Source organism: Schistocerca cancellata, chromosome 1, assembly GCF_023864275.1.
Source record: "Schistocerca cancellata isolate TAMUIC-IGC-003103 chromosome 1, iqSchCanc2.1, whole genome shotgun sequence".
In the NCBI taxonomy this organism is placed as follows: Eukaryota; Metazoa; Arthropoda; class Insecta; order Orthoptera; family Acrididae; genus Schistocerca; species Schistocerca cancellata.
Genome location: NC_064626.1, coordinates 1,169,224,101 through 1,169,296,189, shown reverse-complemented (window position 1 = coordinate 1,169,296,189; position 72,089 = coordinate 1,169,224,101). Strand labels below are relative to the sequence as shown.

At 41.5% G+C, this 72,089-nt stretch overlaps 1 protein-coding gene across 1 annotated transcript; it reads left to right on the top strand.

The window, feature by feature from the left end:
- The first annotated feature begins 17,340 nt into the window (after positions 1 to 17,340).
- Positions 17,341 to 69,753, top strand: LOC126138912 (mite allergen Der f 3-like). Its single transcript, XM_049915224.1, has 7 exons — positions 17,341 to 17,398; positions 26,851 to 26,936; positions 31,214 to 31,302; positions 39,427 to 39,562; positions 45,449 to 45,565; positions 58,430 to 58,585; positions 69,592 to 69,753. Exons 1-7 carry the CDS (start codon positions 17,341 to 17,343, stop codon positions 69,751 to 69,753), a joined length of 804 nt encoding a protein of 267 aa, XP_049771181.1.
- The last annotated feature ends 2,336 nt before the right edge of the window (positions 69,754 to 72,089 follow it).

Genomic DNA, 72,089 nt, shown 5'->3' with positions numbered 1-72,089 from the left:
TAAAACCTACGAAACCAAAGCACAAGTATAACTGTTCTGTGTGTGGGAGTGTGACTCAACGCACATCTGGCACGGTTCTTCTTCAACAAGACAAGAAATTTTAAATATCATTTATACTGACGTGATAAAAGAAAATTGGAAATACTATAATTGTGCACGAAACCCAGAATTACACTCTAATACAAGAACACAAGCCAGATGCTTTGTTGACTGAACCTGTAATGACACATTATTCAGGACACACAAATAATAAGAAAATAAAGAACAGTAGTTAGTTACCTTAATTTATATTGACGAAAAGCACTCAGATCATTACAATATCTGCATTGGAACAACATCTGCTATCTCTCCCATCAATAGCTGCATAAAACATGGAACAACACTCTGCACTACCACATCTCATCCCACTTCAGCTACAAGCTGTGTCCACCACAACTGCTCGGCAAGAACTGCCTGCCGCTACCTCTCAACACGCCCTGCCAGTGGAGGCGGCGGAACAATACTCTCTCTGGCGCGATTTTTGGCGCTGTGGCTCAGTGTAGCCACCTTTCATATGCCCTTCCTCCACGGGCTAGAATTTGATGGTATTTTTGCCAGCATTGGTGGTGAAAATACCACCAAATTCGTCAAAAAAAAATACAGACAAAAATAAAAGATAATATTAATACGTAAATATCATATAACTAGGTAAAATTTTGGCTTTGCACTGACCTTACAATAGCCTAATATATAAAATACACTAAGCAATACAAATTCTTTCATACATGTGACTTTACATAATAGTTTACAGAAATATCATGTGGTTAAACAATTCAATCGATAACGTCAGCAATGACGAATTTGAGCAGGTGAGAGTCTTATAACTTTTCACAAACAGTAATACACAAAAAATCAGTTAATACAAATATTCACAACAAGTAGTTCACAGTTCCAACAGTAGCACCCAGCACTGTTGAATAGGTGCTGACAGCAACAAGTGACATCATCTCAGTAGAAGCAGTCCATCAGTGGCACCCAGCATTGTGGAGCAGGTGCAGACTCCAACAGGTGACGTCATTTTAGTAGAAGCAGTCCATCAATGGCAACCAGCAATGTTGAACAGGTGCTACAGCAACAAGTGACACCATTTCAGTAGAAGCAGTCCATCAGTGGCACCCAGCATTGTGGAACAGGTGCAGACAGCAAGAAGTAACATCATTTCAGTAGAAGCAGTCCATCAATGGCACCCAGCAATGTTGAGTAGGTGCAAACAGCAACAGGTGACATCATCTCAGTAGAATCAGTCCATCAGTGGCACCCAGCAATGTTGAGCAGGTGCAGACACCAAGAAGTGACTTCATTTCAGTAGAAGCAGTCCATCAGTGGCACCCAGGAATGTTGAACAGGTGCAGACTCCAACACGTGACATCATTTCAGTAGAATCAGTCCATCAGTGGCACCCAGCAATATTGAGCAGGTGCAGACACCAAGAAGTGACTTCATTTCAGTAGAAGCAGTCCATCAGTGGCACCCAGCAATGTTGAACAGGTGCTACAGCAACAAGTGACACCATTTCAGTAGAAGCAGTCCATCAGTGGCACCCAGGAATGTTGAGTAGGTGCAGACACCATCAAGTGACATTATGTCAGTAGAAGCAGTTCCATCAGTGGCACCCAGCATTGTGGAACAGGTGCAAACAGCAACAGGTGACATCATTTTAGTAGAAGCAGTCCATCAAAGGCACCCAGCAATGTTGAGTAGGTGCAGACAGCAAGAAGTAACATCATTTCAGTAGAAGCAGTTCATCAGTGGCACCCAGCATTGTGGAGTAGGTGCAGACCCCAACAAATGACATTAAACAACTATCACTGATTACACTGTTCCTCAGCACAAATTAAACATGTCCTAGTGGCACCAATCATGTAGAAACAGTACAAGTAACAGTCCATAATTTCATCCCTACTCAGACAGTTCAAGCATGAACAATAGTTTGAATACACTTACAAATGCTTTGACAATGCTTTTACACTAAACATACAAATCATAACAAACACACAAATGATATCAGATAATTGTTATATTACTATTACAAATACACAAACATCAGTTAATATTTATGGGTGTCAGTGCAAGCCACTACAAACAAATAAAATAATATTTAGGAGATAGGTGGCTAGGATTAGGAAAGGAAAACACACAAAACACACTCACTCATCTTTCATCCACATTAAGTACTACTGTGTAATTGTATAGTGTTAACTGTCTGAATCCACTTCTGTCAAATTTCATGTTTATCATGTGTATCAAGTAGTAGTGACAGCGATGTATAACAGTCAATAATTGTTAAGTCAACGTCATAGTCATCATGTCAAGACCAATGTTTGCCAAGCCAGATCAAAATGTATGGTTGCTGAACAACTGTCAGGGTGCCAAGATATGCAATGCTTCCTCTCTCCAAAAAAAAGTACATACTGCTTAGTGATTTAACAAAGTGTGTGTAGATAATCTTCCTTCCATTTTAGTGTTCTAGTCTGCTATCTTCATCCTCCTTGTTCCATATAGACCAACAACAAAAAAAATATGCACCTCACTTACTTTACCTTTTATCCACAAAGCTCCAATCAACTTCATATAATCTCAATACCTCAATAATACCTCTTCAATACGTCGACATATAAACCTTAGCACCAATATCATTTCACTTCCATAACAACTCTTTCCTCAAGTCAGTCTCCTCGAATAAGTACAGATAAAATCCTAATACAAACCTCCTCATCCCATACAATCCGAAGACACACTGTCAACACACAACCTCTGTGTAATCCATCTGACCAAAATCTTCTACTCATTATGAATTATAAACAAAGAATGCATACATGACCTCTAACAGACTTAGTTCGAATAACTCTCAGTAAGTACGATTACGGAGTGTGAATGATCATAATATTTCACAGTGTGTACACCACTTCAAGAATTATGGCAAACAGAAGCAAACATGTGGAGTACTTCTTGTGTCAAGTGTCACTTCCTATTTCAATTGCTCACGAAAATTGCAGTGTAATAACTGTGTTGGTATGTCATGTCGTTAGCTTCCTTCCTATTGGCATACATTTATACAGCTTTCATAAAACCTCTAGCTCATGTGACTTCTATGACGTTTCTTGTACTAAAGTCGCTCGTCGAATTACTGCAGTTCATTTTCTTATGTTAAAATATAAAGCACTGTGCGTAAGCAAAACAAGCAATAGCGAGTAAATATACCAGTAGTGAACAGAATGTCAACAAGTGGATGCAGCACAAATCTTACAATGAGGCTCTGCCAAGCGAACAATCTGTAACTAGTACCATAGTGTAACCTAAACTCTATGTTCATACACAGTACAATTGCATTTCTATATACAAAATTAAAGAGTAGTTGTGACAACAAACAGAAATGTATAAATATGCAATCCATACGCATAGCAGCAAACATATCTTACGTAATAAACAGGTCATCAGCATCGTATAACCGTAAGCAAATAAATGTTCATATGTAATCTAATAAATAAACATGAAGGCACAAGCAAATAAGTAAACATGAAGGCGCAAGCAGATAAATCACAAAGTATAACTTACATACCTAACCACATCAGCACAATTTATCAGGTGACAATTATAATTTAAATAAATAAGCACAGCAGGCACATAATAAAAAATATATAACATCAGTGAAAAAGCAGTGCAGCCAAGCGATGCATAATATACACAAGTTACAATCCAGTACATTAATAAAAATTGTCAAAATCAGTTAACGTACGCAAGCACGTCGCTTCACAAGTAATTTCATAGAACATGTAATTAGCACAAAGTATGAATCACGTAATCGCGCAGCAAATTACGTCTAAAGTACGTACCTAAGTGGAAATATGTTACCTGAAAAATAAACTCAATTAATAATTACCTTTTTAGTTTATTACTTTCTTCTTCGAAATGACATTTCTCCTGAAATTTTCTCGATAGCAAGTCGTCTTAACGTCGGACACGCACAGAATTTACCTGAAGTTTCTTAAATACCTTATAGAACCGTATCCTGAAAAATACTGAGTGTTAATAACAGAATTTAACAAGTCACTATAGCTTTATACTGAATTTAGTCGGAGAAATTAGACTGTGTATTTATTTACGGCTGTCAGTGCATTCGCACTGAGCGCTCGATCAGCTGTAGGCGCGTGACGTAGAAAGTGATTGTTTGCGGTCAACGACTGCCTTTAGCGGCGCGCAGACTTGACTGTTGCTTTGAGTATACGCCGCCGCCAAAACACAGCGCGGTGTCCTTGTACTCTCCGCATGTTTACATGTAGCTGTTAGTTTCTCACCCCGCATGTTTACATGTAGCTGTTAGTTCCTCACCAGTATGTCATTCTACAAAAATTTTTCAAAAGTATATCATTCCACAAAAATTTTAACGTTAGATATATGATGTATTCCCTTAGAGCGTCGAGATTTAAGAGTTTCTACTTCAACAGTGTTATCATGTATAATTTTGCGAACTCTATATGGACCGTTATAAAGCAGAAAAAATTTGCGACACAAGCCTTTTCCTTTGTGAGACAATCGATGAGACTTAATTAACACCTTCTGACCAACTGACAAGATTTTTAAACGACCAGGACGCTTAGCTGATTTCTCTCTTCTAGCAGCCGCAGATGCAATATTTTGTAGAGCCAGGTTGACAACTTCAGAATGCCGCAGTTTCCGTGTAGGCGGAAAGGGAACGATTTCAGAAATGCGATTTGTCGGTGCTTTGTTTTTTAATATCAGTATAGGTGGTAAAGAAGTTGAGTCGTTAGGAAGTTCATTCAGAATGTTTTGAAAAATATGAAGATACTGATCCCAAGTTCTGTGATTCTGATGACAATAAAGACGACACAATTTATTGATTTCCTTCATCCATCTCTCTGAAGCGTTAGATTGAGGGTGAAAAAGTGAAATGAAAATTGGTTTAATTTTACGACGCCGTAGAGTACGAAGCCAAATTTTAGAACGAAACTGTGATCCATTATCTGATATAACCTTATCAACATGACCAACTTCTTTAAGGAAATGTTTGATGAAAGCGTTAGATACTGAACGAGCTGTTGCTTTGCGTAACGGTGTAAAACACACATATTTTGATGTCAACTCCACTGTTACGAAAATGTACGCAAAACCATTAGTAGATCGAACCACTGGACCGAACAAATCAACTGCAGCCATGTCCTTTAATTTTGCTGGAATGATAGGAAACAACGGTGCTCTGTGAGAAACTGTCGGCGGTTTAGCCTTTTGACATAATTTGCATTTGGCAAGAACAAATCGAATACGTTTTTCCATATTATTGAAGTAGCAATTTTCTCGTAATTTATGAAAGCATTTTCTGGGACCAAAGTGTGCATAACTGAAATGCGTATACCAAATTAGCTTATTAACCCACTCATCAGGAATACAAACTAACCAAACAGAGTTGTCGACCGATTTTCGTTTGAAAAGAATGTCATTGCGAACTAAATAATGCTGTCTAATCGCTACGCTTTCCTTTCTCCTCCACTTATCCTTAATGTCCTTCCAGATTGGATCCTTATTTTGCTCCTTAGCGATGTCCTGGAGCGAAGACGAAATAAAGTTCTCAAACGCAACACCTTGAATATACATCAAACAATAATTGTTTTCCTTGCAGTCCTCTTCAGCACTTTGTTTCAAACCCATAGGTGCACGTGATAAAGCATCAGCAACAATATTTGAAGAACCCTGTATGTAAACAATACTAAAATCAAATTCCTGTAGGTACAACGCCCATCGTGACAATCTGCCATGAGTTAATTTTGTTGACATAAGAAATTCCAGAGCTCGATGATCGGTGTAAACCTTAGTATGTCTGCCAAACAAGAATGTCCGAAATTTTGTAAAAGCCCAAACAACAGCCAAAGCTTCAAGTTCCGTAATCGAATAATTCTTTTCTGATTTAGAGAGAACACGACTTCCAAATGCAATAGTTTTCTGGACTACAACGCCGTTTTCTTCTATCTCTTGAAATAAATGTGCACCTAGTCCTTTGTATGATGAGTCCGTCGCCAAACAAAAATCTTTACATAAATCCGGGTGTGAAAGAAGAGGGGCACCAACTAAGGCATCACGAAGTTGTTCAAATTCTGACTGAGCATCCTCATCCCAACACCAATTAGATTTCTTTCCGGATAGTTCACATAAACGAGGTGTGGCCAAATTGTCCAATCTAACAAAGCGTCTCAGAAAATTACAGACACCAAGGAAACTACGAACGTCACGTTTTGTGGTAGGAACAGCATAATTACGAATAGCGTCTAATTTTTCTGGATCAGGAAGAATACCTTCTGTAGAAATAATGTGACCGAGAAATTTCACCTGAGAACGACCAAATTCAGATTTTTCCAAGTTTACTGTAATGCCAACTCTTGCAAAGATACGTAACAATGAATCCAAAATTTTGTTGTGCTCACTCCAAGAACGTTTAGCAATAAGAATATCGTCAACATATGAAGTAATATTGTCACGAAGATAAACAGGTAAAATTTCATTTAAACTACGAATGAATGCCGCTGAAGATACAGTAAGTCCAAACGGTAATTTCCGAAACTGGTAACAGTTACCAAAGGCTAAAAAGGCCGTATATTTTCTACAATCAGGGTGGAGTTCTATTTGCCAAAAACTTGCGCGCATATCAATCGTGGATAAAACTTTAATTCCATGAAAATGTTGAAGAAGTTCATCTAAATTTTGTGGACGGTCAGTTTCAGGAATGATGATATTATTTATCTGTCTGGAATCCAGAACCAAACGAATCGACCCATCTTTTTTAAGAACAACGTGTAATGGGCTGGTATAAGGACTGACTGCAGGCTCAATAATGCCCTGATCTAACATGTACTGAAGTTCATTCTTAACCTTGTCTCTGTAAGCCAAAGGAATAGCGTACGTTTTCCCGCGAAATGGTGTGTGTTCTTTTACTTTAAATAAATATTGTAAGCCTTGTATAGTTCCCGTGTGATGACTAAACACTGTAGCATGTGAAGTCAAAATTTGGTGCAGCTCTTCTCTTGCAACGTCATCTGGCACTTCAGCTTTCTTAACCTTTTCATTAATTAGTTCTTCGCTATTAATTATGTCATCCATCGCGTCTCTGTATCTATTGTCATTGTCATGAATAAACACATTGTCGTCATAATGCTCAACGAAAACATCAGAAGTAAGAAACCTTAAACATTTTGTATCTGACTCAGATCTTGTTAAACACTCGAAAAATTTCAAACATTTCGGCATTCCGGCAACAGTCAAATTCACACTTCCTTCTTTAAAGTTCAAAATTGCCTTATGTGCGTTAAGAAACTCCATACCTAATATAATTTGTGTACTGAGTAATGGAACAATAATAAAATTAGCAGAAAATTCGTATCCTTGACAATTGAAATTTAGGTTGGTCTGTTGTTTAACTTCTACACCTTTTCCAGAAATCGCTCCTCGAATTGTAGTTTTAGAAATAGGTAACACAGGACAGGCAATAGTTCTTTCACATATACGAAAAACTGATTCACTAATGACATTCAATGGGCTCCCAGAATCTAAAACTGCAGTGAACTTATTCTTACCCACACATACTTCAATAACAGGATGTAAAAATGCGTCTACATTATTTTCCTTTTCGTCTAACAAAATATCTCTCATGTCTTCCAGGCGTACGTAGTGTAAAGCCGTAGTGTCATTACTTTCTGAACCGTCTATATTGCTGCCAGAAGCCGAAGCTGCAAGTCATTGTCGATTGTTTGCGTCACGTCTTTGAGTATTCGCGTCATTTCGCGGATCCATTTCTACGATTTGCACTTGTCTCTCTGTAGTTCTGTCACGTGGAGGATGCCAATTAGGTCCCTCCTGTCTGTTAGATACAAATTCTTGGTTGTGTCTGTTATTAAAATTTCTGTTTTCCTGTCTGTCTGCATAACTACTTCTTGTGTAATTTCGACTGTCACTTCTGAAATTATTGTTGTATCTACTACCCGGATTATTTCTGTAGTAAGAATTTCTATTACTGTTTGAATAATTTCTGTCTTGATAATACCGATTACTGTTTCCGTATGATTGATCATTCCGGTACGAATTACCGTTATTATAATTGTCTGTGTAATTTCTGTTAGAACGCCTGTTATTGTCATAAGGCTGGTATCTATTGTCCTGTCTGTTTCGTCTGTCATTCTCAAAATTACCGCTATAACGTCCGTTCCGATCACTGTCCCTTTTCTCTGAAAATCTATCATAATTACTGTTACTGAAAAAATTGCAGGTAGTCCCGTCGTCATTGTCGTACTCGAGTTCTTGTAGCAAAGTCTTAAAAGTCTCAATGTCGTCTTTACATCTTCCGGCTAAAGCAATTTGTCTTATGGATTGTGGCAGCTTGGTTAAACAAATGCGAATTAATTCAGTCGGGCTATAAGGGTTGGAAAGGAACTGATTCTTTCGAATCATGTCTTCAAAATATTCCGCTGGCGTGCGGAATTCAGACTGTTTGAAATTACGCTGCATGATAAGACTGTGTTTGACTCTGTCTTGCGTGTTTTCGGACCAATATGCCGATAGAAATGCATGATAAAAATCATTTAGGCTATTACAATCTCTAATGATTGCGCGCATCCGCGTCGCCGGTTCGTTTTCTAAATACCCACACATAAATTCCAGTTTGTGACTTAGTGGCCAATTTGGTGGAAGTGCGTACATAAATTGATCTAACCATGAACATGGATGTATGTCATTCTTAGAATTGCGGAAGATCTTAAATTTCCGAACAGTCAAAAAGTGTTTATAGTCAAAGTTTTCGCCTCGTGGCGACAAAGACCTACCGCGTTTGTCCCAGTCCCAAGGTCGATTATTGTCAAGTTCGCGCGCCTGGCGCTCTCTTGTTGCATCCCGTAAATGAAACCAATTATTTTCTTCAAACCCCTCTGGTATCTGTGATTCTAAATTTCTTTTGCCGTCTTTTCCTACGATTTCGCCTTCAATTTGTTTGACTTGCTTTTTTAATGCCTCAAATTCCTTTTTCACGCGTTCATTAAATTTTCCCTGATTTTCAACATGTTTATTTATGCTCTGGTACTCTTCGGTTTCTGAAAATGGCAATGGAGCTGTGTCATCTGAATCTCTGTCCCCATTTAAACTAAGATTTGTCAACTTATCTGAAATCTCCTCCACTCTTTCCGATAAGTCACCAATTTGTTCTTTCTGTTTATTTACGTCTTCCGTTAGTGTCGCGACTCGCGTTTCAGTATTAACGCATTTAGTAGTTAACTGTTCATACTGTTGTGTTAGGTTATTTAATCTGTCATTTGGTACGGAATCCTCGATTCTCTCAAATATTTCTTCCTTATCTTTTGCACGTTGTAAATTTAACTCTGAAAATTTCTGTACTATCACGTGATCTCTTTCCTCCTGTTCTCTATCCTGTTCCCTTTGTCTAATCTCTACTGCCATTAATCTATTATTGTGAGAATTCAAAATCGGTTGTACTTCTTCTTTGATTTCTTTCTTTAATTCATCTTTCATATTTTTGAAACATGTCCCTATTCGTGAGTCTAACCGTGTTTCCAAAGTTCCAATCTCTGTTTTAAATTCAGATCCTAACTGTGATCCCAATGAGTCTAACCGTGTTTCCATTGTTTCCCTTTGTGAGTCTAACCGTGTTTCCATTGTTCCCATTTGTGATCCCAGAGAGTCTAACCGTGTTGCCATTGTTCCCATATCTGTTTTTAATTCAGATCGTAACTGAGTTTGCATTGTTCCCATATTTAATATAGCACTCATCAACTGCTCCAAAGTAACTGTTTCAGAATTCTTTTCACCCCTCACATTTCCCACAAAACCAACTTCCTTCTGCATAGCCATAAGGCCATCTGTGTTCGATACTATTCCAGAATCTTCTGTCGTTAATCTCGAATTCTGTTGTGAATTTTCTGATTGAGAAAAATTTTGAAATGGTACCGGACTATTTTCTCGACTTATTAAATTGTTTTCCACTTCATTATTCATCACACTGTTCTCCTGTGTTGGCGAGTTCGCCATGTTAACAATTTCGTCATTCTCACTATTCATCATTTTTGCCTTTTTCATTGATCGCGTAATCATTTACTAAATGTACAAAACTCGTCACTATATGAAATTTATACACAATGACACTTTATCACCAACAATATCAATCCCACGAAATGCTTCCTTCAAACACGATTAACGAACAATAGAAGAATGACAATCACCAAATCTACACATGCAATACAAACTACAATTACTAAACTACAAATTACTACAAGACTACGGTCTACTATTTTTACAATCAGAAGAATTCCAAGGGACGATCCGAAGCAGCGGTCGCCACGTGCATGGGGGCTTAATAAAATGAAAAATTAAAATGCAAATAATTTTAGTAGCTGTAGGTCCGATTACGCAAGTCTCGTAAACGGCTGGCCCTGACAACTAATTGTTACGCTATCTGACTGCATAGAATGACAACAAAGAATGAAATGAAAATTTTCGTTAACACAATTAATTAATTAAGTCCCCAGCAACTATAAAACCTACGAAACCAAAGCACAAGTATAACTGTTCTGTGTGTGGGAGTGTGACTCAACGCACATCTGGCACGGTTCTTCTTCAACAAGACAAGAAATTTTAAATATCATTTATACTGACGTGATAAAAGAAAATTGGAAATACTATAATTGTGCACGAAACCCAGAATTACACTCTAATACAAGAACACAAGCCAGATGCTTTGTTGACTGAACCTGTAATGACACATTATTCAGGACACACAAATAATAAGAAAATAAAGAACAGTAGTTAGTTACCTTAATTTATATTGACGAAAAGCACTCAGATCATTACAATATCTGCATTGGAACAACATCTGCTATCTCTCCCATCAATAGCTGCATAAAACATGGAACAACACTCTGCACTACCACATCTCATCCCACTTCAGCTACAAGCTGTGTCCACCACAACTGCTCGGCAAGAACAGCCTGCCGCTACCTCTCAACACGCCCTGCCAGTGGAGGCGGCGGAACAATACTCTCTCTGGCGCGATTTTTGGCGCTGTGGCTCAGTGTAGCCACCTTTCACCCTGTTAAAGAAGCCATTGCAATAATAAAAACTTTCTAATGCACAAAAATGTTGACAAGCTAAAATTATTATATATATATAGTTACTACAAATAATCATCAGCCGAGCGGGATAGCCGCGTGGTCACAGGCGCCTTGCCATGGTTCGCGCGGTTCCCCCTGTCGGAGATTCGAGTCCTTCCTCGTGCAAGGGTGTGTGTGTTGTTCTTAGCGTAAGTTGCATTAAGTAGTGTGTAAGCCTAGGGACTGATGACCTAAGCAGTTTGGTCCCATAGGAATTTGCCACAAATTTCCAAAATAATCGTCAACTACAGTTACTTTGCATTCAATGGCAATATTTATCAACAGCCAGATGGGCTAGCCATGGAGTCATCCATATCTGGCACAACAGCAGAAAATGCCTCTGACCACTATGGGACTTAACATCTGAGGTCATCAGTCCTCTAGAACTTAGAACTACTTAAACCTAACTAACCTAAGGACATCACACACATCCATGCCCGAGGCAGGATTCGAACCTGCGACCGTAGCGGTCGCGCGGTTCCAGACTGTAGCGCCTAGAACCGCTCGGCCACACCCACAACAGCAGACAGTTTCATAAACCTCCTAGAACAGAAAGTCAGCAGCCAGGAACCCCGCTTAAAAAACATGGTGTACTACAAAATATACATAGATGATATCTTAATATTACTCAAAGGTGAAAGTAAGGACACCAATAACATCATAAATTTGTTTAATAATATACACGAGAAAATAAAATTCACAGCTGAATGCCAGAAAAATAATACCATGAATTTTCTAAATTTGTGCTTAGAAAATAAAGACAACTGGTGCAATTTCAAAATATTCAGATAAAAGACAACTTCCAGCGACACAATCCCTGGATCTACTCTTAACAGTCAAAATTAAACAAACGGGGAGCGTTATCTTCCTAAAGGCCGTACTGCCAACTGATGGTTCTCATTTTTCCACCCTCTTTCTCCACAGCCTCTCCAGTTCTGGAACAACATCTTCTAACTGGGCCATATTCAAACTTCATTCTACACTATTAGTCTATTTCTACCACATATCCTGCAGCTTTGCGAGAGGTAACGTGATCTTCCCTCTCTTAGTGTATATTTTTATTTGAGTTTATTTTACATATAACGTTTAAGAATGAATCATCATATTGATCTTACTTGGTCGATGCTTACGCGACCGGAATTGTCTGTAATGGTCACATACACAGGCGGCGCAGATACTCGGCGTGTGAAAACAGTGAAATGAATACAGCGACAAAGCATAGAAAATTACCTTGCGTATATAACTATTAATGATATGACACTACGAGAGCAAAAGATCTTGAAAGATTGTTAAAATTAATCTTGTGAACCAATATGTCTGATAAAGCTTCTTGTATGTGACGTCAGTATGCAACGCAGGAAATGCATATCCTCCTATTTGCATCTATTGTACTATAATTTTTTTTCCTTGTTTTGTTACCTTAAGATACGACATTTCTATACATATATATATATACTCCTGGAAATGGAAAAAAGAACACATTGACACCGGTGTGTCAGACCCACCATACTTGCTCTGGACACTGCGAGAGGGTTGTACAAGCAATGATCACACGCACGGCACAGCGGACACACCAGGAACCGCGGTGTTGGCCGTCGAATGGCGCTAGCTGCGCAGCATTTGTGCACCGCCGCCGTCAGTGTCAGCCAGTTTTCCGTGGCATACAGAGCTCCATCGCAGTCTTTAACACTGGTAGCATGCCGCGACAGCGTGGACGTGAACCGTATGTGCAGTTGACGGACTTTGAGCGAGGGCGTATAGTGGGCATGCGGGAGGCCGGGTGGACGTACCGCCGAATTGCTCAACACGTGGGGCGTGAGGTCTCCACAGTACATCGATGTTGTCGCCAGTGGTCGGCGGAAGGTGCACGTGCCCGTCGACCTGGGACCGGACCGCAGCGACGCACGGATGCACGCCAAGACCGTAGGATCCTACGCAGTGCCGTAGGGGACCGCACCGCCACTTCCCAGCAAATTAGGGACACTGTTGCTCCTGGGGTATCGGCGAGGACCATTCGCAACCGTCTCCATGAAGCTGGGCTACGGTCCCGCACACCGTTAGGCCGTCTTCCGCTCACGCCCCAACATCGTGCAGCCCGCCTCCAGTGGTGTCGCGACAGGCGTGAATGGAGGGACGAATGGAGACGTGTCGTCTTCAGCGATGAGAGTCGCTTCTGCCTTGGTGCTAATGATGGTCGTATGCGTGTTTGGCGCCGTGCAGGTGAGCGCCACAATCAGGACTGCATACGACCGAGGCACACAGGGCCAACACCCGGCATCATGGTGTGGGGAGCGATCTCCTACACTGGCCGTACACCACTGGTGATCGTCGAGAGGACACTGAATAGTGAACGGTACATCCAAACCGTCATCGAACCCATCGTTCTACCATTCCTAGACCGGCAAGGGAACCTGCTGTTCCAAAAGGACAATGCACGTCCGCATGTATCCCGTGCCACCCAACGTGCTCTAGAAGTCAACTACCCTGGCCAGCAAGATCTCCGGATCTGTCCCCCATTGAGCATGTTTGGGACTGGATGAAACGTCGTCTCACGCGGTCTGCACGTCCAGCACGAACGCTGGTCCAACTGAGGCGCCAGGTGGAAATGGCATGGCAAGCCGTTCCACAGGACTACATCCAGCATCTCTACGATCGTCTCCATGGGAGAATAGCAGCCTGCATTGCTGCGAAAGGTGGATATACACTGTACTAGTGCCGACATTGTGCATGCTCTGTTGCCTGTGTCTATGTGCCTGTGGTTCTGTCAGTGTGATCATGTGATGTATCTGACCCCAGGAATGTGTCAATAAAGTTTCCCCTTCCTGGGACAATGAATTCACGGTGTTCTTATTTCAATTTCCAGGAGTGTATATATATATATATATATATATATATATATATATATATATAATTAGCATTTATGTCGATGTATAATTGGTTTGTTTTGTAAATATTATTTGTATTTTTACGCTGGGTCTGGCCTAAGGAAAACTATGATATCCAACGATTACATCGATAGGTCATGTGGAGAACCAAAGTGTTAGGATCTTTGGTAGTATTAACTCTGCCGCATGGAGCATGGGCAGAGAGAGTCTGACTGGAGTAGCGAGTGGAGCACGTGTGTTGTGTGACGCTCCCGAGAGTTGCCGCGCTTTCGGGGTTTGGCAGCATGTAATTGCGATCGACTTGCCATGATAGTTTCTGACATGGTGTGGCGGACGGGAAGCATTAGCTGGCGCGCATCAAGAGCCCGTTTCGTCTGGTGACCGTGTCGAGAAGGAGGCGCGCCAACATCCAGCTTCTGCAACAGCGACGGCCGACAATGAGTGACTGTCGCCACCTCCTCGATCGACGGCTTCAAACCTTCAATCAACCAACAAGGAAGACTGGAAGCACGTAAAGTTTTAGAACTGTATGGCAGACCTCAGCTTTTCAAACTTTTAAAATTGTTGCATCAAAATTACAGCAACTTAGCATGAACCTTTGTTGCTCATTGTCCCAATTCCATTACCAAGCAGGGTGCCTTCCTTTTCCGGAATGAACTCGAGTGTTGTTGAAATTCAAACGCCAGCATTAAAGTAATATCATTCCATTTCGCTGCTTTGATTTCAAAGTTCAGTTAAGGTATTCATAGCTGGCTACAATATTTAGATTGCACAAGCGCAAATTAAGAGTGCGAGTTTTGTTACCATATTTTAGCTTACCTGTGACTGCAGCTCAGCTTGGTACGTACTAAATTTTACCACTGTTAATCAGAATCATTTTATTCAAGTTCAAAGTTAAATCTCTTATTACTAAATTGCATAGATTCAAGTAGCTTTTGTAATGAATGTTGAGGTAGCCCAAGACTAACCATATTTTATTTTATTTCGTAGTGCTTCAGAAGCAAAGTTCACTATTAATTTCAGTCACAAAATTAACTTTCAATTTTCCGATTTTATTAATTCTTTTGCTAAATTAAGTCAGAGTGTAGCGAAATTTATTACTTCTGACAAACATTCAGTTTTCACACAACACGTGTCAACCTTCAGTTGCCACGCTTTTAGTGCTAATTATATGTGCATTAATCTTTCATTTTCAGTTATTATAGTAGTTGTCCATTGGACTGGCGACCATAATTTTCCCCAAATCTCAAATATCTAATTAACGCCAATTAATTGTTAATGTAACGACTGCACATTTACCTTCTTTATTAACTTTACCCATTTTCAAAATTAATTTCCACGAATTTCATTTGCATTTTTCCTTTCATTTAGATGTAACCCTTTCCTCCCTCTTTACGACAAATTAACTTCGGTGACGATTGCTTTTCCCAAATTTCTATTAGGTGCACGCGGTTTAATTTTTCACTGTCATTAAGCTCGATAAGTGAGTGGGAGGTTACAAGTAGTATGAAATTCTTTAGGTTTGTCCGACAAATAACGTACATAATCCAGAAGGACTGCCAATAAAAACACTCACATAACGAAAAAATATTGTAATGAAGCATTTGAACATCCAGAATGAGAAGAACTAAATTTCGGTTATCCGTTCAGTACTTGTCTTCAAGTTAATTCTTTAATAAAACATTCACTGTTATCAGATTTCTGAAGCGAAGTCCAGCAATTCAGTTCATTTTATTACGTAAGCAAAAAAAAAATTTTTCCTGATCACTCGTGTTTTATGGTTTCATTAAAAGACTGAATATTCTATGGAACTGTTATTCCTGTAATAGTATTCTAGAAGATAGGTGAAGCCTGTAAATTATTACATAAAGCTATTGGCGGTTTATGGCTCCGATCGATTAATGTTCTGCAGAGCCTTATGGCGGTTAGAAAATCTTTAAGTATATACTTAATAATTCAAGGAGAAGAGCTTCTCATAAAGGAACAAAGTAGGTTAATATTTTACCTCTAGAATTATATTCTGAAATTAAGCACAAAGTAATACATTTAAGATACATACGTTTTCGTTTTACAAGCAGTAAGCGTCAGAGGTGCTATTACACAACAACTTCCTTTTGCATTACTAGATTCGGCACTAGCTGCCCCGCTACATTCACCATGGCGAAACCACGTGCTACAAAACTCACGAAGTACTCCACAACCCACTAACCTACGATAATTCAGCCACTGACAAATTTTACAGGATCTTTAAATAAATGCAATGAAGTAACAGGGGAACTTCACACACAAGTAAACCCTGCTATAAACCACCAGAAAACAATTTATAACCATATGGAGTATTACATACATTAGGAAAATTCAAAACAAAGAATTTTGTGACCAAACTGTACTGAAAAAAAAAACTAGCAGACAATGGAAATAGTACTTGTCTATCGCCGATCAGCATGCGCAGTTACTCTGTGAGCTGGAGATGTTGGCGCAAAAGAAATAATAACAACGAGCCCTTTAACTTGATTGTAGCAACAATTTGTAACAATTCATCGTTTCAGAATGAGATGTATATTTGGGGTGCCATCACCACTGGATTCCCCAAAAAGCTTCTGTGTACATTACTTGCTTTGACTTTTGTGCTTCAACAGACACTGCCCGGTCTTAAATAAACATTCAGACATTCAGACATTCAGGCGAACGGTCTACCCGACGGGAGGCCCTAGCCACACGACATTTCCATTTTTCCATTCGTGGCGACTTCGTGACGTGTTACCTGGGAGCATCTGTTTAATCTTCTTCGGCTGGCGGCTGTTTTATTGACGGTCCGAAGTTTCTGCAGCATCAGTTTCTGGAGATCTCAAAGCATTATCCTCCGTTACTAGCCCTGCACTGCGTCGTTTGTTGATAACTGCTTGAAGAAGGAGAACGGTTACAGCGGTGATACGATGTATCTCAGGAAAACATGGAAAGGGAAATCACTGACTGTCTGTCCAGCTGATTGACTGGTCTGATAACAAAACAGAACGATGAGAGCAATTCCCGACCCATGGACATTGATATGTTAGCTATCATGACATCTTGAAAACTTAATTATTACGTGATATAATTAGATGTTAGGATGATGGCACAAGAACTTTGTCACGCTCTTGCAATTATCAGCTGACAGCGATAAGACTGTTAACGACATAATATCGTCATTGACTGGCATCTGGTTGCGATGGCTGCCGCTATAACTACGCCGTGTACGATGTAGGCGAATTAAGAACACCATGTCGCAGACAACGTTACTTCTGTTGCTCATAGTAGCGTCGGTGCGGTGCGCCCCAGGTGAGATTGCACCTCTTTAATCTCTTTACATGTGTATATATCTACTAGGACTCACGTTTATATGAGTGGAAGAGAATTCTTTATTTATTGTATCATAGATGAAGGCTTCTTTAATTTACGTATTGGACATGAAGAATCAGAGGCGAACCCAAAGTGTGTGTCTGTCACAGGGGTCATACATGGCCCGCTATCTCCCTCCTCTGAAAAGGTCCAAATTTCGTAGATAAGTTTCACAGAATAAAGTGCCAAGAAGACTAGGAGTCTGTAAAACTGTGAGAATACCAGGCGTTCACATTTATAATTTCTTAATTAGTAGCGAACATTACGCCATACAATAAAGTACTAGAAATATCGTGATCATTAGTGACAAGCTCTAGTTAAGGAAGTGAAGACTGCGAGAGAATCAGCATTACCTTTGTTGTGAAAGACATTTGTATTTTCAAAAACGATATTTACTACAGAGACATAGTTAACGTTATTACTTTTCTACAGCAGTTAATACACACTAAGACCATCGTAATTACTCAATTCCTTTACTAATCAAAAGCGTTCAAAATTCGTTAAGAAAACGAAATAATGAATCAAAGCAGTTCGATTACTATGAAAACGAAAACTTAGAATAAAAAATCAGAGGTGTCAATAGCACAACAGTATATCACATGGAGGTAAAAATAAGTGGAGTTGTCACGAAGTCAAAAACTTGAAGTCGACGCCGCCATCTTCGTTGCCCCAAAACATTACCTTCAGGTGTTTTTTTTTTTTTTTTGTCCAGAACAGGAATCTGAAAATACACTGAGTTCACCCACAGAGTCAGGCCAAATTTCCGAACAGAAATGGCAGAACATTGAACACACTTCATCAACTCCTTTGTTGGAAAATGTGTCGTCATACATAAAAAATACAGATCTCCCATAAGAAAGCAAATGAATATTGAGTGAGTAAAATGATAGTTGCCTGTGGTAATAGGCTTGATTGGTTGGAATCTTAGGAATCAGAAGATTCTTCTGGTAATCCACAAATATTGCTTTCTCAAGCATAGATTTTCTAGATTTCAACGTTCGGAATGTTTAATCTCGTGAAACTTATATGCTTTCCTCTTATGTAGTTCAAGTCGTTAGATGTTTCTGTTTATTCAAAGCTTGTATCTGTGGTATATTTTTTCTCGTTATTTGTCTGTAAATCAAGTGTAGAAGAGTCGGCTCTCAATTTGTCACACACTGAACATGTGTTTCGTTGCAGTTATTCATAAAAATCAGTTGATATTGTTCGTATGCCACATATGACTGGTGTAACTTATAATACTAATTTTTTCAGATACATATAACCGTTTCCTACGACGAATCCTATAATGTAATTTTCCGCCTCTCAGTGACTGTATATATTTATGTATTTTAGATACGGTTTATCCTTTAAGTTTGTTTGGTCTAGTGTTGTGATTTTTCTGCTCTTCACATGGGGTTTCCCTGTAGTAGCCTAATAAGACAACTGTTGGTGACGCCAGGCAATGCCAAAACTGCTGGTTGACATACCTGAAGATTGTGTATTTGTCCATCTCTATTAAAACACATCTTATAGCCACAGAAAAAATCATGACATGTAGCTTAATCTGCACTTTTCTTTGGTTTTCTTCGCAGCACAGGATTTACGGTGATAAGTCCAGTCAAATGAGTTTTGTGCATCGCAGGACGTTATTTGATTGAATTCCTTCAACAATCTATTCATTTGCATAAATGGAGCATTCTGGAAACATCTTAATCGCAAGCGTTTACAATCGTTACTTGTAATGTGACTGTGACCCATAATCTTTTTGAAGAATAATAAATACTTCCCAACACTTTTCATTTCCTTGCACTTGTGCTCTCTACAGAACTGGAATGTTCATCTTTATGTTCCGACATTTCTAATGGGTTCATTTCACTTAAGAAATAAATTTATGCAGATCTCGGTAATACTAACACATGAGTGTCTGTGCTCATCTTACTGAGAAAAAGTCCGTTTTCCAGTGTACTGTGGATTCCCAAAGTGGCACAGTTTTATATCGGTCATTGCTTTACTAATAAATAATGTAACAGCTGGAACTTCGTTTAAATTGTGTGATTGACTGCCAACTACTGTTGGAAAGCCAGTAACATGAAGATATAGCATCATAAGATGAAACATAAAAGAAGAAAAAAAAAGCACTGAATAGAAAATTAACGTTGATCATTCTTCCTCAGTACCGAGTAAGCTTGATCAGTTTTCTCAAGTATACCAAAAGTTTAGCACAGATTTTCTGCCACCTTGATCGCTTTTGCAAAAAACGAACGTTATCACATTATAGTACATGCAGTCCTCTATAAGATAACATTTTGAAATAAATTTAAAATTTTTATGGGCCTCGATCGTTATTCCCGTCAACACTTCAAAAATACATAACTCTTCTTATTACGCATATTTAGTTCATGATCATATTTGACAAGTAGACCTAAATTGTGCCATATTTGACCTCCTATATAATGGATGAATGAATAAGTATCAACAGTAGTTACATGGCATCCTAGCATTACCGTTGATTTATCACAAAGTTTGGTGTATGCTTCTGTAGCTTGGAAACATCAAAATGAAATTCAAATCAAGTAGGTTGTTCCTGAAAGCCTACCATAGAGAGGCCCTGGCAAGAAATATTCTGTGAAATGAAGCAGATAGCTATGGTTAAAAACATACAATGATCTTGTGCGAAAACCAAGTGTGAAAACCACATGCATTTAATTAAATCTTTATTAAAAGTATGTGAATCTCTATTTAAGAAGAACGTACATGTCACAGAGCTTAGGCTATCACTCTTAAAAATTTGTGTTATGTACTTGTTATACAAAAACACCCATTTTACAGGATCTAGGCTATTGAGACAATTTATTTATTCACAATGTGGTCTTTTGGACTAAATAATGTAGGCGGTACTTGTTTAAATGCTCATTAATATCATCAGGGCTATCTACTGGTGACATTTATTGAATTGCAAATGGATGGAAATGTTTTCAAGAATGAATTTATCGTTTTTTGCTGTTATTGGCCACACAGTAACTGACATTTCAAAGATAAGGTTTCAGAGCGAGAATGTGTGTAAACTGACGCAATGATAGCCTAATAAAACAAGAATTCATTTCTGGAAGGAGTTATATCTCCATGCAGTTCTATTTCTTCGACATTCCAAAAATATTTCATTTTTTGAAGTCCAGAAATCATGCCGGCAAGCCTTGCTTATTTCTTTTCTCATTGCACACGTTTATGGGCTGAAAAAGACAACACAGGTAAGATTTTGCAGGCTTGAATATTAAACATGTTGTACATATGATTTGAAAGTTGAAAATGTAACGATTACGAATCAGTATCACTAAGCAAACAAGCATCGGGAATTGTAGATTCATCAGCTATCAACACAAATGCAGTGAAAAAGGATTCAAATCGATTACGAAAGCATCCTTTCAAAACAAAAAAAGAGGACGCTTCATGCAATCTGTTAAATATATTTCCAAGAAAGACTGAACCCCTCTGCAACAACAGTGAAATTCTGGAGAACTCTCCATATCACTTTTTCAAACATCTACTGCTTGGAAAACAAGCAGCTTACCGCCTATGTCGACTGCAGTTCCTAGAGAATCATTCCATCGATCTGGTTGTGGAGCCTTCAGTACGATGCATCCCCGATGTGGCACGTGGCTGGATGTTCCATTTGGTGGTTCTTCGCTAACACAAAAGGCCGTAACGCCGGCTGCCTGCAGAACAAAACGAGATAAATGAGTCTAAAATCTAGCCACACCCTGGTGGGTTCACAGCTGTGTTGGACGACCACGCATACCCACTGGACCATCCCCACACCGCTCCAGCAAGCGCCTGCCGATCTGAATGTAAAAGCATAATAAATGTCCTCTTACCATGAAAGTAGATCCAGTTCATTATCTTATAGATTTATGAGCAAATTCGGTACAGTTTTTATGTTTGACTGCATGTTACGATTCACATCTCATAATTCCGAGACATCCAACGAAGTGCATGGCTGCCAGTCACATATGACCAACCTGTATAAAATTGGGAAAATGAACATCCACTATTTTGCTATGAAAGCTACCGATCACCACAGAATGTCGTCGTTGTTTCGAAACCATCATCAAAGTAAAGGAAAAGCGAGAATTTAAACTCCAAAGAAAAAACATCTGTGTCAAGCAATTCCTTTCAGCTTGATGGACAAATCAGATGACCTAAGAGCGTCTCTCACTGTCAAATCAGTGTCTGTAAATGAACTATCATGCGCAGGCGTATTACGAACATATCAGACATGTGAAATAACATTAGAGAATACAATCTTTCACACCATTTTGCTCACATATCGAAAAAAAAACACAATCATCCTACGTTCGACAACAAGAAGCTATAATTCAAGAGGACGTTGCTGTTATGTACACTACGGCAAGACCCATTTTACCAGTGCGAAGCTATATCACACCGACGTTTACGAAACACATCATGACGGGCTGTCTTGTAACAGAACATCCTGTAAGCTTTTACCGAGTCTCCCCCTCTTCCATTACATCAGAACCTATTACCGTGTGCGTGCTTACATTTGACATTTTTGCTCCATAACTGCACTCTATCGATCGGCATGTAAAATTTCTTTCAAATTACAGACAATGTTTTGCAATAGCAACAGATTCTTGCGTTCTAGTTTTATAAGAAACTTGAGCATCATAGCCTGTTTCAGCCAATTTACTTCCACAACGAGCTATAATTCAAGTCGTGTCGACTTCGTATTAGAGGCTATGAATTATGAAATATCACAGGACTTGGGTAACACCTATTTTTAAACACGCAATCGTGACAATAACAATAAAAGCAGTCGTGATTCGATGAGAATATCTGCATACCACTCCTTGTAATAGAATCTCCTATAAGATTTTACTGCGTCCCTCTCTTCCAGGACATCGAAAAATTAATAACATTTGCGTGTTGACATCGAGCATATTACATACACATGTATACCTCCATTAGAGCAGGGGGCCAGAAGTTGAAGTTGCTCACACAGACCTGTGTAAAGATTTTTCAACTATACTGGAGGAAAACCATTTCCACAAAGTATCATTACAAGAGAGTGTACCTGTATTGTTCATTCTTCTTCTTCTTCTTCTTTTGCTACTGCCTTTGACCCAAAGATTTTGCAATTTTTCAGGGTTGGCAGGGTTACAATCAGATGTGGCAGTGTTAATTTGAAGGGGTGGCCAGATGCTTTTCTTGCCGCCGCCCCATACCCCCCCCCCCCCCCGGACTAAATCAGAGTACCCCAGCTGTCTTCATCTAGTGTAAATCATATCACGAAATAGTGTGAACGTGTTTCAAATGTCTGTGAGTCGAGTAACTGAGGCGGGACGTGGGGACCAGCCCGGTATTGACCTACTGGAATGTGGAAAACCGCGTAAAAACCACATGCAAGCTGGCTGACACACCGGGCCTTCGTCATTAATCTGCCGGGCAGATTCGATTCGGGGTCAGCGCGCCTACCCGAGTACAGGAAGCAGCACATTAATACTCTCGGCTAACCTGGCAGATCCTGTATTGTTCATTCATAAGCAGTTTAATACATTGTTTATCAACTGTAACACATCTAAGCAGTGTATGACTACAGCTTTGTACACCATCATACACTTTGTTTTTCTACCATGACTTCGAGGTCTGAGTCAGGTATTAAATTGACATTAACACTTTTTAATCCATTTTCTCTCACAGAAAGGTGTAAATCACATGGTGTAAACTAATCAGCTCCCACAACACACAGAATGGAAAAAATAAAACACAGAGGTGATGTTTCTCATTAACAAATATGTGGAAGACCTCACGACATTTGGAAACTGGAAGAGGTTGTGCCATTGTAAAACGTTTCCAATAGCTATCTGGAGGTGATGACCTACACAGTTAATGTCACCGTCCGCAGTGCGATGACAGCAGATGTCTAGTGTTCTGTTTCAAAGATGGGTTTTCCTCATTTTGCAGTACTATTCTGGTGTTGGCCATCATCGGAAGATACTGCTTACAACATTCACAAGGTAGTAGAAATAAAAAGAGATACTGTTAGATTATTGGCGGAAAAAGAAGGTGGAGGGCATCACATCATATGGAAATAGGACGAGCCTAAAGGATTGAGGAACGTTTTCAAACAACTATCTGAAGGTGATAACCTCTGCATTTAATCCCATGCTCCACAGTAACAAGCAGCAGATATCCAGTGTTCGCCAATGCTCTCTCCATCTCAGGCAAGTGGTGCCAGTCAATCATTACATGGTAATCAACAGCATACCAGTTGACAGATGGGTTGGAAAGACACTCTTGATATGGGGCAATGTATTGTAATATGGACTGCAGTTGATAGCATTATCAATTTTAGTAATTTTACCAGTTGTTCAGTAATTTCAATGCCAGCCAATGACAAAGCAGATTGTTTACCAAGTTCTGTGTAATCACTAAATCAGTCCTCCATTACTTTGCAAGTACCATATACTAGATTGCAAATGCAGAACGATGACTGTGGAAGACATCCATTAGGTCATATATATCATATAGTAGATTGCACTTGTGGAGAGATGACTTTGCAGTTGTTCCATTTGGCCATATAGAGAAAAGCGTACTAGACAGCGTCCCATATCGATGTAATTAGGTTATCTGCATATTTCCAGCACATCGATGTCATTATCATTGTTACTGGGGAGTCTAGGCAGTATTGTTGCGGAATGTCAGTATATAAATTACATCGAATATGTTATGCTCTTTAGCAGGAAGAATTTAAATGTGCTTACATCCCCTACAGAATCGTTTTGTAAAGAGTTTTTCGTTATTCGTGGGGCTATAGCATTGTCAAAAATAACGTACAAGTGGTTGAAATCGACTTCACGATTGGTAATATGCATGCATAGTTGTATGTGTGTAGTGCTGTCAGCAGTTGAGAGTTGCTGTAATATTGTTGCGGAATGTCGGTATATAAATTGCATCGAAGATGTTAGGCTCTTTAGCTGGAAGAATTTAAATTATTTGTCTATAAATTACATTGCTGAGGGTGTGCACTCTGCACGTACGGGGAAGGGAAACTCTCACATTCCAGGATGCTAAGTGCAGTCGACACACTGTCAGCTAATGAATAGCTTATTACTAGGATAAACAATTACCCAAAGTTCACAGTTTGTAGATGTCCTGATATGGCTGTGGAGATGCATCAGTTTTGGAAGAGGTAAACAAAAGTAGCAAAGCTCATCTGGTAGCAATAAGAGGATATACTTATATGGAAAAAATATCAGAGGAGCAGCAGAAATCAACTCTGCACACATGTCAACCGCCTGTTACATACCCCTACACAGTAAAGTGGAAGTCAAACAAACGAGTAGAACTGTGCTAGACTTTAAGTTTCCATCTATTGCATCACTACATGAGTCTTCAAACAAGCTATGTGATATGACGTGGCTGTATTCGGATTGGTTTCCAGACTGCGAGTTTCCAATCTGTACCACTCGTTGAATCTCACCAGAGTATGGGGCGAGTGTTTACTTTTCATGACCTTCCTGTACAAAACGCGTGCATCTAGATCATTGGGAAGGGGGGCATTCTTAGGATTTTTAGTAGGCTGGTGCGAAGGACACGCAAATATCCTTGTATGAAATCAAACAACGTATGGGTATGCCAGCAGTATGACCACATATATACGGAAAAATACATAATTAAAACAAACACCCACCAGCATAACCAATATACAAGGATACAAGAGTTAGCGTGTGCTCAGTAGAGAAGCAGTAACAGTCGAATGTGTCAGACAGAAGAGCACAGTGACTTCTAACATAGACTAATCACTAGATGTTGCTTGAGTAACAGATCAATCACAGACATTTCAGCCCCTGTAAAGCAGGCTAAGTCAACTGTTGGTGACAAGATTGTGAAGGGAACACAACCACAGGCCTCATGTGCTGAAGGACAGTGATCGTCGAGTTTTGCTTATTGTGTTCATACAAAAATCTTACAAAATCAGTGGAAGGTATCACTCATGTCTTCCAGTGTGCTACCAGCAGTCCAGATAATACATTTAGAAGATGGGGATACAATGGTCAAGCAGCTCCTCGTAAGCCACACATTGCTGGTTTCAAGGCTGGCGTAAACCTGAGGTGGTGTAAAGAGCTGTGGCGCTCTACAGTGGATGACAGGAAACAACTGATTTGGACTCATATATCAAATCATATACTGAGGTAGTCCGATGGCAGGGTTTGCATTTGGCGAGTACCTGCTATCCTGTGTAGTGCTAACAGTGAAGTAGGAGGAAGTGGTGTTACAGTACAGGGGTGTTTCTTGTGGTTAGTCTGTGGTCCCCACATGCGATAAGAAGAAGAGACAGAGAGAGAGACACACTAAATGCAGAACGATATGAACAAGTTTTACAGTGCTGTTTACTGCATACTCTTGAGAGGACCAGTCCAGACATGAAGGTTGCATCAGCATGTTGGTGGACCCTGCCATGAAGCAGCATCTGTGAGGCAACAACTGGTGGGCAACGGCATTCCTGGATTGGAATAGCCTGCACAGGGTTCTGATATGAACCCGATGGAAGGGCTGCCATTCCTCCACAAACACTAAGGCATGTCACTAAAAGTATCCCCAGCAGATTCAACCTTTCATGAAGGCGGTGGATGGACACACCCAGTGTTAATGTGTCCTAATGGGTGACTGTATGCTTTTGATCAAATAGCGTATTATGTGAAACAAGAAGACAGATTTAGAAGCTGTAAGAAATAATTATTTTATATAAAACTGTAAAGTAGAGACGAAGAAACAGAACATGAGTACAATGAAGTCAGATAGCCATTTGGATCTGCATGTCAATCTAATGGACGTTTGATAAGCCGCATGTGATACAAAGTGAAAATAGAAGTATCATTGCGTTGTAACAGTTTATAGCCGATGGAAGAGACTGTTTTAAGTATCAAACGATTAAAAACAGTCGATTGCTGTGTATCGACCACAGCAGCCACGTGACTATAACAAGACTGACATTTATATTACCGTAAATGGTAGCGAACATTACCAGATACAATAAAATACCAGTATCGTCGAGCGTCGAGTTTATGAGCGACAGGCTCTAGTTAAGTAAAGTTAAAGAATGGGAGAGAATCATACGTAACTTTTCTGGGGAAGACATTCGGACATTCCACTTCAGTGTTTTGATACACCAGTATGATCGAAGTATACCAGATATGTCACAGGGGAGCACTGAGAAAAGTTTCGAAGAAATATTTTTAAAGAGTTGTTTCATTACCATAACATACTTAACGGGGTACAAGTGTACATTCATATAACACAAAATAAATCCCCTTTCTGGCACCTGTGATTGTCAACAATGCCCGTACCTTCATTATATGAGGTACACATGGTAAATGTGTCATCCGTTGCAGGTGGCTCAGTGCACCGGAGGGTGTCGGTACAACAAGGCCGCATAGTCAACGGCGTCGAAGCCGCACCTGGGGAGTTCCCTCATCAGGTGAGTACTGATGCCAAAGAAGCTGGCCACATGCTTGACTGTGTGACCTACATGCGCTAAACAGAGAAAATTCACATGAAGCAGACTGGGTTTCCATTGCAAAATAAAATTGTTGCTTATTGCTGGTTACTTTTCTACAGTGTAATTCTACAGCAACAATCTGGCTTTGTCCATTATAAATGGTTTCTTTGAAAGTCTGCGACTGTGAAAACACAGGCTTGTCTATAAATAACTAATATGCTACCACGAAAATCCTGACTGCTAGCAAACAAGTTATTTATAAACATTCCCAGTAACACTCCTACCCATTGATGACCTCTCCATTGCTCAGAAAGGAGTAAGAAAATTTTTCAGCTATCTGTCGCTATATATCTTGTAAAGGACAACTCTTTAGAACGACAATATTGGTCGCAATGTCCATACGCTCTGTAACAAAATAACTATACACCATCGACAAAACATTCACACACTGGTGAGAGGGAATTCAAGGGACTAGGGATTTTTCCTTGCTTATAGAATTTTCTCAAATATACAGCTTTAGAGAGAGCTTCTGTTACTTCTAGAGGTCTCAAGTCTAGGAGCTATTGTCTCCTGGGGACAGTTAAGAAGAGAAGAAATACGTAAAAAACGTGGAATGAATTAAGAAACTGTGTCAAATGATGCACTGTTAGACTGCCCAACAAAAGTCAGAATCTGATGGAGTTAGGATATGTGGAAGTGTTCATGACAACCCGTCCATTGGATGGAGATATTAAGCACAGGACCTCCGTTAGCGTTATTCGAGAGGAGCAGGATATGAACCGGCACCAAGATTAAGCCTCCCCCTTCTTTGTTTTCCATAATTAGAACATATTTAAGCTACACACAACAGACGCGCACCACAGTCATATGAGGGACACAAGCACGTCTTACGCTTCATAACAGGTGGGTGGAAAACCTACCTCAGGAGCTATAGTGGTAGAGTGCTTGGGATAAAATTTGCCAGCTATTGAATAGGAGAGTCCTAAGATTATATATGATACCAGAGAGAGACTTCGAGCGCACAGAGAATTGGTTAACATAGAGGAGGGCATCTGAAATCGTAAGGCCGTGATAGCATCAATGACTAAGGTTTTATAAATTTAAGAAAGGAGCAAAAACAATTTCGCTTAGCAAGAGTTTTGACGAACAAATGAGCATCCAGCATGAGATAGCCAGCTCTGAGGAGGAAGATTTGAAGCAAAACTATATTAAATTGGTGAGAATTGTACAATACGTCTTCCACCAGCACGTGCCAAGCAAGTGTGTAAGGGATAGGAAAGAGCCATATTAGTTCATTTGACATAGCTTCATCACAGATTGAAGCGAATAAACCAGTTGACAAACAGAAGCTAAACGAAGCCAAAATGAGCGCAAGGAGAGCTACACAAGGAGAATTGGGTGAAATAGAAAATAGAATTTTACTAACTTATCTGCAAAAATCGTTCCCATTTCGAGAAGTGTGGTCAGACAGGTAGATATAATTATAGCCCTGCATCACTGATGCCAGTCTGTAGCAGAATTATGGAATATGTGCATACTTATGACTTATGATAATTTTGGAGGATAAAAATCTCCTCCATAAAAATCAACACGGATTCCACAAGTAGAGATTCTACGAAACCTGTCATTATTCGTCCATGAAATAAAGGGTACAGTGGTCACATGCGCCCTCCCTGGTTGATGCCGTGTTCGTTGACTTCCGGGAAGCATTCTATATGCTGGGTGATCAAAAAGTCAGGATAAATCTGAAAACTGAATAAATCATGGAATAATGTAGATAGAGAGGTACAAATTGACACACATGCTTGGAATGACATGGGGTTTTATTAGAACCAAAAAAAATACAGAAGTTCAAAAAATTTCCGACAGATGGCGCTTCATCTGATCAGAATAGCAATAATTAGCATAACAAAGTAAGACAAAGCAAAGATGATGTTCTTTACAGGAAATGCTCAATATGTCCCCCATCATTCCTCAACAATAGCTGTAGTCGAGGAATAACGTTGTGAACAGCACTGTAAAGCATGTCCGGAGTTATGGTGAGGCATTGGCGTATCCTAGTATCCCTAGAGATGTCGGTCGATCACGATACACTTGCGACTTCAGGTAACCCCAAAGCCAATAATCGCACGGACTGAGGTCTGGGACCTGGGAGGCCAAGCATGACGAATGTGGCGGCTCAGCACACGATCATCACCAAACGACACGCGCAAGAGATCTTTCACGCGTCTGATAATACAGCTTCACTAAAAGCGCCTTTTCAGGTAACGTCAACATGCTGCGATTGCTGGCACATCTGATTCTCTCTCTCATTACAGATCCTTTTATACACGATTGTCATGCGCAGTCACTGAAGTTTTGCTGTCCAGCGCCATCTGTCAGACATTTTGTGAACTTTTTTTTTGTTCTAATAAAACCCCATGTCATTCCAAGCGTGTGTGTCAGTTTTTGCCTCTCCATCTACATTATTTCGTGGTTTATTAAGTTTTTAAATTTATACTGACTTTTTGATCACCCGGTACGATGGACATTCCATAAATAATTCACACTATTTTTTTACTTACAAGTATATTTTTTTCAGTATCTCTTTACAGTGCTTCAGTATAGTCTCCTGCTTCTCTGTGAATGAGCTGGAATGTCTGGGTAACTCTATTATTCCATCCAGGACACCACTTCTGTTCATCTGTCGAACGCCTCGGGTAACGGCGGTGCAAAGTCTAGCAAAACAAGATAACGTCACGCATAGGTTTTCGCAACATCCGGAGAAAGACGAAGTCTGTTGGACTCATGTCCGGGCTGCAGGGAGGACACGGCAACACTTCGCATCCGTATTCTCGCAGTTTTTGGGCTACAATGTTGCAGATATACGGGCGAGCATTGTCGAGGAGAATGAGTAGCCCAGCTTCGTGGAACTGAGGTCGGGCTTTGTGCATTTTTCTGTGTAGGTTTTCATGACTTTGTGTTAGTACAATCCTAGGACACTTGCTCCACATGGAACTCTATTTAACATGATGATTCCTTGGTCTTGATCGAGCGCTCGACGATAATCTGAATTACTCCACTTATTGGATTGTGATTTCCACATTTCATCAATAGCGACAGAAGAATCCTTGAGCTTCATTGTCGAATCGTTGTTTGAGCAAGGCTGCGGATTGTGATTTCCACATTTCATCAATAGCGACAGAAGAATCCTTGAGCTTCATTGTCGAATCGTTGCTTGAGCAAGGCTGCAATGTCCGGGCGTTTCTGCTTCTCTTCAGCAGTCAAACAATGTGGGACCCATTCCGCAGAAATTTTTCTCTTCTTCAAATCATTTGTCAGCATACGGAGCACCGATGTTGGGGGAATTCTCGCGGCTTCAGAGAGATCCTCACAAGTCACACTGCGATCTTCTTCAAGAGTATCTGCCACGAGTTTCACACTTCTTATACCTGTTGACGTTTTTGGCCTTCCTGGTCTTGGATTATCTTCTATGCTCATACGATAACCATGAAAACTATTAACTCAACGTGAAACTGTACTACGGACCATTGTAAATTTACCACGAACTACACTTAACGCACTGTGGATTTCTGTCGGGTTTTCGACGCGTAAATTTTCGAACTTGATGTACGACCTCTGGTCTTCAACAGTCACAGTACCCGACACCCTTGCAGGATACATTTCTAACTCTCGCCAATTTTGTGTCAGAGTACACAGCGAAAAAACAAAACCACGTGATTCTTCCTCAAGCTCCCAACTACATCTGACGTAATTTTCATTGTTGTTGCATCAAACAATGCACAGAAACACCAATCTCTGCATTACTTATAAAATGTAGCTGGTAGTTCAGAACTACTCTATAGTGAACTAAATAAGAGGTAACGAGTGCTGGAGCATATTGTGATTCAGTTCAGAATTCTATAGACTCAAGAAACAGTTGTTAAGGAGGCGAAATCGACATACATAAGGGTAATTTCGGGATTAGGGGCCCGCTCGGAGGTTTATTGCCAGTCATTCGTCCCATTCGCGAATGGAACAGGATGGGGGGGGGGGGGGGAAATTGATGGTTGCACAGGAAGTTCCCTCTGCCATATAGTGTAACGTGCCTTGCAGAGTACACCTCTAAGTTTTGTAGGCAATGATAAACTACCTACACAAGAAACCTACTCAGAGCGACAAAGCTGTAGACATTTGGATTATGGGACTTTCATTTCTATTATACGTCTTTTTTCCTGTTTGAAGCAAGTGGGAGGATGTAATACTGTCTGTCTCAGGTATCGCTACGGGCCAATGGATATCACCAGTGTGGCGCCTCCATCTTGAACCAGTACTGGGTGGTCACAGCAGCACACTGCGTCGACGTGTGAGTACCTCCATAACTATGTAAAATATAGCGTTAGGGCCATATTTCCAGAGAGTATCGCCCACTAGAGGGAGGAAGTTGTTCGCCTCACAGTCACAATTTTTTTCTTTTTTCTTCGTTGTTACTATTTCATCCTCCCGTCCTATATGGGTAGGGGGTGGGCTGTCAGCAGATACGATTTGCCGCTCTTCAGCCATACGAGAGGAAATTTTTTTAAAAGAATTAATATAAACACTGGATAAGGCGTTTGACAAAAATAAAAAGACAGAACGTCAGTTGCGTTTGTTAAAATATAAAAGGTTGACTGGGCGATGAATTAAAATGTAGACACAATGAATGGAAAAAGAGTGTTGCACACGAATATATAGAAACGGATAGACAATTGCATAAAGTAAAACGGAAAGGCCGTTGTGTAGCTTATTAAAATAGATACATGGATGAATGAAGATATCAGCGGAAACAGACTGCCAGGGAAAGGGTGCTAGGGGAACGTAGCATTTATAGTTTAGGAGAGGATCTGTAGGTGTTGGTTAAAGAAGGGGTGAGCGAAGAGTGGAGAGGAATGTGGTTCTGAACCAAGACTTAGGAAGTGAGTAGAGAAGATTGGAGTGGGAGGGAGCCCTGTTGAGGGGTGGGTATGAGCGATCTCCTCGATGTGGTAGACGGGTATATATCAGCGCGGATTTCGCGGTCGGGTAAGCGGAGGTGGTTAAAGTTTCGTTGGGACAGGATGTGGACGGTGCGGAGGTATTGTGTTGGGGGAATGTGGTGGCAGAGGTGCGATAGAGTACCAGGATCAGTGATCAATGGGAAAACTAGGAGGTGTGGGCAGTAGCGTCGAGTTTACGGGTAATATAGGATCCGAAAGGCTGGGCGCTTGACGATTTGTAGGGCATGATGAAAGGAGGGAGGATAAAAAGTGCGTGCCACATTGGCAAAGCAGAGAATGCGTCGGAGGGCCGGCAGCTGTGGCCGAGCGGTTCTAGACGCTGTAGTCCGGAACGACGCTGCTGCTACCGTCGCAGGTTCGAATCCTGCCTCGGGCATGGATGTGTGTGATGTCCTCAGGTTAGTTAGGTTTAAGTAGTTCTAAGTCTAGTGGACTGCTGACCTCAGATGTTGAGTCCCATAGTGCTTAGAGCCATTTGAACTATTTGATGCGTCGGAGTAGGGCTTTATGGGCATGGAGGATTATGGAAGGCTGCATTCCCCATGTTCGGCCAGTTAGTACTGTCAGTGATTTTAGTCTGTTGTTTGCTTTCTGTTGAATGATCAGTAGATGAGGCCTCCATGGTAGTCCGATGTATTTTACTGTGTCACATTCTCCCTTTTTCCAACATTATTTTTATTTTCCCAAATTGCTGAACCAAATCAGTGGCATGCCGTTTCTGAGCATCAGCAAACTGAACATCTCCGGAAAACCCGACATTAATTATATGATTCGTGGAGACGAGAAACATCATAATCGTTGTTAAAGAATTATTGTAACTTGCATGTTAAGAGAGAGTGGCGTTTGATGGCAACGGCACATTGAGTATTCATCAAAGGCATATTGTTCCTGGAACAATTTGTTATAATCAAATTTTAGTTAGTAACATAGTTACCAGTAAAGCTGTCAGGAACTGTAAGATGCTACGTATAATCATCGAGCGCTTGTGACCAGGTTAGCGCAAGGAGTGGCGTGACAGATCGTAAGACAAAATGTAATTTGTTGGTTAATAGCATCCCATTACGTCCAACCTTTTTATGTTTTACCAACCTTCCTGTTTTTAATGGGTTCTGATACTTTCATATTAGTTTAGTAGAAGTATATACTACAATATTCGACGTTATGTAAATATAAGTCCGCTGTTTTGAGGAGTGAGTTTCTTCTACTGGCTCGTTCTACAGCGCAGCCTGTAATACTTGCAGTAAGATATTTTGTCCTGTCTTCAAAATGGTTCAAATGGTTCTGAGCACTATGCGACTTAACTTCTGAGGTCATCAGTCGCCTAGAACTTAGAACTAATTAAACCTAACTAACCTAAGGACATCACACACATCCATGCCCGAGGCAGGATTCGAACCCGCGACCGTAGCGGTCACGCGGTTCCAGACTGAAGCGTCTTTAACCGCACGGCCACATCGGCCGGCTTGTCCTTTCTTCTTTCAGTTTTTGTATTTAATGTGTTGTAAAGATTCTGATACTGAGTAAGTACAAAGTAGGAATGACCGTAGGGTTTTAGTAAACAGTGAAATGTTCAAATAATTTTAACCTCATGTGGAGAACTATTGTAAAGTTGTGTAGCACTATTTCTAATGTAACTTTCATAAGCCGACGTCCTCAATGACTGGACTTGGTACTTCATTTACGGTCTTGTAACATGTTCACGGATATTGAAGTTTTTATTTATGTGTACTACAGAACCGACCATCCTCGCTAACTTATGGACAAGGGAGGAAATGTACGGTTTAATAGAGCTAATATAGGAATTTTATGCCCGTCAATTTCGTAAACAGTGTGATTTACGAGTCAGATGCAGCTGACAACTGCCACCGGAGCGCATTGTGATCGCGTATACCACGTTGGGGCCCACGTACCGTAGGCACAGGACGCACCTTTTCTAAGCTTTCAGCGGCACGTTCCAACTCGGCACGCTCAACGTTGACGTTCAAAAGCACGGTCCATGTGGGGACGGTCCTAGGAGAGTCTGCTGCTTCCGGCGACGGGTTGGGGCACACAAGCCGTGTGACTACACTCCTCGGAGAGGACTCGAGCAACAGTCGCAGCTCACAGTACACACTGCCGTTACCGAGCCATTCACTGAAAATGTCTGGTACAAACGTGTCGGTTACTGTCGCAGAAGGCAAAAAACTGGTGGAAATGGTGTCCATGTTTCCATGTACCTTGGTATAGCCAGTGCTGTGTATACAGATCAAAACGTAAAAGACAGCTCTCGGAAAGAGTGTGGAAAATTTGTTCAGAGATGAAGTAAGAATAGTATTGTAGTCACTATTTTCGTGTTATTTATTAGCAATGTATACTACAATCACACAGACTTTATTTAACCAGAAATAGCTATTCTAAGGGGTACTAGTAACCTGATTATTTTGCCATGCTGCCGTGCCTGCTCGGCTGCTGAAATACTTCGTGTATAACAGGGTGTCACACAGTGTGATTCAGTTCCACCTACCAATGTGCTTTATGTAATCCACAATGCCTTCAAAATTCGCGTTCAAGGAACGGACTTTTTTGTAGGAAATTTAATGTAGTTAAATTATGTGCTGGCACACGTTGTCGCTGGAGACCACGGTTTTCGAGTTATTCAATAAGAAAAGCGTCTGAACATGACTTTTTAAGCTTTCCTTGAACAGTTCGAAATCTACGGCCTCTAGTATAAAACGTACCCACGTACAAATTTTAACTACATTAAATTTTCTACAAAAAGCTCCTGTTCATTTTTCTGTAGCACTAATAGTTGGTGCATAGGAAGCGAGAGAACATGATCATGGTATTTGAAGTCGTTGCGAATGACATAAAACCCACAGGCAGGGGTTGTTGAAACAACCTATATAGAAGTGGCTCAGTGTCATCTACACTGAAAAGACAAAGAAACTGTTAGATCTGTCTAATATCGTGTAGGGTCCCCGCGAGCACGCAGAACTGCCGCAACATGACGTGGCAAGGTCGCCACTAATGTCTGAAGAAGTGCTGGAATGAACTGATATCATGAATCCTGCAGAGCTGTCCATATATCCGTCAGAGTACGAGGAGGTGGAGATCTCTTCTGAATAGCACGTTGCAAGGCATCCCAGATAAGCTCCATAATGTTCATGTCTGGGGAGTTTTGTGGCCAGCGGCAGTGTTTAAACTCAGAAGAGTGTTCCTGGAGCCACTCTGTAGCTTCTGGACGTGTGGGGTATCGCATTGTCCTGCTGTTGTTACCCAAGTCCGTCGGATTGCACAATGGACATGAATGGATGCAGTTTATCAGACAGGATGCTTAGGTAAGTGTCACCTGTCAGAGTCGTATCTAGACGTATCAGGGGCCCCACATCACTCCACCTGCACGAGCTCCACACCATTACAGAGCCTCCACCAGCTTGAACAGTCCTCTGCTGACATGCAGGGTCCATGGACTTATGAGATTGTCTCCATACCCGTACACGTCCATTCGCTGGATACAATTTGAAACGAGACTCGTCCGACCACGCTACGTATTTCCAGCCATCAAAGGTCCAATATCGGAGTTGACGGGCCCATGCGAGGCGTAAAGCCTTGTGTCGTACAGCCATCAAGGGTACACGAGTGGCCCTTCGGCTCCTAAAGCCCATGTCAATGATGTTTCGTTGAATGTTTCGCACGCTGACACTTGTTGATGACCCAACATTGAAATCTGCAGCAATTTCCGGAGAGGTAGCACTTCTGTGACATTGAACGACTCTCTTCATCCGTCGTTGGTGCTGTACGTATAGGATCTACTTCAGGCCGCAGCGATGTCTGAGATTTCTTCTTGTTTTACCGGATTCCTGATATTCATGATACACTTGTGAAATGGTCGTACGGGAAAATCCCTACATCATCGCTACCTCGGCAATGCTGTGTCCCATCGTTCGTTCGCCGACTGCAACACCACGTTCGAACTCACTTAAATCTTGATAACCTGCCATTGTGGCAGCAGTAACCGATCTAGCAACTGTGCCAGACATTTGTTGCCTTATATAGGCGTTGTCGACCGCAGCGCCGTATTCTGACTGTTTACATATCTCTTTATTTGAATAAGCACTTCTGTATCAGTTTCTTTGGCATTTCAGTGTATTTCAGACATACTACATGTGCAAGGATGAAAAGAGACGTACATTTGCATGGACTTTTATTGAATTTCCTGTGTTATATGATCCTTTGCCAATTTTTACTATCGTAGCAAATTTTATATTTAGACTTATCGGCATGTAACCGACCGAACACATAAAGTTTTCCTGAAACTAGGAACGCTTCCCTCCTCCAGCGGCCTACAGCAGACTGCTGCTATGTTGCTAGAGCAGGAACGGGCTCTTTCTCATACTCTTCGTATAATCGTATTGGTATCCCTTCGTGTCCAGTGACTTTCCCCCTGTTGAGCGATTTCACTGGCTTTTGCATCCCATATTCACCTTTTTCAGACATCAAATGTGAACTTAAAAAATGGTTCAAATGGCTCTGAGCACTATGGGACTTAACATCTGAGGTCATCAGTCCCCTAGAACTTAGAACTACTTAAACCTAACTAACCTACGGACATCACACACATCCATGCCCGAGGCAGGATTCGAACCTGCGACCGTAGCGGTCGCGCGGTTCCAGACTGTAGCGCCTAGAACCGCTCGGCCACTTCGGCCGGCAAATGTGAACTTAAACACACCTTCATCTTCCCTATATTGTCACATAGAAGAAGGTGTAACGACGAACACTAACTTCACTTGAAGGTTTATTCAGCACTTGCACGTACAAGAACGCGGAGCGAACTGCCTCCGGCCAGAACACATACGGTATATATACAGTTGCAGAACATTCCAGCACAATGATTCTAGACATTTGTGGATATTTCTAGAATGTACTCGAACCGAATATGGAGATTAAAGTTTTACAGTTCAGGGGAGTTTTGAACTCACGACCCTGGATGCAACAATGTAGTGTCGCAACCACTATACAACGGTGACCGTGCAACTCAACATTTTCTGCGACAATATGTTGAATCTAATTTATTAATGCTAGCAGTTTCGGCACTTTACTACGCCATCCTCAGGCCGCGTGACCAATGTGTAGGAGGAATGTAACCGCACTTGCAGTCGAAAGAGCGGCCACCATTAAGTAACTTGTACCCGTAGACTTCCATTTTCAACAACACGATCCTTTCGTTCGCCAACTGAAGACTCTTTGGTCAGGGGTCCTGAAGATAGCATAATGAAACGCCGAAACTGATCACATAAGTAAAATACATTCAAAATACCGGGGCTGAAGGTGTTTTCACCATTACATTTTACGCTGAACAGGTGAAGTCCCTCAACCACGTTCTACAAAGATTAGGTTGCAGAGGCTACTTCGATATCTGTCACTTCGGCGTTCGTGAAACTATTTAAAGGAGAAACTGCGGTACGATGCTGCTCAGTGAACATTTTCGGAAAAAGAAGTTTAGTGTTCCGGCATTCTCTCTGTTATCCACCGCATAAAATTCGCCAAACTTTCATACGTGCCGGAACTGAAATTTAAATATGCTATCAGACTCATATTTCATTTACAAGTCCTTTTATTTAGATTCGTTGAAATAAGAACAACGGGACACTTAATATCAGTATTATGGATGATGAAGTAAACGAAGTTAAGGAATTCTGCTGCCTAGCCAACAAAATAACTCGTGACGGACGGAGCATGGAGGACATAAAAAGTAGGATAACACTGGCCTGGCCAAGAGAAGTATGCTTGTATCAAACATAAGCCGTAATTTCAGGAAGATATTTCTGAGAATATACGTCTGGAGTACAGCATTATATGGTAGTGGATCATGGGTTGTGGGAAAACCGGAACAAAAGAGAGCCGAAGCGTCTGAGATTTGGTGCTACAGAAGAATGTTGAAGATTAAGTGGACTGATAAGATAAGTAATGAGGAGATTCTGTTCAGAATTGGAGAGGAAAAGAATACATGGGAAACACTGAGAAGAAGAAGAAGAAGAAGAAGAACTGACAGGATGATAGGGCATATATTAAGACATAAGGGAATACCGTCCTTGGTACTAGAGGGAACTATAGAAGGTAAAAACTGTAGAGGAAGACAAATATTGGAATACGTGCAGCAAATAATTGAGGATGTAGGTTGCAGTTGCTACTCTGAAATGAAGGGGTTGGCAACAGAAGAGGAACTCTTGGCGCGTCGCATCAAACCAGTGCGTTTTTAAACCATACCTTTTTGAATACTTTTTTGGATATAGGCGTTTTGTATGAATTTCCTAGATCTTTATCTCCACTTTGCAGAAAAGCTCTTTCTCGATAGAGAGAAGCCCCTTGCTTTTCTGAACTTAGAATGTAAAATAAGTTAGGAGCAATTTTAAAAAATTGCAGAGTGTAAATTGTCAGATGTGCGTAAGCTTGTCTGAGGCGACAATGGTTTCGTAGGTACATGAGACTGGATTTTTGCAGGTCTGTGTGATGTTTTGCAGGTGTAGAGTTGTCAAGGGGCATCAGAGACAAGAATGTTGTCGTACTAGTTTTTAACCGTACGAAATATTGTTCTAATTTTTACTAGTGTCTTATCCATTTTCTTGTGTATGCACCATAGAGTACAAAATAAAAAGCGCTCCTTCCAAGAATGCACCGGTGTTTCTGACAGAACGTAACTCCACCTGCAGTAAAGGAAATTGCCATCTCACAGCCTGGCACGGGGTCCAATCTGAACTGTTGGTCGCCCTTCTAAATGGAAAGATAAATGTCAGTAATCGCACCAAGGCTAGAGTGTATCACCTTCAGTCTGATCACACGCAGTAAATGTCTGTGGTCTTCAAACGAACCGCTGAGTGAAGGACAGTTTTAGTTTTAGTTATTACATGTATAAAATATTTAAATAATATCTTTCAAATTATACTAGGTCAACCAGAAATCCACTGACAGAATCTCAGAGGTGATAGTGTGGACCAAAAAAAGAAAAAGCGTTAACCCTAAAAACTATAACTTAAGGGCTATGAGCACCTTTTCGTCTTCGCTAGTATGAAACATATCTGTTCTATTGTACAAGTGCTCACAGCCCGTAAGGTATTCGTCTTAGAGCCCATGTTTACCGGATATTCTTTCTTGTTTTGGTCCATACCACCTCCTCCTAAAACACGAGAAGCTAAGAGCTTGGAGGAGAAGTGATGTGTTTCACCGTATCGAAGATAAACAAGTGCTCATAGCTTTTATACATTTTAGTGCCCATGTGCACTAGGCAATTTTTTTTCTTGGTTTGGTCCATACTATCACCTCCGAAAGCTTGTCGTCAGAGATCGGGTCCCCGCCCTGTATAAGGCGACGACACATCTCCCTTAGCGCTGTCCACCTGCAAACAGCTCCGTGTAAAGTTACAGCTACTTCTCTTCTCCAAAGATGTGACTCACTCTTGTTTTTGTCCGCTGTAGTCCCAACACATACGACGTGCTAGCTGGTACCAACATCGTGACCGACGGAGGAACCAAACACTCGGTGACAGACATCACTTCTCATCGGGATTACGATCCCAATGATTCCTGGATCAACGACATCGCCGTGCTCAAGGTCAGTATTCAAACTATTCTGAAATATGGATTTATGTCGAAGGAACTCAGTAGTATTCGACAGAATTTAAACTATACAGACTCAAAGATTCAGTACACAAATGAGATGGAGGAGAATCGAGGCTAAGAAGGTGATTGTGGTCCTGCACTGGAGACAAGCGACAGAAGGACAGTGACAGGATTCCATAAGTCAGGAAGGCGTAGAAGACTGTCACAAAGAAGGTTGAAAATGTACCATAATATTGATACTGATAGTGATAGTATCCTCATTACTACAGTTTTCCTTCCAAAAACCTCAGTTCATGTGTTTAGAACTCGACATCGAAAAACAGCCCACAAAGTATTGTTCAATCGAGAGACTCGCGTACGTCAAGCACCTAGGCGAGATACTTGAACCTACTGAGAGGGAAAAGATAACACACATACAGAAACTCAAGAGGGTCTACATCCAGTTCCACACGTTGACAGACCACCCGAATGTTGTCCATCCATTCCTCTCATACAGCGCGGATTTTCAGCGGACCAACAGTGAGTACTGTGTGAATTGATTTGACCATGGTTTTTCTGCTTACTATTTTTATTTTTTAGTGCGAAACGTTAACCGAACACGCCACAAAGACTAAATTTGTGAATGTTCAGCAGCTGAATGTTAAACAAAAGGTACATATCACTATCATTGTAAACATCGCCTTCATATGTCACAGAAACTAGTCAAGAGAGCTAACTTCTGGTTATTATTAAGCACTGCTGCCTAGTTTTCTCCTTAATCGTCGACGTACATGCATCACGTAGTTTTATTCCTATCATACACGTATGCGATATTAATGTGTCGAATGGTAACAATATTGCAATTGTTATTAAAATACCACACCAACGATCGCTATCTTTCTTTACTTTTCTGCAGTTTCTTAAAACTAAACTCATCCAGCTTGGTAAAAACGCATATCAATATTTTTTATAGAAGTTAATATTGATGTGATTCTGCTGTTAAAACTGTAAAATACGTTGGCAGATTTTTTAGAACCGTAAAATACGTTGAGAGATTCTTTACCAGAGATTTTATTTTTTTATCAATCGTTACCCTGCATTTCATTAATAAACATTTCGTAAATATGAAGTCATATTCTTGGATATCAAGCTTTTGCTTTTAAGATTTTTATTTTCTTTTTAATTAAACAACTTTACAATGGGTAAATTTAATGCAGTTCTTTAATATTGAATCTTACATAGGCTAGTAACGAAAATTCTTTTTATTTAATATTGAAACGTCAGACTGAGCCAAAAGGATAACTATCGACTCTCATTGCTAAGGAATTCAGGGATAAAAATGTTCATTGTTGCTTTCTTATTATAAATTCAACTTCTTTAAACATAAAAAATACATTTATTACTTGTTTCAAGTAAATTTGTGATGTAGCTCTCAGAGGTATAAAATACTCCTATTTCCCCTTCTACGTACTGACTTTGCTTTGCGGCTGTCTTACAAAATAATACAACAAAAATGACCTTTAATCGAAGGCGTCACTTTTTCGCTACCAAACAAAAATTTACTATTCCAGTTCAATCACAATCTGTCTACACAGATCTAACCCCAAACGCACACTACACGAGTTGATCAGCTTACATGCTACCCACTCAAAATTGGGACAGAGGAAACGTTTTATTTTGCATATGTTACCAAAATGCTTCGCACGTGAGTTTCTTCACTGAAAATACTTCTTCTCTAGACATTAGTCAACAGGCAACTCTCTCAACTTTAAATCGGTCCCAAGACGATCAAACATATTGTGGCATATTATTGAAGACTAGACTGTTCAATAATGGTGTCAGTTATATTTTCAATAATACTGTTGTTCTATAATGCTGTGGTTCAGGATATTGGGCGACAACGACGTTACTGGTGTGATAATTACTTTACTTTGTTGCTAACCGAAAAGAATGTAGATGAAAAATTGCTTCACGGAGCGTCAGAAATCACTCATGAAAACTTGTTGAGAGAACGGAATTTGATTAAAAATACATAAATGTTTGTGAGCTGATGGCCCAACATTTGATAAATTACTGGAAATGGTTTTTCCCATACACTGGCGACCCCATACCTAGGCACGTGCTTCTCTTCCCCTCCCTCCACCAGGTAAATTTCTGTGGGCGCCCGTATCCCCATCATCAAAAAACAAAATAATACAATGACACACAATTTTATCAAGTTATCTCTTATCTATTAAGCTACAGTACCTTGCCACTGGCAGATCCTTTGAAGACTTGAAGTTTATAACTGTAGTTTCATGGTAGACTATTTGAGTAATAGTTACGTAAACGTGTTGTGCAACAGTATGTGATTTAAAGGATTATATTTGGGTGGTAATGTATACGCACGCATAAATATCTATATATTCTTTCATTCATAGCTTTGAACTAAATAAATTTTTTAAAAAACATCTTCCTCTGTGGCCGTTCCCTACATTTTCTAAGCAACAAATCATACAGTTCATCATTCTTAAAACAAACTTATGTTTTTGTAACCATTTGCCCTAACATCCCGCAAGGCCAGCAATGGTTTCTACATTCTGATATACTCTAATATAACGCTCTTTTGTCTCGTTTTGAACTCATTTCCCACTCAACGAAAAATATAACCTAACCTAACCCTCTTTGGTCTATGTTGCACATGAGAGACTGTCAAGGATCATGTCAACACTGCCCACAGACGGACAATATCTCTAGGCAGAGATATAACACAACCTCTCAATTTCACTCCTATACGTCCAGTATTATTGCGCGTCAGGAGGTAACGTAGAATAGCATTGACTGTCTAGGGGGCGTTTTAAGTAGGCTAAATTGAACGATGCTTCGACCCTTTTACGGCAATACATTTCATTACGTCAGGCTAATAGCGCACCACTTGTGACTAACTTAATTTTATGATTTATGTAGTATTCTGGTCTATAGTCGCCGCTCTCTGGAGTTGTGGTGGTTGTTTACTTTACTGCTTTTGCCACCAGATACAGCCTCCTCTGTCCACGATCTGCTCTTAGCTCCCATCATTGCCACTAGATGTCACTCCAAACGCCAATAAATACAGAACAGAAAATACGAATATTGCACACTAATCCCAACTATAAACAATATTCACGCTTTGTGGGCACTGACTTCGATTTTTAATACTCCCAGTGCTAGTTTCTTACATTAGAGAAAATGTTTGGTTAAATAAATGAGACGTTACAGCCTGTAAACAAATTCTCATATAGAAACGCTGCATCACTGTGCAATTATCGTAGGCACCATTAGGAGAATTGTAACCAATTCCAAAAGTCAGTCATACGAAGCTCTTGATAGAGCGAGATGTGGGAAAGATGAAATGCGGTTGAATGTACAATTCACAGAACACTCCTTTTCATGATCCCGCCCCAACATTTACGCCGTCTAATAGTGACAACTTGAGATGGTGTTACAGCAGCAAAAGCGGTCGTTGAATTTCTCTCGTCAGTTTCTGTTCATTGTCGTTGGTGTATTTTATTCAAGTATCATTCGTCTTGAAATATTTTATAATATTTGCAGACAGACCGTAACAACTTGACACGTTCAGGACAGCTTCCATCATTCAATCGCGCTGCAGGGCTAACAGTTTGACGACATTTTCAATAAATGAAGACCAGATTCACTCTCTCGTCTGTTGTGTACATTGCGAAAGCCTGAATACTAGCAGCTACACTAGCAAGTCTCCTGATCGACAGAACAGCAGAGCAGAGGTAATCACACCAACAGCGCCTCCTCTACGAGACTGCTTTTATTTGGTATACTAGGAAACGCGTTTGTGGCAGCTCTTCTCCTGCAGGCAGAACACTCATTTGTGGCGCTGCCGCATTGTTACTATTTTATCAAGTTCAGCACTTGCTATGTCACTGAAGTTCCCTTCAAAAACACTGTTCAGTATCAGACAAAGAAATATATAGCTGTTTTATGAAATAATTTCTACTGCTTTAGTTATTTTCTACTAATATTTCTTAGCACAATGTGTTACGGCAGCTTTCTGTCATAATCGGGTACATTGCGCTACGCTTACGTTAATCTGAAGTGTGAAGATACTGAGTGCGCCAGTGAGATTGTGTACTGCAGTTTAACCGTGTACAGGAATATTCATTATTTCAACGTATAGCTTAGGGAAGTTGTATGTTTAAATTATTTCTTTGGTGCCTTTACTTACATATGTCCTGGAAATTTACTTGTCTGGCATCCAGAGCACGGCAGTAAACCCACAAATATCACTTAACACATTCACATGTAGAGACTTACATTTCAAAGACTCCTAACTGCTAAGATAAACTTTTTGAATTCGCTAAGATAATACATCAATGAAAATACAGTCCTTTTTATAGAAGCATATTTATTTCATGGCACACATTATGTAATACAAATAATCAGTAATGTTGTTGTTGTTGTGGTCTTCAGTCCTGAGACTGGTTTGATGCAGCTCTCCATGCTACCCTATCCTGTGCAAGCTTCTTCATCTCCCAGTACTTACTGCAACCCACATCCTTCTGAATCTGCTTAGTGTATTCATCTCTTGGTTTCCCTATACGATTTTTACCCTCCACGCTGCCCTGCAATGATCAGTAATATTAAGAAAAAAATTTTTTTTGACTGTTTATATTAATGAAACGAGCATTCCACACTGGAGAAATGTTTGAAGAAACTTTTATTGTTCTTTTCTGTCTTATCATTTAGCAACCTGCAACCATGAATTGTGCCTGTTTTAAATAATATGTCGATGTCTTATCTAAGTTTCATAGGCAGCGAAAACCAAGTGAGGCCATGATCAAGTCTAGAAACGGTTGAAGAGTGCCCTCTTTCTTTCGATTGATAAAACTAGTGATAAAATTTGGAGTTGAAATAGCAGAGAGTCACGCAAATGTCCAACCTAGTGAATTTTTTGATCACTAACACGTCTAATGGGTAGTTGCACATCGCTCTATTTTCATCCTCTGGTCAACATGGCTGTATAATTGTTAGATTTTACCTAGTTTCCTATCAGTTGTAGATAACTGCAAAATATGACGACATTTGCAAATAAATCAATAAAACTGGAAACTCGAATAATTGAAAACAAGCATTTTTGATTGCGCATGCAAAACATGTATTTTATTCAGGAAAGCTGAATTCAGGAGTGTGTGATGGTCTCACATTAATAAAGATAAATTGAAACAGTTTTGATAAGAACACTACGTCAGCAACGTCGATGTATGTGTGTAACAAACCTAGCAGTATGTCTCATCTGAATAAAGTGTGCTCCAGTGCAAAGCGAACTCACACATAGGTGCCAAAAGTCAGGAAGCACTTAACTCTGTAGTCATTGAAAAGCGGTAATAAAACCTTCCAACGATATCTGTTTAGTTTCATTTTAGTGCTGCTAGCTCACCAGAAATTAATATTAAGAGGCTTTACGGTTCACTGCAGCACATTGCATCACACACTGCTAAAAGTAACGTGTCAGCTAACTTTCTAAAAGCCACGGAAATATAAAGTTCTCACAAATAACCAACAACCGTCACGTGTGAATGATGAAATAAGTTAAAGAGTTTAACGTATAGCAAAAAACATAGTCTTACACTTGCGGCACATCTGATACACCATACGCAATCTATTTTCAGCACTGCTTGTTCTGAACTTATCACCCAAACCACGACAACAACTTTATAATAATTATATATGTAACAATAATTTTCTTTAATAAAAGAGTTCATAACACTTAAATTTGTTAGTTAGCAAAACTCTTCTATTACGTTTAGTGTCTAATTCCCTCAGCATCGTCTGCTCTACGGATTACATACCATTATCTATGTATACAAAATAACTTTATAAAGAACATGTTATGTTCGTGCCGCTGCAGGTTTCGCCACCTTTTTCAATTGATGGCGTCACAGTGGCGCCAATACAGCTGCCGGAACAGGGGGAGCAGGTTCCAGATGGCGCCAACGTCACCGTCATCGGCTGGGGAGACCTCTGGGTAAGAACTGTCCGCCTAACTTCTAATTTATGCTGTCAACTTCTTATAAAAGCCAGTACTTTCAACGTGTAGATTCCCTCTTTGAAGGTGTGGCAACTTAGACAGCGCTATCATTCTTGCAAACAGTAGATGCAGGTGAACAAGTAGATGCTTCTTTGCTGGATCTATAATAGTTGTTCGACATTGTTCTACATTCTCGGCTAATAACGAAGATACCAGCACTCTGAGTTCTTCTTAGATACGGTTTTGGTTCGAGATATGTTTGACTAATAGAAGTCAGGACCATCAGATTCTCTACTGACGATAACGTAATTGATCAATAGTAGGAAAGTGCAGAGAACAGGATGTCCATGTGGTGCAAAAAATCACAGATCTAATAAATGCAGATGAACATAAGATACTGATCATAAGAACGGAAAGCAACTTAGTGGTATTCGATTACAAGATTAGTGATGGACTTCTGGAGCTCATCACATCATTTACATATTTACGGCTAAGAGTAAGAAGCAGTATGAACTGGGAGGATCACGAGAAACCAATAACAGGAAAGCCGACTGGGAGACAGATGTACTGGAAGAGCAACCCAATGTAGACTACTGCTGCAGTGTCTGCAGTCCTTATCAAGTAGGCATGACGACAGGCTTCGGTTGAAGTCGGTGGCGTGTGGCTATAACTGTATCAGTTTGGTATAGACCATACGAAAGTGTAGCGGAGATACCTGGGGAACTTAATGGGAGTCTTTCAGAAGTAAGGGAGAGAGCGCATGACGCCTCTGCATGATGTCAGGGATCGTCTGGAAGCGCTCGTGGCGCTAAGAATAAATGGTTCAAATGGCTCTGAGCACTAAGGGACTTAACTTCTTAGGTCATCAATCCCTCAGAACTTAGAACTACTTAAACCTAACCCACCTAAGGACATCACACATACCCATGCCCGAGGCAGGATTCGAACCTGCGACCGTAGCGGTCGCGCGATTCCAGACTGTAGCGCCTAGAACCGCTCGGCCACCCCGGCCGGCTGGCGCTACGAAAACATGATTATTCAATGAATCGTTTATTGTGATAACTTTACAAAGAGTGGTGCACTGTTAGCCATAGTTGCCTCCTGCCCTGGTCACGGACTGACTCTCAGTGTCTGCACCAGTCCTTGGACCACCCCATCCGCGATGTGGTGTAGGTGGCAGGCGTTCAGACTTGTACAGCCGGCTTGGTAGGCCCCACACGCACAAGCACTTACGCGTACCAGACGGTGGTCCGCCAGGAACCCTAGTCGCCATCTTCCGTCCCACACACAGAGAGTATTGCACCTGATACTGCACTACTGCTGGTAGTTCATCAACTGTCCCATCAGCTGTGGTACAGCATGAAGTTCGTCAGTGGAATTCACCTCTGCGGCACTCCACGGCTGCCTGGTACTGTGCTGGTTGATCTGAGATAAGACTTACTGAAACAACATGGTCACGGGACGGAATGTCGTACCCGGACTCCATCGTTCTCATTGACTTGAACCGTTCTCCTCTACTTGGAGCTGGAGCTCCGGTATTTAAAGAGCTCTCAGTAGTTTTGTGACGTGAGGTTTACTAGCGATGACCGCCTGTGGCCTCCTTTTCTGCAACCCTAGCTTTAATTCTCTCTTAGCAGCTAGTTAAACTGGTCTCTGACGTTTCTCCTAGCCATGTCTATTGCTTCTTGCAACATCCCGCCTCGCGAAAGAGCGTGCGTGTTATTTTGCTTAGTCGCTGTCCTTTTCTACACTACTGGCCATTAAAATTGTTGCGCCACGAAGATGACGTGCTACAGACGCGAAATTTAACCCACAGGAAAAAGATGCTATGATATGCAAATGATTAGCTTTGCAGAGCATTCACACAAGATTGGCACTGGTGGCGACACCTACAACGTGCTAACATCAGGAAAGTACCCAACCGATTTCTCATACACAAACAGCAGTTGACCGACGTTGCCTGGTGAAAAGTTTTTCTGATGCCTCGTGTAAGGAGGAGAAATGCGTACCATCACGTTTCCGACTTTGATAAAGGTCGGATTGTAGCCTATCGCGATTGCGGTTTATCGTATCCTGACATTGCTGCTCGCGTTGGTTGAGATCCAATGACTGTTAGCAGAATATGGAATCGGTTGGTTCAGGAGGGTAATACGGAACGCCGTGCTGGATCCCAACGGCCTCGTATCACTAGCAGTCGAGATGACAGGCATCTTATCCGCGTGGTTGTAACGGATCGTGTAGCCACGTCTCGATCCCTGAGTCAACAGATGGGGACGTTTGCAAGACAACAACCATCTTCACGAACAGTTCGACGACGTATGCAGCAGCATGGACTATCAGCTCGGAGATCATGGCTGCGATTACCCTTGACGCTGCATGACATGCAGGAGCGCCTGCGATGGTGTACTCAACGACCAACCTGCGTGCACGAATGGCAAAACGTCATTTTTTCGGACGAATCCAGGTTCTGTTTACAGCATCATGATGGTCGCATCCGTGTATGGCGACATCGCGGTGAACGCACAGTGGAAGCGTGTATTCGTCATTGCCATACTGGCGTATCAGCCACCGTGACGGTATTGGGTGCCATTGGTTACACGTCTCGGTCACCTCTAGTTCGCATTGACGTTACTTTGAACAGTGGACGTTACATTTCAGATTTGTTACGACCCGTGGCTCTACCCTTCATTCGATCCCTGCGAAACCCTACAATTCAGTAGGATAATGCACGACCGTATATTGCAGGTCCTGTACGGGCCTTTCTGGATACAGAAAATGTTCGACTGCTGCCCTGGCGAGCACATTCTCCAGATCTATCACCAATTGAAAACGTGTGGTCAATGGTGGCCGAGCAACTGGCTCATCACAATACGCCAGTCACTACTCTTGATGAACTGTGGTATCGTACCTGTACACGCCATCCAAGCTCTGTTTGACTCAATGCCCAGGCGTATCAAGGCCGTTATTACGGCCAGAGGTAGTTGTTCTGTGTACTGATTTCTCAGGATCTATGCACCCAAATTGCGTGAAAATGTAATCACATGTCAGTTCTAGTATAATATATTTGTCCAATGGATACCCGTTTATCATCTGCATTTCTTCTTGGTGTAGCAATTTTAATGGCCAGTCGTGTATTTCCCGCTGCTCTCACTCAGCTACTGCAGAGTTGCAGACTGTGCTGCTCGTCTGTCTTGCAACACAGTGCTTCCTGATCCGCCGCTAATTGTGGCGTAACCAGCTTATCTTACTTCGAGGTGGTTGAACTCCGTTAAAAATTTTATAACTTGGAACCAGTATTACCCTGTGCCGTAACACATCCCTCCCCCTTTTTTGAAATTCATCTCGAATTTTCAACTTCGATTGTTCTTAATTAGCCTATAGATTCTTAGACTTTAATTTACATTTCTCTTTGTGCTAAGTTGCAATGGAATATTGAATCTTAGTTGATTCTGTTATGTTTATCTAATTATAGTGTTGTGTTTTCTGCATCCATTTTACTGGAATTTGGTGGTTTGCAGTTTCACTTGAGTGTACCATCTTACGTTTGAGACAGAAGTACATTGAACAAATAAATATCAGAACCGGGATTACGCTCATGGTTGAAAAACTGTAAACAACTGTCTTCTGCCTATGCTTTTCATGATACCGTTTCACATGCTGCAATATTTGGTTTCCTCAGATTTGCTGACTCCTGGAATTTGTCAAGTTGTCCATCGTCTGTAATAAAGTTGAATCCAACAAGTTGTCGATAAACGTTAGGTTTTGGTGGGACGTAATCTGCAGGGCTATCTCTGGCGAATAGAACGTTGTTCTGGACACGTTAATTAGTGTTATACCCATAATGGTAGCTGGAAGGTGAAACTGTCTTCCTGCTACCTCGCATCTAGTCCCATTTATTATCAATCCGTTACCTTGTAACTCTAGACTCATAATTCCTGTAGGTCTTCAATTTTCGTAACAAGTAATCATTACTGTTTCTGACGCAAACATGGAATAAAGCCAGAGGTCTCCGATTCTTTGGAATTCGGTTTGTGGCGCTAAAACTTTTATCTCCCACTCTGCCGCCTCTAGCTTTCCTAAAAACAATGGCATTTCACATGACTTTTGGTTCGTTTGTATCGCCCTTGCTGAACAAATAATAATTCTTTCCTGAAAGCAATCGTTGAAATCTGCTACGGACATGACAACATGAGCATCTCTTTTCTCAGAAACCAATAACATTTCTGGTGTTTGAACTGTACCCATTTCTAAATTGTACTCCACTTTATTGCATATGGATGTACCGTGTAACATTTGTATTGTGCATTCATTTACTATTACTGGAAATTTAATTCAGTGGTTACTTCCACAATAAATATACGATAAAATACAGCTTATTCCTACTTGTTGTTGGTACGATATGCTGCACCTTCTCGAAAAAGTCTTTTTGTGCTTGTTGTAATGCTAAGAGAATTTTCTGTGGGCTTACTAATGTTGAACTCAAGTGCCCATGATCAGCATTGTGTATTGGCTCATGTAATGTCTCTACCTTTACTCTTGCGTCGTCTAATGTGTTCGCTAGAGTGCGTAGTGATGCGGCTACCAGCATTTTATCATATACACCACTTAAATGAATAGTTTAGATCAATAAGCACAGTACCAGCCACGCGTAGGTCTCTAGAAGAGCGTAGCGTTCCAAAGGATTGGAAAAGGGCACAGGTCAAACCCGTTTTCAAGAAGGGACGTCGAACAGATGTGCAAAACTATGTTCGAGTATAATGACTTTTCTGGAGACTAGAAATCTACTCTGTAGGAATCAGCATGGGTTTCGAAAAAGACGGTCGTGTGAAACCCAGCTCGCGCTATTCGTCCACGAGACTCAGAGGGCCATAGACACGGGTTCACAGGTAGATGCCGTGTTTCTTGACTTCCACAAGGCGTTCAGTACAGATCCCCACAGTCGTTTAATAAACAAAGTAAGAGCATATGGACTATCAGACCAATTGGGTGACTGGATTGAAAGAGTTCCTAGATAACAGAACGCAGCATGTCATTCTCAATGGAGAGAAATCTTCCGAAGTAAGAGTGATTTCAGGTGTGCCGCAGGGGAGTGTCATAGGACCGTTGCTATTCATAATATACATAAATGACCTTGTGGATGACATCGGAGGTTCACTGAGGCTTTCTGCAGATGATGCTGTGGTGTATCGAGAGGTTGTAACAATAGAAAGTTGTACTGAAATGCAGGAGGATCTGCAGCGAATTGACGCATGGTGCAGGGAATGGCAATTGAATCTCAATGTAGACAAGTGTAATGTGCTGCGAATACACAGAAAGATAGATCCTTTATCATTTAGCTACAAAATAGCAGGTCAGCAACTGGAAGCAGTTAATTCCATAAATTATCTGGGAGTACGCATTAGGAGTGATTTAAAATGGAATGATCATATAAAGTTGATCGTTGGTAAAGCAGATGCCAGACTGAGATTCATTGGAAGAATCCAAAGGAAATGCAATCCAAAAACAAAGGAAGTAGGTTACAGTACGCTTGTTCGCGCACTGCTTGAATACTGCTCAGCAGTATGGGATCCGTACCAGATAGGGTTGATAGAAGACATAGAGTATATCCAACGGAGAGCAGCGCGCTTCGTTACAGGATCATTTAGTAATCGCGAAAGCGTTACGGAGATGACAGATAAACTCCAGTGGAAGACTCTGCAGGAGAGACGCTCAGTAGCTCGGTACGGGCTTTTGTTAAAGTTTCGAGAACATACCTTCACCGAAGAGTCAAGCAGTATATTGCTCCCTCCTACGTATATCTCGCGAAGAGACCATGAGGATAAAATCAGAGAGATTAGAGCCCACACAGAAGCATACCGCCAATCCTTCTTTTCACGAAAAATACGAGACTGGAATAGAAGGGAGAACCCATAGAGGTACTCAGGGTACCCTCCGCCACACACCGTCAGGTGGCTTGCGGAGTATGGATGTAGATGTAGATGCGTGGAGTGCCGCAGAGCTGAACTCCACTGACGAACTTCATGCTGTGTCACACCAACTACTACTGATGGGAGATCTGATGAACTGCCAGCAGCAGTGCAGTACCAGGTACTGTACCCTCCGAGTGTGGGATGGAAGACGACAACCAGGGTTCCTGGCGTATCACCGTCCGGTACGCCAAAGCGCATTCAGGTGACGGGCCTACCAGTCCTGCAGTACTGGGTTCAACGCCTGCCGCCTACACCACACTGCGGTTGGGGCAGTCCAGTGAAGAACAGGCACGAAGTGGGGTCGAGTACACTCCCTCAGCCGGTAGCAGCTATCCATACTCTACGAGGCTGGGCTGTGCGTCCGTATTGACGCAAGAGGAACGACGTCTCGCTAGTACACAACGACAAGGCCTGGCGCACCGTCCGACACTGAGAGTCTGTCCGTGACCATGACAGGAGGAAACTACGGCCAACAGTGCACCATCCTTTCTAAAACTTGCAAAAATAAATGATTCAGTGAATACTCATGTTTTCTTAGCGCCACGGGCGCTTCCAGACGATTCCTGACATCGTGCTGAGACGTCATACGCCCTGCCCCTCTGTAGGAGTATTCTCCTGGTTAGCCCACGCACATTTAGTGCAAATTTGTATACTAGTCTGGTGAATCGACCTGTTGTACTGCCATTCATGCACAGCATTCCAGGATAACGCTCGCCCATGTACCGATGTTGTCGCCAAACATGCGCTACAGAGACTCGGCCTGTCGCCTTGGTCTGCTCGATCAGCAGATCTGTTTCCAATAGAGCACAAGTGAGACATCATCAGACAACAACATCAGCGTCATCCACAAACAGGAATAACCGCTCCTGCATTGACCGACCAAGTGCAGAATGCATGGAACCCCATCCCACAAACTGACAACAAAAAAAATGTTCAAATGTGTGTGAAATCTTACGGAACTTAACTGCTAAGGTCATTAGTCCCTAAGGTTGCACACTACTTAACCTAAATTATCCTAAGGACAAACACACACGCCCATGCCCGAGGGAGGACTCGAACCTCCGCCGGGACCAGCCGCACAGTCCAAGACTGCAGTGCCTTAGAAACTGACAATACAATGCATGTACGTTTGTATGTTTGCAATCAACAGTCTGTTGGTTACATCAGTTATTAATATACCGGCACTTCACATTTGTAACGGCTTATCTCGTGCTTACATTAACCTGTGATCTTGCAATGTTAATGACTTAGGTATATTACCTAGACAAATTTATTCCCGAAATTTCATTACTCTACGTTAATTACTTCATGGTGCTGCGATTTTTTCCCATCACTGTTGGAAAATAATGTTAGTGCGCCTGGAAGACGACATCGATTTTGATCCAATGACAGAATATGCCACCTGGAATATAGTAGATACACTGACAATGGTTTAGACGTCGTCCGGCAACAGATAATGTAGTGGCATAGTTACCAGAGCGCCATCTGTGTCTGCCGTTTAATAAGAACGCTGACAGCCAGAAGGCTCAGTATGGTGTAGGCGTGTGAGATAAGCATACAACCATGCCACCGAGAAGCACTCGTGCTTCCTACAGCCAAATGAGCAAATTTGAAAGTGGTCAAATTTTGGCCTTCCGAGTGGCGTGATGCTCCTTTCGGAGTATTACCACCGAAGTTGGACGACGCTAGCATCAGCGGTCACATGAACATACTCACATCTGTAGATGAGATTATGGCGTTCACGTGGCACCGACGCCTGACATGATCGTCACATTGTAAGGCCAGCAGTGAAAGATCATACAGCTACAACAGCACAGATAATAGGGCCTGTCAACACGAACTGTGGCGAACCGATTATTAGCAGTGGGACTACGGGCATGCACAGGTCTAGCACGTCTTCCACTCACGCCATAGCATCAATGTCAGAGGATCAAAATGGTTCAAATGGCTCTGAGCACTATGGGACAACTTCTGAGGTCATTAGTCCCCTAGAACTTAGAACTACTTAAACCTAACTAACCTATGGACATCACACACATCCATGCCCGAGGCAGGATTCGAACCTGCGACCGTAGCAGCAGCGCGGTTCCAGAGTGTAGCGCTTAGAACCGCTCGGCTACCCCGGCCGGCTCAGAGGATCACTTAGAAGGTAGAATGGCGCGCCGTGGCCTCAATCCCAGTTAGACAGGCGTGGCTTGTGGACAAAAGGGTTCTCAGGGGTGTACTTTGTCAAATTATAGACTGTGTGTTTACACGAAGTTTTGTTAGAAACAACCTGACTGAGTTTCTGTCTGATTATTTCGTCCCAGAAGAATCCATTTTACTTCCGAATTGTGTGGATGAGGAAAATGTGATTCAAGCTAGCCACTAAATCATGTAAATCACACACAGTTCTGTTACTAAACCCGTAAACACTATACACATTATACATCTGTTCACGTATACCTGTAATCATTAACAACCAAGTTATTGCTCGTGAAAGTTTGGTAACATGACTCCCACTACGATGTAAATATAACCTGAATTGCTGTCACATTCCATTTGCCCTCGTCGCGAAGCTTAGACCATTAGTGAAAAAATTTAATTCTATTGGTCGCTGTCCAGAAATTAATGGCGGATGCCGTGATTTACGCACGCGACCGTATCAAGCGTTAAGATCCAACTGTCTTTGAAGATAAAAGTGCATATGCGCTTGTAACACTTCCCCTCAAAAGGCACACAAAACATACACAATTGAGGCAGAATAGTTTTGAAGATAGAGATAGTTTAAGTAAAAGAAAAACACTTATAGCCCGCATCTCGTGGTCGTGCGGTAGCGTTCTCGCTTCCCACGCCCGGGTTCCCGGGTTCGATTCCCGGCGGGTCAGGGATTTTCTCTGCCTCGTGATGGCTGGGTGTTGTGTGCTGTCCTTAGGTTAGTTAGGTTTAAGTAGTTCTAAGCTCTAGGGGACAGATGACCATTGATGTTAAGTCCCATAGTGCTCAGAGCCATTTTTTAAATACTTATAACTAATGGTGGATCAACAAAACTACACTGAAAGTTAATAGTTCACACCAAGAAATTTAATTTACGTATCAAAAGATAAGAAAGAAAATATTTTTATAATGAAAACTATAATGAGACCTTCAAGGCTATTTTCTGTCACTATGGAGAACCTTTAAATGTCAAATGACAACTAATTTAAATTAGACTGTAATTCTTATTTAGTTATTTACATTTTTCAGACACATAGAGGATCACATAAAGCAAATAATGACCTGTGTCTTATTCTTCTTGTTCTTCCAGAACTGTTTCATCATCTCGCTATGCTTAGCTTGATGTTCATCTGATCACTTTCTTCCAGGTACCTTGGGTTTGTCGTCTCTTGAAATTTATGTCTGAAGACGTTTCAATCTTCGCTGTCTGTCAGTGAAATTTTGGAATTTTTTAAATCAATTTGGATCTGTTTTATCCAGACCGTTATCTCTGTAAGTACGTCAAAATTTTCTTTGCTAGTCGGTTGCCATCTAGTCTCGTGATGTGTCAGTAGGATTTCAGTCGTCGTTTGCGGAAATCGGTTTCGATGTTGGAATATTTTTCTGTGACTGTGTGTGATTGTAGACGATGTCCTTCGTCTGTGGGTTCTGGGTGAAGGATTTTACGAATGATTGTCTTTAAAACTTTTTGATATTTTCGAAGTCTCCTTTGTAATTAATGTTTAGTGTCTCGCTGGCGTAGAGTGTTTCAGGTTTGGTAACAGTCGTGTAGTGTCGAACTTTCGTGCTGATGTTTATGCATTTTTTATTGTTCCCATACGCTTTCCACATTTTGAATTCCCGCGTTTTTTGTGCTAATCTTTCTATACCTATAGTCTCAATAATTTCTTCTAAGTACTTCAAGTGGTTAACCTTGTTTACTGTGCCATATTTTGTGATTACATTTTGTTTTTTGATGTGTTTTGTAGCCATGAATTCGATTTTAGAAAAAGAAATTTGTCCAACTTTCTCAGCACAATCTTTGAGGGCTTCAATCTGATGGAGTGCTGTTTGTTCATCACCAGAAAGGATCGTGAGGTCATCAGCGAAGGCTAGGCATGTGACGTCAATGTTATCCTTTTCTGCCCGCATCTCGTGGTCGTGTGGTAGCGTTCTCGCTTCCCACGCCCGGGTTCCCGGGTTCGATTCCCGGCGGGGTCAGCGATTTTCTCTGCCTCGTGTTGTGTGATGTCCTTAGGTTAGTTAGGTTTAAGTAGGTCTAAGTTCTAGGAGACTGATGACCATAGATGTTAAGTCCCATAGTGGTCAGAGCCATTTTATTTGTGTAAAGGGGGGGGGGGGGCCTACCACTCGAAGCTTGGTGATTTTGTCTAAAAAGATGTTGAAAAGTAGTGGGGAGAGGCCATCGCCCTGCCGGGCGCCAGTCCGGATGGAAAAAGGTTGTGAGATTTCCCCGTTGAATTTGAGTTTGGAAGTTGTGTCTGTTAGGGTTTGTTGGATGAGCCGTTGTGTTTTTGGATCCATATTGTTTTCTTCGAGTATATTAAACGGGGATTGTCGGTCGACAGATTCATAAGCTTCCTTGAAGTCGACAAATGTGTAAATCGTTGGGAGAATTCGTATAGCTCGAATTTTCAGCGTATACTTCAGGTTGAAAATTTGTTCGGTGCCTGACGTGCGTGTTCCGAACCCTGCTTGATATTCACCTACTATTAGGGTTTCGAGTTGTTCCTGTGCGCGTTGTAACAGGCAAGCGGAGAGGACTTTGTAAGGAATGGAAAGGAGGAAGATTCCTCTGTAGCTATTCACATCAGATTTGTCTTCTTTTTTTGTGAAGTTGTGAGATGAGAGCGCATTTACAGTCGTCTGGCAGTTCATCACTTCGCCATATGTCTTGAATGATCTGTGTAATTTTCTGTAATGTTCGTATTCCGAGATTTTTCAGTAGTTCTGCGGTGATTCCATCTTCTCCTGATGTCTTTCCGGTTTTCAGTTTTGTGATGTGGTGTCGGATTTCTTCTTGTGTCGGTGGATCGCTTTCGTGTTTCGTGTGACTTTGGGTGTGTGTGTGTGTGGGAATCTTTCGGATGGTTCAGGGCAATTAAGAAGGTAGGAAAAGTAGTGTGCCAGTTCTTTGTAGTTTTCTTGGTTGGTGAGTGCGAGTTTACCGCCTTTTTTCTTGAAGGTAAAATTTTGTGGTGTGTAACCTTTAATTCTGTTAGCGAAAGCTCTATAGAAATTTATGCTTCTGTAATTTCTGAAGTTGTCCTCAACTGATTTGAGCTGTTCAGCGATGTAGTTGCGTTTGGTTTTCCTGATGGTTCTGTTTGTCTCTTTGCGGATATCGAGGAAGTGTTGTAGGGTTTCCGGCGATTTGTTGCTGTTATATTTTTGAAAGGCGATTCGGCGATTGATGATGGCTTGGTCGCAGCTGGAATCCCACCATAGGTGTTTTGGCTTTTTCTTAAGTGGTATTAATTATTCGGATTTTCTGATTATTTTGCTACAAAAGTCGGTCCAGTTGTTTGTCGGTTTTTTCCATTCTTCTGTGACCTTTATTTCTTGCATTCTAGATGCGTCGAACTTTTGGATATGTGGTTTCTTATGTTGTACTCTCTTCGGAGAGGGGAGGTGGTTGTCCGAGTCGATGTTCGCACCTCTTCTGACTTGAATGTCGTGGATGATTCTGTAGTAGGGGTAGGAGATGGCAACGTGGTCCATCTTATACTCACCAACATGTTGGATTGGGGATCGTCATGTTTTCTGTTTTTGTGGGGGTTTTCTGAAGTTAGTGGACATAACTTTGAGGCTGAATTGTTGGCATATGTCAGTCAGATGTGTGCCATTAGTGTTAGTGTTTTCACCGAGTTGAGCTCTAAAGTCTCTCATTAGGATTTTCACGTCGTGTTGCTTAATTTTGGGCATAGTTTTTTCGAGCTTGTTCCAAAATTTTTCGACGGTTTCGGGATTTTTCTTCTTTTCGGTATTGGTGGGCGCATGCGTATTAATGATCGTATATATTTTATTGGCACTCTGAATGCTCATGGTCATGGGTCGATTGTTAATGGGTGTGATTTCTTTAACAGAGTTGATGATGGATTAGTGTACAAGAAAGGCCATTCCGAAGATTGGTGCGCCTTTCGCGACCTTCTGTTGTGTTTTGCTCTTCATGATGCCGTATTTTTCGTAGTCCATGATCTTATTGTTAGTGAGTCGTGCTTCTTGAAGAGCAGGTATGAGAATTTTTTGTCGGTCGATTTCTTGAGTAATATTATGTAATTTTACTGTCTGGATCAGTGTATTGATGTTTAGTGTTCGAATGAAAGTTTCCTGCTTGTAGGGAAGTTACCAGATTTTATTTGCTGTGATTGTCTGGACTCCCTAGACTCCAAAAGTCCAGTTGCCGTCTGTCGATAGATGGATTGTGTACCACCTGGGGTAAAGCTGAATTAGCTTGCACAGTTAATGATTGCTTGTGTTTTACTGGTTTGGTCTGGTCAATACCAGAACCGGATAGGACAAAAGGTAGTTGAGGCCTTTGAAACATATTTTCAGCCGGGCTCACTGAGCTAACAGATGCTGACCAGAGTACCGGTGATTTTCACTCAGACGTGTCTGAATTTTGAATTGCGTTGGTATTTGGTCCGCCCCGAGTATTTTATTTCCTCGGTACCACCCATATATGGGAGGCTTTCCCCTGTCCGCCACCTAGGACGGAGAATCCAACAATCTGAGACGGGATTTATTTATTTTTATTTTTATTATTTATTTATTATTGCCGTGTTAAAATTTAGGGGACTTCTAATATCAAAGATATTAGATGTGAGTCACATCACATATTTCAATATGTAAGTTTTGAAAATTGGAACACATCACCATAGCACTAGCATAAGGAAAGTCTCTTCCTTTTCCACAGTACCACGGGCTGAGTCCAATCGAGCTGCGCAAAGTGGACCTTCAAATAGTAAACCAAGAGGAATGCGAGGCAGTGTGGAATAGCCAGGGCTACGCTGTCCACCCTACGCAGATCTGTACTGCTCGTTTCGAGGATGTAAACTACGACTCCTGTAAAGTAAGTAAATAACAGACTGACTGCGAAAAGTATATGTGTGCGAGGAACACACACGAGGTAGATCGTGGGTCGATGTAGAAATATACCAGCTTGTCTCTGTCGATTGACTTCTTACCATACGGTTGGATTCGGTCACAGCATTTAAACTCAGCGGAAAAAATAGTAATCTATATTCCTCAAACAGATCATTGGTAGTTTAGTAGCTCTGTGGACAGTCTTTAACTGGTACCAAGTTGGCAAATGACTCTCCTCTCATTTCAGTGAAGTGGAGACGTGACAGAATGACAGAATCGAGTCCTCATATTTGGACGTGTCTGTGACGACACGGTGTGTGCAAGGAGTGGTGTGTTGCTGGCAGCACGTTTTACATGGCATATGAATAATGGCCGTAAAATAGTCGTAACTGACAAAGAATGAAGGTGTCGCGGCATGTCAATGACACTCGCTTTTACAGTCGACAGGAATTGCTCGTGTCATTGAACCCAAGTTCATCTCGACCAGTTTAAGACGGAACATTGCGAAGGGAACCACATGCAATAATCATCTGAGAACCACCTCGCAACGGGCCATTGTTCACAGCGGCAGGCAAAGCTGCTCGTGTTCAGTGAGTGAAACAATGAAGGAACGGAGCAGTAGGCGTCTGTGTGTATTTAGTGAAGCACAGTTTTACTTCTGTTTAAATGATGCAAGGTGATGGGTGTACCGATGACCCGCTGAGGCTCTTAATCAACAATATGTGGAGGGCTGCTTGTGTGGTCTCTTGGCAGTGTTTTTCGTACCATGAAGTGCTCCTATCTGTCTAAGTTACCGTGAACATATACCAAGATTTTCATTTCAACATTCTCAGTAGACAAGTGTAGTCCTTCGCTGTGATATGATTGTTACGTATTTATTAATTTAACCCGATCTGATTACGACCATCAGCCGTGTCTTATTTTGGGCCAGGGTATAACACAGGGCCTTTGTTACATCATAGTTGCTTGAGAAACAACTGACAAATAGTGTTAAAATGATTTGAGTGTGCCGGCCGGCATGGCCGAGCGGTTCTAGCGCTACAATCTGGAACCGCGCAACCGCTACGGTCGCAGGTTCGAACGCTGTCTCGGGCATGGGTGTGTGTGATGTCCTTAGGTTAGTTAGATTTAAGTAGTTCTAAGTTCTAGGGGACTGATGACCTCAGAAGTTAAGTCCCATAGTGCTCAGAGCCATTTGAACCATTTTGATTTGAGTGTCTATAGTAACAATGTGAGTAAATAGCACTGCCTATGAACTAATAAAGTCATTACTGGCAGTACCTCTACTATTAATTCTGCTGCCACTAATAATAACAACAATAATAATAATAGTACTGATAGCGACAAATATAAAAAGGAATTTATATGTGTCCAAGATCGATGTTTCCTGATATAGCCAGTTCTGGAGAAAGGAAATTTAAGTTGACTGCACCAGCTAAGAATACTCGGAAATGAGAACGATCTGGCTGCAAAAAAGGAAGTACAAGGATAACGAGTGCGCACAAGAACAATGTTAATTATTATTGTTACTTTAGTAGATATGCCAAATAATTATCATCCGAAGCTGAATACATTATTCAGTTTTCTAATATAATGCAGGAGGCTATTCCACAGTCAGTTCTCTGCTACTGAGAAGGACTTCGAGAAAGTAGCGAAGTAATGTACCTGGGACAGAAAGGATTTTGCTCTGACTGGAATGAGTGTTTCTTCCATATTGTTCAGACAGGAACGTTAAAGTCACGGAGAGGTATGAGGGACAGTATACATTGATAAGACAGCACTGAAGACAGAAGGTCTCGAAATCTCTACACTTGTCTGCACCCAGCCAGGATAGCTATACTTACTGCTTCAAGATTTTTGTTTCAGCTCTTTAACGATTAGTTTATAATTTATAGGGTGAGTTTCGGATTTTTTCTGTGAGTGAAAGGCTATTCGATCCCTCACAGGGAAGTAGTGAGACCGGGGAGCACGGCGGCGTCTGGTTTGGTCAGCAGATGGCTTTCAGCTTGTCTCAAAAGCGGGGAACGGCAGCCTCCTGGGAGGCACTCCGTTTTCGCGGAGTCGTCCTGTTTCCCAAAATATTACTGTGATTATATCCAGGTGCTAATATGTTGCGACAAGTGCACTGTCATCGACCTCCAAAGCGTTCCCCCTGTAGCAGTTAAGACCGCAAAATTTACCTTTCTGCCTGCACGTCAAACAGAGCCCTCTACAGGTGCGAGCCTATCCATGTGAAAAATTTCGTTGCTTTCCGTCGAATTATAGACTGTCCAATCCAAGCATCGTCCACGACGTGATGCCCCAGTCATGGTGTGAACTGATGGTCAACACCAGCTTAGGAGTCCCCTCCTGGAGTTCCGAATGGGGGACTAGTCCAGAATCTTTTGCCAATGGAGAAATCATCACGACACTTCTTCAGTTACAGGCCCTATATCCTGTGGATACACACTATGTGTCTTCAGTGCAGTGGTTTCCATTGCCCTCTGCATCCTCACGCCGTTGATCATTCTTCCGTCTTTAGGGGCAGTTTCCAACTCCAAGGGTAAGAGAATGGCCTGAACATCTGCCCGCTCCTCTGTCCTCTTTCACAACGTCGTTGGCAGACAGAGGGTGACTTCTTATGCCGGAAGTCTTCGGCCGCCATTTCTGATGATTTTCATTCAATATTTAAGCGGTGGTGGGGTTCGAACTCGGGATCAAAGACGTTTTGATTGCTAATCAAAGGTACTACATCTATACCACCGGTGCACTCTTAGTTACTGCTGTTCGTCGTGCGATGTAAATTACTACCACTCAGACATTGAGGTATGACCACAAGTCACGTAAAGCGGGTTATAACCACGAATCGTGTAGACTTTGGGTTGCACATTATCACATAAGGGTACATCTAGTTACGTTTCGTTGTTTATGACTCTGTACTTATATATTACGATATTGCAAATTATTTATATACATTTATTCGTTACTTATTCCGTGAGTTCATACTGGATGCTTATTACATCCAACGTAGATATCGACCACCACGTCACGTTAGGAGCTAGAGGGGTACTATGCATCTCTTGTTACAGTGTTCCGTGTTTCTTTCTTTTTATTTTATGTCAACTGAACACGTTAATGGTGTACATGTTATCAGTATCCTTTACACTACCGATATCCTAGTTTGTGCTAGTGGCTCTATATGTATTCTATATCTCGACCTTTAGCTACCGTTTTCTTCTAGGGCCATATCTGTGCATAATTTAATTACACTTACTTTCATATTCTATTGATATCACTATATTAACAATTATTTGCATACACTTATTCATTACTTAATTTATGGTCTTATACTAATAGCTTATTACATCAAATTTAGACATCGAGCACAATATTACGTTAGCACCTAGACCTTGTATTCTACTGTTGTTTGTCTACTGTGCTGTGATTTTTAGTATATACGGCGTTTTAAAAATGCAATATTTTAGTTCAAATGGCTCTGAGCACTATGGGACTTAACATCTGAAGTCATCAGTCCCCTAGAACTTAGAACTACTTAAACCTAACTAACCTAAGGACATCACGCACATCCATGTCTGAGGCAGGATTCGAACCTGCGACCGTAGCGGTCGTGCGGTTCCAGAATGTAGCGCCTAGAACCGCTCTGCCATCCCGGCCGGCTAATATTTTAGTTGTTCCCTTTAGTTACCTACATACACCTTGGCACGTACTTCATTTTTTCTATATTCTCAGCATCTAAACCTCGAGTTATCTTCTGTAAGCTTATTCATTGACGATATGCACTGATGAGCCAAAACACTATGACCACCTGTTTAATACCTTGTTTTTCCATCTTTGGAACGAAATACATCACTGAATCTGGATGTCGGGGATCCGACGATTTAGTGCTCCGTTCGTGGAGGTATCTGACATTAGATGTCTACGCACAAGTCATGTTTGTCCGCCGCTCGTGGTCTCGCGGTAGCGTTCTCGCTTCCCGAGCACGGGGTCCCGGGTTCGATTCCCGGCGGGGTCAGGGATTTTCACCTGCCTCGAGATGACTGGGTGTTTGTGTTGTCCTCATCATTTCATCATCATCCAGGAAAGTGGCGAAATTGGACTGAGCAAAGATTGGGTAATTGTACGGGCGCTGATAACCACGCAGTTGAGCGCCCCACAAACCAAACATCATCATCATCATCTCGCACAAGTCATGTAATTCGCGTAAACAAAGGGCCGCTGATCTGCGTACGTGGAGATGGCATCTGATAGCAACCCAGATGGGTTCTACAGGATTTCCATCAGACGAATCTGACCGCTGAGACATCAACGTGAGGTCGCTACAATATTGCTCAAACGACTTTAACACGGTTCTGGCTCTGAAGCACGGGAAGTTATACTGGTAAAGGATCACCTTCGGGGAAGACATCAAGCACGAAGGGATGGAGGAGGTTCGCAGCTGTGGCGCGCTGTACGTTTCGAGTCGTCGTTCACCTCAATGACGGCGTTTGTGGAGACGACCAACCACCTAGTGTAGAGCCGATACGTTTCCACTGATCGGCGTTGAAACTCGATTGTCCGGTGCCCACTGCAATCGTAATTGACGAGTCGTGGGGTCAATGTTTGAACAGATAGTGATGGTCTGCTTCAGAGCTCAATGTTCAACAATGTACGATGAACGGTGTGCTCCGAAACATTTGTGCGAGCACCAGCATTGTGCTCTTTCGGTAGAGGTGCCACAAATCCCCACCTCCCCTACTTTACAGAGAAGATAAGCCTCCGAACCCCGCGTTCTGTGAAGAGTTGTGGACGTCCAACCATTTAGCGCCTAGTGGTAGTTTCACTGTCCTTCTACCTCTTTCCGTAGATGCTCACGACGGTAGCACGTGAACACTGGACCAGTTTCGCCATTTTCCATATACTTCTTCACAGGTCCAGCGTAATAATAATCTGCCCCTCGCAAAGCCATTTACCTCAATGAATTTACCAACTTGCAGCCCGTATCTCCGCTAATGTGATCCCCATTCATGCCTGCGCCGCATACATCCTTTTGTCACCGCCTTACATGCTCGCAACACCACTAGTAGCATCTAGCGCCGCGGTTATCAGTGGTCACAATTTTTCGGTTGATTGGTGTATTTCCCACGTTGTACTTGTCTTACAACTACACTGGTCGACAAAAGTTTCTAGTCTACTATATTAGAGGTCTCACTGACTTAGGCACTTCGTGCATTATTTAGTTAGAGCCCAAATACTGGACGGAGTTTACTACTGGCATGCTTTTTGTCCGGTTCCCTGTCATGCAGGCATACCGCTGCCGCAGCGACACACCACGACCATTCCAGTATCAACAACACCTTCATTCAGTTTGTGTTGAGCACTGCAGTAACATGCCACGTAATGGCATACAACAGTTTGATAGAGTCAGGACAGTAGCTTTACTTTCAGCAACATGTTGCCGATCGGTTACGTGTCACTCAAGGTGGTGCGTCTAAGACGCGGAAAAAATATAGAGAGACGGGAAATGTGAACGACATATCTCGCAACGGTCATCACCAATGCAGGATCGTTACCTCTAACTGTCAGCTCGCAGGCGCCCAACATCAACTGGACGAATAGTGGATATTATTTCCCCCGGGCAACAGAGATTCATATCCCTTACCAAACGGAGCGTAGAAGATTGCATCAGGGCGATTTTCATCCCAGAAGACCAATGAGAAGTTTTGCACTGAACCAACGGAACCTAGACATTCGAAGGGCCTGGTCTCTTGCACATCAACATTGGAGCCTTGCAGAATGGAGTAATGTCACGTTTGCTGACGAGACCAGGACTGGTTTGCGTCTGGACACTAGAAGTGTTCGCGTTTGGAGAAGGGCTAGACGACACCAAGAACACCGATACGTTCAGGAAGTCTACCCGTTTGTAGGAAGAAGTGTGATGTTGTGGACAGCAATAATGATGGAACAGCAAACCCCTCTAATTTCTCATCTACGACAATTTGATTGGTCTCCGATACTCCGAAAGGCCCTACGGACGTGAAGCCGGTGACAACATCGTCCTAGTCGATGACAATGAAAGACCGCGCCTTATTCTAGCAGTGTCACGGTACCTTCAAAGACCCAACATCAACCAATGCATTGGCCAGCACAGTCCACAGACACGAATGCAACTGAGCACGTGGCCATTGCGCAGCGTTTGAATCCACCTGACAATCTTCAGGACCTCACTGAATCTGCCAGTGAGGACTGAGACGTCTCACTCCAAGATAAACTTGATGGTCTCCCCACAGCATGCCTCGCAGAGTGGAGGAAATCATCCTTATGTGGGGAGGACATACTCACTATTAAAGAGTTATAATGATCATCATGACATAAAGATTTTCACTTTTTTGTTTTCAAGATGAAGGAGACAGCCTGCTTTGTTTTGTGATGATTTTTTTTGTAACTAACCTAAATCTTTCTTTTTTCAGAAGGAATTACGTTTAATTTTTAATAAGGTATTGTACAAAGCTCAATGGGTGTACTATTAAAAGTCGTTCATGTATATCGCATTGTTTTGTGCACTCCCTGGAGGCAACTTTTTCCTTGTGCTTTATACGTTTCTGTAGTTCGTAATATCTTTCCTTCTGACTTGTGATTCTCACTCGTCTTTCATGTGCTGTGTAGATATAAGCTTGTGGAGTCGGTGCAACATACATGATACTTTATGTAAATGCTGCTGTATTGCTGGCATGCCGATGTATCACTTACTTCCTGTTCACGTAATGATTAGTTTCGGTTTGACACTATATAGTGCACATATGATGGAGATTTATTGATGTGTACTTGCATAAAGTATGTTTTATATATCCATGTTGTTTAAACTTGTACACCAACCTATTATATCTCACCTGTTTATGCTTGTATTTTCGATCGACGTGCGTTACAGATCCGATGACGGCAACTTAGATTTGCCGAAACTGATCATCATAAATAAAATTATAGTTATCGATCCTGGCTGTTGAAGGTTTTGATTTTGTACTTCATACTATTTTTTGTTGATCGTCATCTGAGAAAATATTGTGTCGTGACAGGAAAAATCCGTGCTGTAATATCACATGACTTGTTCTCCATAACTACTAGAGTATTCGTAATTGGATGAGGAAACTGCAGCAACCGAGCAGCATGCTGCTGCCTTTGTAGCGAATCCATCCAGTCAGTACGAGAGTGCTACATTGTCACCTTTGCAAGAAACAGGACTTCCTTCTTGTGAAACGACGTCCAGTTAGCATTCATTTTGTGTACTATATGATTATTCTCTTGCTTCCATGATACACTTAGAGCAAAGACCACGAAAACAAAAAGCAGAAGGGTGCGTGCGGAAATAGACAATTGAAACAGGAAATGGCGAGTTGATTATTTCTCCTCTTCATCAGTTAAACAGACACATTTCGTCGTATACTGTCCAGTCACATTAATGTGTTCACCTGTGAAAAGCCTGCAAGGCTAACTGCTTCGAGACTTACAAAAAGGCAGTCAATCAGGTCCTGGAAGATACTGACAGCGATGTGGAGCCGTACTGTCTCCATTGGCGTGTCCGGTTGCACTTGGTTTCTCGGCTGAGGATCCATGGCGCGAACAGAACGAACGAAGTTCAAAATGGTTCAAATGGCTCTGAGCACTATGGGACTTAACATCTATGGTCATCAGTCCCCTAGAACTTAGAACTACTTAAACCTAACTACCCTAAGGACATCACACAACACCCAGTCATCACGAGGCAGAGAAAATCCCTGGCCCCGCCGGGAATCGAACCCGGGAACCGGGCGTGGGAAGCGAGAACGCTACCGCACGACCACGAGCTGCGGACACGAACGAAGTCTCTCGCAGATTCTCGATTAGGTTTTTAATCTGGGAAGTTTGGTGGCAGTTGGAGTGCGGTAAACTCATTCTGGTGCTCTTCGAATCGACCACATATACTGCGAGATGTATGGCAGGTTGTATTCTCCTGCTGTTAGATGCAGTCGTGCCGAGGAAAATCGAACTGCATGTAGGGGTAAGCATGGTCCCCAAGGATAGATGTGTTGATCCACTTTGCCTTCAAGAATGACGTGATCACTCAGGGAATGCAACGAAACCATTCCCCAGACCGTAACGCTCCCTCCTCCGCCATGGACACTTCTGACGAGTTTTGCGAGTGTTCACTTTCAAACGTTTCATGCTTTAAACGCCAAGGATCATTCGTCCGATTGAGCATAAAAAGTGATTCACCTGGAAAGCACCTGTCACTGCTCAGTGGATGCCCAGATGTCTCACTGACCCTCAAATTCAAGCCTTCTTCGGCGATGAACAGCAGTCAGGTCTGGTGCATGAAAATGGCTACTGCTGGGGACTCCCGTGCGCAACAACGATTGCTGAATGGTCGTTGAGGAGACACATTTGGTAGCCTCTTGGTCCATCTGTGCTGTCAGTCGTTTCACAGTTGCACTTCTATTCGCCTGTACACATCTCCCTGGCCTCTTTCATCCATGTCATCTATGGCACGTGGTGCACCACCGTTGCCTCGACGCCAGTCTTGTAGATCGCCATTTTGTCATGCTGAGTATAATCACGGCGCCACGTGAACGGTTTACAAAATTAACCGTCTCAGAAATGCTCCCGCTGTTAGCCCGCAAGACAACGATCGTCTCATTTTGTTGGACATTAGATAAATGCCTTCGTTTCCTCACTACGAAAACGACTGCACTTTTTTTCCGCGTCCCATCGACACGCTTTATGTACTCTCCACTTCTAGTGCTGCCATCTGCCGTCTGTGAGTAGTTACTGCGCGACGACGTCGAATATAGGCGGCGGTTACATTAATTTGATTGGGTCGTGTAACATGTGAGGAAGGCTTTAGGGCTTGCAGGTGTTGAACTGAAACGTTAGGTCTAATTGCATGATCACCTCGTTTCCCCGATTTTACACCTATTATTTTATTATCATGTTTTCTTGTGGGGACAAATCAAAAGCCTCGTGTACCTGACGTCACTTGCCGACTCTCACTTTTCGCCCGGATACTTGCAGGGTCTGGTTAATTTCATGCAGTTCCTGGTGCACTTGGCAGAGTGTGCCAGGATTTTCTACAACGTTCTGAAATTGCTTTTGATCACCTTCTGTAATGTAGAACGTTGCTGAGTAAGCAGTACATTATCTTTGCTGAACACACTGCGTTTTTGCATAGATTGTCTTTCTAGTTCCTGACATTGCAAACTTTCGCTGGCCCAGGATTACTTTCACGACCACAAGTTCGTGCTCCAAAGTGGCCTACTTCGATCCATATATCGGATATTTCAGTTTTGTCCGCAACCTTTTGGAACATCCTGTATACCTGTGCACAGCTTGAAGGTTTTTTTTTTGTTTTTTTGCTATTGACGACATTTGAATATTAGAATCAAGTTCTTTCGCCAAAGGAAGACATTGTTTTATAATTTCTTCAATTATCTAAAGCTTTGTTTCACAATATTTTCTTTTCCTCTCTATGCATTTCTGTAATATCGCTGTGAGCAGCATCATTTGAAAATGGATAAGAAAGTAACATACAATGATGTTAAATATAAAAATATTAAACCAACTGCAAAAAATGAAATACTTCAGTAACAATACAACAATTTCAGAATGAAATTGATTATTTAAATTCTGTGTTTCATTCGATTTCTTTAATGTTTGTCCATCTTTCAGGTCGGAAAACTAGATTAAATCACGTACGTATGTTATATATACAAAATTGTTAAAGATTCTCTTAAAATGTACGAGTAATCCTTATACATAACCAGGTTTTTTCTTGTTACATTCTTTCACTCAGTGAAAAGTGTATTTCAGTAGACATTACTGATATGTATTAAAGTAATTAAAAGGCTAACTACTTGAAAGTTAGATTTGCGACTTTTCTTTCCTACGTGGCAGAAAAAAATTTCAAAGTATATAAAATAGAATAAGGAACAGTTGGAGCAAATATCGTAAATTTATTTGAAAATTACATTTTAGGAGAAGTAAGCTCAAAGTACATTTTAGAAGGCATATCGTACAATGTTTTGAGAAATCCATCGTGTAAAATGATTGTAACAATATTTTGATTAAAACACTGCTAATTATTAACCTCTAAGCTCCATCAGTGCTGACTACTCACTCGCAACTTCCATCACTGCTGGCTGTTCACTTCCAACAGCTAGTCTGATCAGCCACAGAGTCTATTACACAGTGCACTGAGTGCTGTCAGAGTTATTGACGCAGAGCGCAACATAGCGCTGCCAACATACAAACACATAAACAGCCTACTTACAAGTGCTCATAACTTTTAAGCTCTCCATTTTAGAGCACATGTTTACTGACTTTTTTCTCGTCTTTTGGCCCATACTGCCACTTCCCAAAATGTGGAAAGCAAAGAGCTTGCTGAGGAAGAGATTTGTTTCACCGTATCGTAGATCAAGAACTGCTCATAGCTCTTAACGAATGCATTTTAGATCCCATGTTTACTTGACCTTTTTTGTTTCGTCAGATCCCTGAATATTGACCATCACTTCTGAAACACCCTGTATTTAAGAATATAAATTGCAGTTCCTTCGACTAGAAAAATATGTGTTATGTTAAGAATAGTCAGAATATAGGTTTTCACTATCTGATTTTCTGGACATACAACAATTAACTTTATTCAATGATTTTTGTAGGGTGACTCAGGTTAGGATCAGAATGAATTGGAGCGAGTATATTAAATTTTATTTGAAAATTCCATTTTAGCAGAAGTAAGCTCAAAGTAGATTCCAGAACGTATGTTATACATTGTTTTGATAAAACAATAGTCTAAAATGGAGACTGTAATCAGTATCTTGATTGAAGTGCTGATACTATATATTTAGGGATATGAACTACAGTAGACCCTCATCAGTAATATTTTTCAGTGGAAAAAATTTGTAGTTGTTAAGAATGGTCTGAATATAGCTTTCCATACACTGTTTTTCTGCGCATACCACAGGTGACTTTATCCAGTGATTTTTGCAGGGTGATTCAGGGGGTCCTCTGCTCTATGAGGGAAAGATTGTGGGGATGGTGTCTTGGAGCTACGAGTGCGCTGCCCCTCCCTACCCCTCAGTCGGCACCCGTGTCTCCAGCTACGTGGACTGGATCATCGACAACACCAACGGAACACTGGTGCCGCACTAGCGCCGTTGGATTTGTATTTGCTACATTTTTAAAATATTGATCAAATTTAATGTTATTACAATATCTTATCAATGTTAACAACTATGTACAAGTGACAATAAAATTTGTTTATCGGCGATCTTGTACTTCGTATGTAGCAATGGATTAGTCTGACATTCTTTACATTTTAATGCTTGTCATTTAATGCTAATCTTATACAGCAAGGTGAAAACATGCAGTTCTGAGGGTCAATCAGCAAATTTCAGTCATCACTTGGAAAAAAAAACAAGCTGTTAGCATGAAAAGTGGTGAAGGCGTCAGTCCCGCTGAACATACTCACAGCTCACTGCGACACATTTTTCGTAACGATGGATGACGTGGTGGAGACCTTGATTGTAGATGTCTGCATTTGAGCTCTGCAGAAAACGTTCCGCCTCGAAAACCAACTCGTTGTCACTGTGGGAATACCTGCCACACAATCGTTTCTTCGTCTGCGGAGGGAGGAAGAACTCACAGGATGCACTTCGCAGAATACAGAAATTTGGCGGCCCAGAGAACCATATTGTGTGACTATGATGCATGTACAATGAGCTGCAACGTTGTCCTCTAATATAGAACCCCCCATAGACAATATTCCTTGATGCCTCCGTCAACATCTTCAGGAGATTTCGATATAATTCTCCTGTTGCGGTTTATAAGCATAATATTATAGCAACAAACCGTGATAGTCCAAAAACACTCAATATCACCAAGCCTGATGATGACTGGGTCGGATCTTTCCTCGGCAGTCATGAATCCAAGTGTTTTACTACTTGCTTTGCTCCTTTGGATCGATGATATATCATACATCCAGCACTATTCCAACTAAATAAAGCATCTTGAATGTCTCGACTCTGCTGCAACCTTTTCGCTGCTGCCTCGGTTTGGCAGAATTTTTGAATCGGTGTGAGCAATCGCAGAACCATGCGGGCCACGATGATCTTTATCATCTACAAAACATTGTGCAAGGTTTTGAAAACTAATCCTTGGCTGATTTAACTAGTTCCTCTTTTATGATAATCCAGTCTTTGGTCAGCATTTGCCTCCATTTCTCATGTAGTTGCTGGTTCTTCAGAGAGAGATGGCCTGTCAATTTCTCTTGGTGATTCAGAGTTCTTTTATCACACTGAAACCTTCTGCACTGTAGTATCGACCATAGATCGAAGTACCACGCCAGAGTCGGCAACGTACATCGATACCACAGACGTCGACGGGGTATCACTGCAATCAGCAACGACAAATGGAAGAGGCTACAGACACTCCCTCTCTCTCACAACGGTAGCGTCTTCATACGGAGTTCAATACATAGCTGAGCATGGAAGCGCTCTGCCACACTTCGTGACCTCCACTGAGGCTGTCAACATCATAAAGTAGGACTAAGACGCTATTCTTGTAACCGATGGAAATGTACTTCTGTAAACGTTGAACATTGTACTTCAAGAGAAGAGTTTGTGATCATACCCATCAAGGGATGCTTTAATAGTCAAAGACAGTTGAAAATATTTAAGCACTTCTGTGGCAAACGATCTTGTTAAGGTAAGTAAATATTTTTACCATTCACGTAATAAAGTCAACTAATATTTCGTGTGTTGCAGTCTAATGAGTCATCTCCCAGAGCAATCAAACAACCCACTATTATGGCCAACTGATTGTAGTTTCGTCTGGTCATAACAAATGGTTCAAATGGCTCTGAGCACTATGGGACTCAACATCTTAGGTCATAAGTCCCCTAGAACTTAGAACTACTTAAACCTAACTAACCTAAGGACATCACACACACCCATGCCCGAGGCAGGATTCGAACCTGCGACCGTAGCAGTCCCGCGGTTCCGGACTGCAGCGCCAGAACCGCTAGACCACCGCGGCCGGCGGTCATAACACATCTAAGCATTGTGTCTCTGAAAATGCATAGTTGTTGTACACTTCCACCATATCAGCACTGATTTTAGTGGCGTTGTTCCCTTTTAGATGCAGAAAACAAATTCCTGCACCAAACTTTACTTCATCAATGAGATGCACCATAATGTTTTGACTCTTGTAGGGGCATATTCCGGTACTTTGCCGCAGGGATTTCAATGTCTACCAGGACTCCAGACATGTACCTGTAAGCAAAGAAAAATTGAATTATGTGCCTTTATTTTTTTTTCAAGGTGATAATTTAAACTTTATGGTTATCCCCATTATAAGAAATAGCAGCGTCCTCCAAAAACTTCCTGTTCTTAATATATATAGATATATGTGCCAGTATTACAATGACTAATTGTACCAGTTTATTGTACTGCCATTACGATATATATCTGCCTTCGTCGTATGTAACC

Coding starts and splice junctions, on each gene's coding strand:
- LOC126138912 (XM_049915224.1), top strand. CDS start 17,341: ATGTCGCAGACAACGTTACTTCTGTTGCTCATAGTAGCGTCGGTGCGG. Junction 39,563..45,448: donor ACGACATCGCCGTGCTCAAG/GTCAGTATTCAA, acceptor GTGCCGCTGCAG/GTTTCGCCACCTTTTTCAAT. Junction 58,586..69,591: donor TAAACTACGACTCCTGTAAA/GTAAGTAAATAA, acceptor TGATTTTTGCAG/GGTGATTCAGGGGGTCCTCT.